The sequence below is a fragment of the Grus americana genome, chromosome 9 (assembly GCF_028858705.1).
Source record: "Grus americana isolate bGruAme1 chromosome 9, bGruAme1.mat, whole genome shotgun sequence".
Taxonomy (NCBI): domain Eukaryota; kingdom Metazoa; phylum Chordata; class Aves; order Gruiformes; family Gruidae; genus Grus; species Grus americana.
Genome location: NC_072860.1, coordinates 9,369,126 through 9,430,073, shown reverse-complemented (window position 1 = coordinate 9,430,073; position 60,948 = coordinate 9,369,126). Strand labels below are relative to the sequence as shown.

Genomic DNA, 60,948 nt, shown 5'->3' with positions numbered 1-60,948 from the left:
TGACAGGCTGCCCGTCTCCTTGCTCTTGCTTTGCTAGGCTCGATGCTACGGGCAAGTGGGCACCATTCACTTACCAGATACAATTTTCTGTGAGCTCTTGACTAATGATGCCTTTTTGTAGGCTGCAGGGACATGGAGTCATGTTGGGTGGATACTGCTAGCTCACAGTAACGCAGCCAGCTCTGCTGCGCTGCCTTCGGTCCTCTGTCCTTATTCAGATCACACTGAAGTTCCAGGGATGCCACTCTTGCTTTCAAGGCCGTGGCGTGGGGATAACTGTTACAGTCTGGAAGATTGGACCCTGTCTGGGATGTATGTAATGTGTATGTGCATTAACATGCTGACATTTCCATTCCAAATCTCCAACGCATGATCAGCCCTGAGCCTTCCCTGGCTGCATCTCCCTTGGATGCACCGAGTTCCCTGTAATTAAGTGTACCAGCTCCTGGACGGTGTTTGTGCAACAGGGGGAGTGAATCAGATGCTTTTGCTTTGGGGCACTGAGCACCTGGAGCCTGTGGCCATCAGTTAATTATACTGGCTGTGAGCCACCCTGCCCTAGACCAAAGGGCTGGGTAGGTCATCTTGGTTCACAGGCAGCATTTGTTTTGCTTCCAGACTAATTTGTGCTGGCTGGCTTGGGATCTGAACAGGTGGTGGAGAGTGGGGAAGGCAGTGCTGTATCTGACCAACCTGGGTTCTTCCACCTTCTTGAAACAATTGAGGTGAGGATGCTGCTGCTATCGGCCTGTTCGAGGCCTTGCTGGTAGGTGTGTGCCCATGAGAAGCACAGACCCGTGTCATCTCCAGCCCTTCTTGCAAAATGCCCCTTGCCCTGGCCTGGCTGCTGTCCTCAGCAGGATCACGGGGCTTCTGGTGGACCAGGCTCAGTGCGTGTCCCTTTGAGAAGCAGCGCTGCCCTCAACGCTCCTCTCTGTACTTTAAAAAAAAAAAAAAAAAAAAAAACCAAAAAAAACCCAAAAAAAACCACTGAAACCCCAAACAAACCCAAAACAAACTTCTGGGGGGAAGTGATGGAATTTGAATAGTTTTGTTCCATTTTTTGTTACGTTTCCCCTGTTGGAGCTCTTAAGGCTACTCTCGAAGGACCAGGGTCAAGTGGAGAGGCTGAACGGGTGCACTTGCTGCCTTGCTGGCAGCCCCCCGGGGCGGTGTTCGGGCAGGAGGGTCCTGTGTCACACCTCCCCGTGGCCCCGGCGGGTGACGCGGGGTGCGGGCCCGGCAGCCCTTGGCCGCGGTTGCCCCGGGCGAGCACGGCGGGGCCGCAGTGCCCTCTCGCGGCCAAGGCTGGTAACACACGCTCACGCCTCGCCTTTTTAGTAGAAGGCTGCTTACCTAAAGCAGAGTAACCAGCCGAGTTGCTGAGCCGCACCTCCGAGCCCTCTTGCTGAGCCCGCGGGAGGGGGAGGCGATGCTCCGAGCTATTCCTTCAGTTCCCGCTCTGCCCAGGCGAGGAGGTGGCTTTCCCAGCTATTTTGAGATGGCCTCTTCCTCCTCCCCGTGAGCTCAGGCCACAGCTCTGTCATCCCAAGGCAGGCAGCTTGGGCAGAAGCCCTGCAGCAGGGTGCCAATGGCCAGGATCCCCCCGGAAAGCCCGTGCCTGCATGCTGAAGGTCTGGGCAGCATTGCCCTTCCCAGGTGCTTGTGGCCCCTGTCACAGCCCTGCCACCCGTGTTGGCCCTCTGTGGGACTGCAGTGTGATGTGACATGTAGGGGAGGGGGGGGCAGTTGATTTTGGGAGGTTTCTTTATCTCCTCACCTTGTTTTCATGGTAGCCTGATGGCTGACTCTGCTAATTATGCCTGGTTTAACTAGGAAAGATGTGGAACAGTAACCTGGCTGATGGCTCTTTGCCTGTTAAAATGGGCTGGAAGTAAAGTCGTCTCCTCTTTCCCACAACAGAATCCAATATGGAGGGTACACCAGCAAAGAATTGCCTGGGTAAGGCAAGGGCAAAGGAGATGAAATGTGCTGTGCCATCTTCCTCCAGAGAGGCAGAAGCACGAGGAGCAGTAAGGGCCGGCACAGGTAAGGAGCAATACAAATGTGGTCTGCTCAGGGAATAGCTTTTATTGACAAAAGAACAGCTTTTGCTGGATTTCTGCTGTGGGAGAAGAGCTGACGTGATCCAGCAAAAGAAAGAGGTCTGCACACACCTTCCCAAGTGTTGTATACACAAATGGGAATCGTGCTGCTTCAGTGCAAGATGCTATGTGTCTGTGGCATTATCTACCTGGAACGATATTCCTTAAAACTAGACTTGTCATCATGGCATGCCATTTGTGGAGCACAAGAGGACAGGGAGAAATGAGTGCTCTATTTTGTGTCAATCCCTCTATTTTGGGAGGCAATAGGAGGCAAGTTGGAGAAAGTAAGGGGGAGGAAGGCTTTAGCAAGGAGGACCCAGTAGGCTGTGATTCTGGAAGTAGAAAACACAAGGCATTTTCATACCCCCTGTTCCTGTGAAGGAGCTCAGAAGGAGATGGAAGAGCTGGTAGGAGGATGTACCTCTGAGCCAAAACGCATTTCCACCACAATCCCAAGTCAAGGTCAGCAGGATGATGAATACCAGATGATGAGGCCAAAGGGGAATGTCTTGCGTGATAAGAAAGGAAGGTTAGAAAAAAGGAAGGAAAAAAAAGCTCATGACCACTAGTTATCAAATAAAGTTTTCAGATAGTTGTTATTGAAAATATTTTCCTGTGGATATGCCATCCTATAGCTGTACGTTCGTACAGAGTCCCTGCTGTGAAGTCTCCATCTGGGGAGGGCATTGCCTTCCCCTCTCTTCCTTGGGCAGAGAGCCAGAATCTCACTTCTGACAAAAGGCGTGAGCTAAGCGGGTCAGGTTTAAAAAGCAGAGCAATAGGTATGTCCAAGTCTGAGCAAAAAAAAAAGAGCGTTGAGCAACAAGGTGCCTTTTGGTGGCTCCTTGGATAATGAGAATTATTAGTTCTGATTATAGGTATGTGCACTGGGCTAAGCACTGTATTGCTGTTTGCAAGCACGGGGAAACCTTGCACAGCAAACACGGTCAAGGCCTGAAATATTGTGTTTGAAGGACTTTTAGATCTAGCCGTGCCATGTATTTCACTTACGTGGTCATTGCCTGTTGTCTGTACTGGGCTGATTTGTTAGACTAGAGCTGGGCTAATATTCTTGTCCTCAGTGACCAAATCGGACTGCCACACCCCAGGCCCCCCCTTACGAGTGGGATTCAGGCCAGATTCTCACAGTATTATAGACCAGCACACTACCCAATAAACTAGTAACCTTTACCGTGGAGCTTCTGGAAAAGGTGGTCCTGGTATGAGGAACTGGTAAATGACTACAGGTGCTACAGACACGCTTGTGCAGGATGCGGCCAGCATCCCCGAGTGCAGTGGGCTGAGCGAGCAGCTCTGCTGTCTGCTGGACCTCAGCTCTGGAACAGGTATCGAGCAGTAAAGCACCAGGAGAGATCCTAAAGCTCCCTGTAGGGTACAGCAAGTGTGAGGTCTGCAGATGTGGAGACTGAGAGCCTCAGGAGGAGATAGATGTTTAACTCCCCTAGATTCAAAGGGGATTCAGGCACCTGCATCCCTCTGAGGCTCTGGGCTGAGCTCTTGGGGTAACTCTGCACAGAGGGTCACCTGTTTTGGAAAGACCTATTTCCTCCACTCGTCCTCCTGTGACCTCTCCCTTTGAAGCCTGGGTGAAGGCTTGCACAACCCCGGAAGAAGTGAATGTAGTGAGTCCTTTGTTATAGGGACTGTTATCTTGCCACTTCATCTTGTAGCTGAGCCTCTTCAGAGAACCATGGCAGACTGAGCTCTCCTCATGGGAGATGTCAGGTAGTACAGGGCTGGAGCGACTCACTGCTTCGTTTGATTGTGGTGGTGGTGCAAACAGGGTGATGGAAAAAAACAGGTTGAGGAAGGATAGGAAATGGAGAGGAAAAGCAGGTTATAAGCTTAGGAACTGGACTGGAAGAGGAACACTAGAGAAAGAAAAGCACCATGACACAGGCATGAGCTGAATGAGTGTGGAGCGCGCAGGATTCAGGAGGCAAGAAGGGTGGAAGAAAGGTGATCTCTGGAAATACAGAGGAAAGATTAGGAAATGAGGAAATGCTGAAGCTGAAGGCAAAGCAGAGTGTATTTAACCACAAGTATTTAAAAAACTTCAAGCTGGACTCATTCTTCCTGAGTCTGTTTCCTTTGCTGTCTAGCAAACAGCTGGGTTTCCCAGGTAAGGCAGATAAAATTCCTCTCTTGGGGCAGGTCAGGGGAAAGATAATTGCAGACTGCCCCCCTCCAGGAGCCTGGGGAAGCCTCATTCAGCCTCCCTGGCTGCAGGTGTGTGGGCAGGGTCTGTGATGGCTTGTCAAATGGCACATTCCTCACCACCGCTGCTTCCCATCTTGTAGCTCCTCTCTCTGGGCACAATTCTGTCTGGGATGTCCTGAGCAGAAAAACTGAGCTGTGCGAAGCTAAAGATTTGCATGTAAGGTCAGTGTGTGTGTGTTGGTTAAATATTTGTTGTTCAAATATTTACTAGACCTGGAATTGGAAACTACATCTCTTCACAGCGAAGGGTCCTGACCAGCTCCACTGGCCTCTCCACCAGCCCCTGGCTTGTCCTGACGAGCAGGAGCTCTGGCTCAGGAGTGGACTCAAAGGTGTGAGCACCACCCGTGCCACAGGTGCAGCAGCTATGAACAACTGTCACGGGGGGGAGGAATGCAGCTGTTGATTAACCAACCACATGGACAACATTCACAGCCACTGGCCCTGGAGACAATGGCCACCGCACTGCAGCAGCTGGACGGGCTCCTGGGCCATCTCCTCTAGACTGTGATGTGCCAAGAAAGGTTGGGCCTGGTGGAACCTGAGGTCCTGTCCCACCCGCTAGTCCATGGTTAAGAACTATAGTGATAAAGGCTTGCAGCTGCTTCTAGTTTAAAGAAACCAGCCACTCTGCTTCCTGCGCTGTTTCCTGCCGCAGGGGCTACCCCGGTGCTGGCGCTGAGCGACACCCCCAACACCCCCCCCCCCCCCCCCCCCCCAACACACACACACCCCCGGCAGCGCCGGCCCCGCGCCAGACCGTGCTGTCCTGCTCTTCCACGACATACGGCCTGAGGCGCTTCTATTTTAGAGAATACGCCAGAGACTACGTCAGCGCGCGGCCGCGGTTGCGCCGCTACACAGGATACCTCGGCCCGGCGGGGCGGTGCCGCTACACGCAGCGTTACGGCGGCCGCCGGGCTTTCCCCGCGCCGTCAGCTGATGGGCGCCGGGCCGGTCCCACGGCAACATGGCGGCGGAGATCCACTCGCGGCCGCAGAGCAGCCGGCCCGTCCTGCTCAGCAAGGTCGAGGGGCACCAGGACGTGGTGAGCGCCGCGCTCCTCATCCCCAAGGAGGACGGGGTCATCACGGCCAGCGAGGACAGGTAAGCGGCGGCTGCCGGCCGCGGCCCGGCCCGCCGAGACGCCTCACGGGGCGGTGAGGCCCCTCAGGGCCCGCTCCCCGCTGGGGGCTCGGCGAGGGGCTAGGCCGGGCCGCGGGGCGCCGGCGGCAGGAGCGGCAGGGCAGGCCCGGCCCGGGCGGCCCCTCGGCGGAGTGCTGGGGCCGCTCCCCTCCCTCGGCGGTCTCCGCTCCGTGTGGGGCTGGGTCTGAGCCCCCCGGATCGCGGAGCCCCCGGAACCGGGGCGCAGCGGCGGCGCGGTCCCTGCGGAAGGTGGCAGCGGGATGAGCCGGGGAAGCGTAGTGCGGGGCGGGGGGGGAGTCAGTTTTTATGCCGTAACTTTGCCAGGAGGCACGCAGCCATGACTCTTCGCCTGGAGCCATAAGGAAATAAGCGAGGCTGCAGTTCGAGGGAGGAAAATAACGAGCCGACTTCCCGCTCTCGCAGGGAGGCAGCGGCTCAGCCCGCGGAGCTCACAGCGTTCCCGTCCTGATAGGAAAAAGCTGTTGTACTTCACGCGTGCTTTCCAGCCCCTGGGAGTAAATGGAAAAGTACAACTCATTTATGTGCGTAAAAGGGTTCTGCGATGGCTATGAGCAGAACAAAAAATGTAGGAATATGTTTACCTTCAGCTGTGCCGGCTGAATTACCTGTAGGTATGTTAATGCTTCCCCTGTCTGTCAGGAGAGTTGGAGCTCTCCGAGCTGCTTCGGTCAAAACAAGCCCGTTCTGGTGGCTCAGTCTGAAGGTCTCAGACCTCTTTCATTCTGGCTGAAAGAGTTAAGGGAGTGAGTTGGCAGATCTGAAGGAGAGGTGGTGATCATTTGCTGAGGGCAACGGGTTTTGGTTGGAAGAAAAAATGTCTTGAGTCTAATCCTGATCCTCAGCACTGGCTCACATAGCATGAGAAACATCTGCTACAAAAGCTGGTAATGTCGTTAAGCAGTTCTTCAGGGCAAATGAAAGTGGAAATGAGGAAGCCAGGTAATGCAGAAGGTTGTTGACAAGGAGAGAGGTGAGGGGTCTGCAGTGTAGTGGTGAGAGCTGGAATTTCCCCTGTGCTACGTGGAAAGCGACATTTAGATGTGGAGAGTGGTAGGAGATGCTTCTTAAGAGCTCCTGTCCAGAAACTGCGGCAGTGTTTGAAAGGAGCGTGTTAAAGCGTGAAAGTGCATTCTTTGAGAGGTAGCTTGGTGGAGGGATAATTTTATTGTTGTAATATGAAACTTTTAAAACTGTATTTGCATTAATTTGTGCATGAGTTCTCATTTGAAAGGCCTGACCTTGTGAGAAACAGTAGAGTATGACTGCTGAAAGTCAGCAGAGCCGTAGTGTTACCTGAACTGGTAAACTGTCTCTTTTTGGCATTTATTATTAGGTCAAAAAGAGCAAACAGACCAGCTAACAAGAGCACATGCTGACTTTATAAGCTTACTGTTAGCCAAGGCATTGAGGATTTGGGGAGGAAAGGGAAACAGATGGAGTGCAAAGGACGTAAATTTGTTTTGGTTGAAGTTTACCAGATATTCTTGGCTTTTAATTAGCCACCGGTAAAGCAACAAAATTTGTATGGGACGTGTCATGGGGTTCTTATGCACATCAGGTGGAAACACTGTCAAATTTGTCATAATTCTCAGTGACCTGGCAGCATAAATCTGATATTAAAAATGTGAAGCTATAGCTGTACTTATTGAAGCTGACTATCAGCACTTCTGAGAAATCAGAAAGTGTTAGTCTATCTTCACTGAGAGGTGGTAAGAATGTATTCTTCATTGGCATGCTAAGAATTCTCTTCAAGTGCCAGTTGAACTCTTCAGAAAACAGGCAGTAGAAGTAGTTGAATTTGGAAGAGGAATGCTTAATAAGTAGTTCTTTAAAGTGGCTAATTGGATCCTGCCCCTTATTTTTTTTCCTTGAAAATTAGCGCACTTAATTGATAGCTCATCTAAGAATTATCAGGACTGGAGTAAAAACTCATCACTGATTTCTAAAAGCCTGAAGTACAAATGCTGTAAGTTTGGGCTAACTGAAGCCAAAGATTTCCTTATGTTGTTTAAAGGCTATTTGAAAATATTTTTCTGAAGCACTTAGAGTCAGGCTCCTATTCCTCAAAAATATTTTTTTCAGCCATTAGCTTGGGTACCTGTTGTAATAGTCTGTCAAATAACTGCTCTTAAGTGTGTTAATATCAGTGTTAGGGTTATACCATCAACTTTTAGCATCTGGTAGCTATCTTGGTCCTCTTTTCCCAAGTTTTCAGAATGCTGGATTTTGGGGTGCTGGAAGCATTCAGCGCAGCATTGGCAGGATCAGAGGATAAAAGGCATATGTGCTTCTCAAACTGTACAACTAGATATTGATATATTAAACATTTTCATGCTCTTAGACTGCAGGATATCATACAGTGCAATGTGTGCACTGAAAAGTGAGTGTTAAAGGGAACAGAGTTTTGTGATTCCACAGAGCAGCACCTGCCTCTTCAGAGCTTGATTTTGCAACTTAGTAGGGCTTCTTAGAGTTTAAAATGCTGTTTCCTGCCCGTGGTAAAGAGGTGAACAGCTTCCTTCACTGTAGTGATGCCTGTGTAAAAGCAGCCAGATTTAAATCTTGACCCTTTGAAGCAGTAGTGCATACTGCTCCTTGTTGAACCATGGTAGTAATTGCATCGGTAAGAGCCAAGGATGCAGCTGCATCTTCATCTGGGCAAGGTTTGATGTCAGATACAGACCTGTGCAAGGAGAGCAGAGGCCATTACCCACCTTTGGCATGTGTAAATTACTAAGAGAAGCTTTGAACTTGAGACTAAATTCATGTAGCCTGCCTTACTATAGGAGTTTATTTAGATCTCTCTAAACTTTCAGAAAGTGTTGCACTGTATTACCTCTAATCTGGGATACCTCCTACATTAGATCGCAGCCTACTCAGTCATGTATCCGTCACCTAGAGTTTAACGTATTACCAAACTTTTTGCTCTCCTGTTTATTCACTAAAAATGGGGTGAGGTGTTAATACTGCGTAACTCATTATGCTGCTCGCAGCACGCAAAGTACAGAATTAGAGAAGCAAAAGAGCTGCTGTGTACAACCTCTTTGAGCAGTATACCAAAAGAGTAGGGCCAAAGTATTTTTGATTAAGTCTTAATACAGCTAAGGCTGACAAGTATTTCATAATAACCAGTCAGAGGAATGTGTTTAGAAGTTAGGGAGTAAGGAAAACATTGGTGCACAAACAATCTCCAGGAATGGTGTAGATTATCCTCTTGTTAGAGGAGTTGTAGTTCTTTCTATTTTAAATGATAGTTCCTAGAATGAAAAGTAATGATTTTTTTTTTTTTGAGGGTACAAAAGATGCCATAGTAGTTCTATGAATACCGATAAAAATCTAGCTCTTTTTTTTAAAGTTTTGAAGCTAAAAAAGGAAGCAAGAATACCTGCAGGAGTTAAATAGTTAATTTTCCTTATCTAATGTTTTGGTACGATACTTGCCATCTGTGAAGCTTTCTCAGAACTTACCTAGAAAGGGCGTTTAACTCTGTGTCCCTACAGGCGTCTTGTCTGACCCTGGCTCCAAGACAATGTTTGGAATTGCTGCAGAGTGTCCCTCAGCCTGGGCAGCCAGCTCGGGTACCAGCTGTGAGTTAGACCCATCTGCTCGAGGCTGGCTTGTGTTTTCTCAGAGCTGAGATAGCCCAGTGCGGGCTGCGCAGATCTGCAATACAGTCAAATCTCTGGACTTAGCCTTGCTGTCCTTGTTCTCGGCAGACAAATAACTACAGCAAGATGAGTGTTTCCCAGCCGTAGTTGGGAATGCTGAGGGTTGGTTAGCTAGTATACAAGAGTACGAGAGCCTAAATGCAAGGTGGTGGTATTACATTTACCACAGGCTAACAGGATCTCTAGAGTCACTAGCACATCTGAATGCTGGTGTTCTGTGACGGTCAGCAGCTGCTATTGTACTGGAACTGCTGCTTAAATCGCGGTATTAGGGAGGTTTTTGGTTATGGCACTTAAATATTGGTCAAAACTAATGTTTCAGTGAGCAGAAATTTGATAAAAAGCATCAACTGCAAGCTGTGCCCTTGAGCTTGCCTTGCACTGTGATTAAACCAGGTTCCTCATGCTGTTTTGGGAACGTCATCAATAGCAGCCTAAATACTTCTGGTTTATTTTGACTATCAGAAAAGTGCAGTCTTCTGGTTTTACTGGGAAAACAATTGTTAGTGATTGATTTCAGAAAGGAAAGCAATTGTTAGTGGTTTAAAGGTGTGAGGAAGCTGCAGTGCCTGGACCAAGGCTAGCGTAAGCGTAGCTGCGCAGTACCTGCAGCAGTGCTTGTATTGTAACAAGTTTGGATTTGCCTGCTAATCTTTTATCACTTCTTTCTCCCTGACATACACACATTTGGCTTTTGCGGGGCGGGGAGGGGTTGTGGAGTGTGTGGGGTTGATCTTATGTGGCAGGGCACAAATACTGTTGGAAAACTGAAGGATTTTCTCTCCTCAAACCCCACTTTTTTTCTACAGCACTGTCAGGTGCGTACTCACTGCGTAAAAGAAACAACAATCGAGGACAATGAAAATCCTTAGAAATTGGTAAGGCCATACTCAGTATTGCTTAAAGATGGCTTTTACGTATTAGGTAAGAAAAACCCAACCAAACGAAAAAACCCCTTTGAATTACACTTCTATAAATGTGCATACTTTCCAGCTGAAAGCAACTTCTGGTTCGATATTCAATGTTAGGGAAGTTTGGAGGTCTGGTCTTTTTAAATCGTGTTTTACCTCCTCCTGCCACTTTCAGATATCTGAATCTACTGTAATTTAAAAAGCATGTATCTATCTCTGGGTGCTCCTTAATAAGTTTCGACATTTTTACATTCTTACTGAGACTACTGTCAAAGACTACTGTAAAAGAAACCTGTGTCTTTCTAGGCCCTTAATAGGGAATGCCGAAAGAAAATGTGAGTGGTAGCCAGCTCGTCTCAGGTACTGAGCACAGGCCTCTTCATTAAAGACCAAGTTTTGAGAAGAACACTAAAGATGCTAGGGTTGATACGGTGTTTCTCATAATAAAACAGTTTCATGGTAGGAGACTGTGGAAGTGGCGTTGCTGGAGGACTTCTCTAGTCCTTTAAGGTAGAACTGGTATTTCACAAATTAATTTGCCCTACCAAAGGAGATGCACTACAACAACAGATCTGTAGGAGAGAGAATCAAGGAGAAGTGGGAATTTGGCACAAGTTATTTGCTGACTACTGTGAAACAATCTCTTCAAATTTTGCTCAGTCAGAGCTTTGTATAAAACTGTCTGACAGCTGATCTTTGCAAGCATGAGGCTAGTGAAGTCTAAATCTTACTTAAACCAAAATAAGAAGCTTTCAGAAGTTAATTTTGCTAGCTCTTGCAGCTATTTACTTAGGCTCTTAACTTCAATGAGTTCATCATCAGTGCACAAATTAAACTTCCAGGATGTTGTTTGCTTAGAAAAAGCAAATCCTTGCTTCCTTTATATTAATTCCTAGTTTAGTATAAACAACCAGAATACTGGGAGGAAATAAAGTCTGCTTTGGGAAAATGAGCAATGCATGATCTCAATCACTACGATTATCTCGTAGTCTTTTTATATCAAAAATAATTACATGATTTTAGCTAGAGGTGAAAGAGTTGAATTAGTAAGGGTGGAAGCTGCCATCTGAATTATTCAGAACAGTTTGAGTATGATGGAGCTGCTTTAAAAAGCAGATTAAAAAGCTGTTAAAATGCATAGGTGCTAACCCATGCTACTACTGGCATTTGCATCATGAGAATGACCTGGAAGCGTTGGTTTTTTTCCTTATGTTACTAAGAAATAGCGACTGCTCTTCTGAAGTGTTAATTTTCTGATCATGAGGCAGATTGTAGATTATTGTAAAGAGGAAGTGATAGCTTTTTAGAGACAGTCTTAATGCAAAATATGTAGTGAACTGGAGTAATGTGTGTTTACCACTGAACTGGTGGAAAAGTGACTTGATTCAAAAGCTGAAAATTACTGTTTTGAGGCAGTGTGTACTTTTGTTAAACTCTTACTGGCAATCTCAATGTTTAGCAAGTCTATCCCATATTTTTTTTCTAAAAAATTCTAAATACCAGGCCTTTTCTTTAAGCTAAAAGTAAATAGAATAACTCATCTCAATGAAGTCTCTTGACAGTGTTTCCAGGTACACATATTTACAGATCACTTAGGTTTCCATTTAGGAATGAGGAAGTTGGATTTAAACAGTTACAAGAAGGCAAACAATGGTTTGGAGAGGAAATTTCAAGTAGACTTAAAATAACCTTAACACTGCCTACATGTGTGCTCTTAACTTCTTGATGTAGATTTCCTTCAAATGTGCCTATTGTAGGAAAGTTTTTAATTGACAATAACTTTCCACTTCCTTGTTGATTCTCTTATATCCCTCCTCCAAGGATTTGACAGTCATGAGAGCAGTATAATGCTAAATGTTCTTAGGACTGTTTTTCCTTTCCTTCCAAGGCCTGATTCTGGAAAGTTACAAACTAAAATCAATTTTATGAAGAGCCTTAGCATGCTGTCCAAGTTGTTTTGTCCACTTCTTTCAATTCCTATTTGACTGGCTAACCAATCCTGTTCATATTTAGGCCAGAGGAGCAGTGGTACTGATGTTGCTTGTCTGTTGCGTTTGTATGTGAGGAAGTAGAGGTATGGCTTAGAGGAAACAATACTGAACTAGATATGATGTACTGTACAGATCCATACATCAGTATTTGGGGATGGGGATGTCAGTAATGTGCTGGTCTGGAGTATGAGGTGCTTCTGTTACTAATATTCAGTATCTAGCTTGCGAAAGGATGCATTGCACAAAGAAGCTGTAAAAGTTCAAAAGTTCAGACTTCCATAATGGAATGATTTGCAATTCTTTTTTTTATTTTTTTTAAACATACCAAGCACTTAATCTATTATATAACAAGCTGTGGTTTGCTCTGCCAAAGCTGGAAAGTTCCTGCAACTTGAATTTGACTTAAATCAGCTGGAGCCAAGGGGAAGGAATTAAAGGGATGCCATATGTAGCAATTTCTGAGGTGACCTGAAATAGTATTTCTACTTCATACTTACTGAAACTCAATGTATAAATAGTTTTGAAGAAAACTCTTCAGAATCCAAGGGTGGCTATTCTTAGTGCTATTATTCTTGGTATGTTAAAGTACTATTATTTCTATTACCTTGTTCCTCTAACTATTGTTTTGTGCTGAGTAGCACAAAAGCTAAGAGGATTGGAGCTGAGATACAAGTAAAGAACTGGTTCAGATGCAAGGGATGACGCACTTACAACTGTCTTCTCCCCGCTCTTCCCATGGTACAGAACAATACGAGTATGGCTGAAGAGAGACAGCGGACAGTACTGGCCCAGTATCTATCACACCATGTCATGTAAGTACAATGCTGGAGATGGTAAGTGATGCCAAGCATAGCCTGGGTTTTGTACCTGTGCTGCGTGTGGGAATACCTCCTTCCCATTTCCCCAAGTGCTGGACTCACTTGATGATCTTGAATTTGGGAAGTTTTCAGCAACTCTAGCTCAGACTTTAATTTGAAACTACCTGCATTAGTGGGTGAGATCTAAGGCAGCATTTTGTCAGAACCAGATCTTTCACCAGGTAAATCACTCTGTGGATCTGCAACTGGAGATGTCTCAAATGCTGGCAAATAATTTGTCTGCCAAATAAGTGAACTTTTCAAACCATTAGCTGAAAGTTTAGAAAGAAGGAATATTCTCTGCTTTCCATATTTTTCTTTTTTTTTTTAATGCATTTCGATCATTAAGAAAGCAATACCGAGTAGCAGCTTCAGTGCTGAGCAGATCTGGAGTCTCAGTGTGCTTTTTTGATTTTGAAACATCACTCAGCCTGGGTGCTTTTCTGTAACTTCTTTAATGTAGAGTTGCTGCCTAGACACATACCAGGGAATACAATGACAAAATAACACAGCGTACAAACAAAGGATAGTCTTTGGAATTACGATTTCTGTAGTAATTTGTATACAAATGTTAAATGAAGACCAAAGAATTGGACTCCTTGATGTTCTGTGTCCTTTCAGCTGCAGGCTGAGTAGCCTAGGATCTACATTCGAAATGCCAACTGTAATCTTTTTTTTCCCTAATAGTTGGTCTGAATTACAGCAGTTGCTCCATTTATCAATTTTCTAAATAGACTATTAAGATTGTGGTCTAAAAATGTTTATACAAAATAAAGTGTGCCTGTAGGTAGTTCCAAGGGATGGACTTCTGCTTATGCATTATGACCACTGTAATATTCCAGACTGTCCTGTCTGGCTTTAAATTTCTAAAAGCACCTTCAAGGCCACATTTTCTGAGGGTCTTGGAGAAGGAGGTATTAGTTTAGAGCGCTCTATCCTTCTCATCCTTGTAATTTGTAAGTTTAATGAGGATACTCTTCAGTGAAATTTTTTTGCAAAGTTTTCATTAGGACACTTTATTGTACTTTTGTTGTGATTGCTTTTCACCTATTTTAACTGTTAATTTCAAAAAGGGAAGTGGGTCTTCTACTGAAAGAGATGGTATGTAATCTCAAAAACACGAATCTCAAAATTGCAGATGTTGAGACATGATTCCATATGAAAGTTGATGCAATTACATATTTCTGTCTAGCACTTTACAGGCCTCAAATGTAAAGACTGGAATATTGTTCTTGTATACAACTCAGGGCTCCGTTTGAGAGAATTTTAGAGAGCTCAAGTTCTTAAGTGTAACTGGTGGCACATGCTGTTGCTGCTAGCTAGACTTTCAGCCTGTGTAAAATTCCTCTTACTGAGTTGCACCTTGTGGCAGGAAGTCATGTTTGCATATGGTTCCTGGTGATATATCTGAGCTACTCAGTAGTGTACCGTTCCTCAGCTTCACATATGTGAAGTTAACTGTCTTATCAAGGGACGTTATCTATGAGACTAATTTCTATCAAGCTACTTAACCTTAAACAGCTTTTGTCCTGAGTGAAAAAATTGGTTTTAATAAAAATCATGTGTATCCTAATACCTGTAATGTGCTTGCTTTTTTTGACAGCGCCATGTTCAGCCATGGCTTATCATCATGACAGCAGACGAATATTTGTAGGTCAGGATAATGGAGCTATCATGGTAAGTTGCTATGACTTTTCTTCAGAATGCAGATTAGGATTGCTTAGATTGTCTGTGAGTACCAGGTATTGGGGGCAGCTGATGATTTGTTTTCTTTCCCTTCTTTTTGGAATGCAGATACTACTAAATGGCCAAACTTCTTAGCAGTTCACCTGAGGTGTACATGGGAGGACTGCAAATAAACAAGGGTTCTTCTGGCTAGATGTGAGCCAGCTAGCCTCAAAAAGTCATTGAACCGTTGGTGTAGCAGTCGACCCAAACTATTATACCTCATCAAGGAATTATTTTGAGAAGTACATTAAGCTGGGCAGAGTACCATGGCGGCACACTAATGGGTTGTGAACTGCAGCTAGCTTGCATCTTGCCAGAAATATGGATCTGCCTGCATATTGCCATGCATGTGTCTCTGGATTTTCTTGCTGCAGATCTTCTTATGATGTGGAAATTTCAACACTGATTCTAAAATTACAAAAGACAGGCTTGGTTTCTTTCTGGGAAGTCTTCCTTCTGTCTTTTTATGCTCTTGCTGTAATTGCTCTCCCTCTCCTGGACAGCAGATACATACGACAGAACAGAAAGTGGGTCTGTATTCTTCCCCTTTTCTTAGCAAAGGAGGGGAATCTTGTGACTCTCAGATGCTCTAATGGTTTCTTTTCTTTATGAAAATAAGGTCAAAATAATAACTGTCCTAAAAGGAGCCAGAGTACCATGTAAGTGTCATAAATAGTGATTCTACTGGTAACCACTGTGGATAGCCTACACAGAACTCCATAGAATAGTGATTCTAGTGATAACTACTTGGAATTTTAAGCTGAGATTTTTAAAATTTCAGTAAGCCTAATGGATCAAATAGAGAATACTCTCACTTAAATCTGTCCGTTATGAAATATCAGATACTTAAATCCTAAATATTACACAATACAGTTTTGTTTGTTCCTGCTGGGGATAAATGAGATCTTATGTCTTCTTATAATCTCCCTTCAGCAAACTCAGTTCTGAAAGGATGCTCCCTGTTGAAAATGTAGTTTGATAACAACTTTAATTTACAGTTGATGTGTCAGTGTGCTGTGTGCCACTTTGAGAAACTGCTAGTTTTTAGTGAGATATGTTGCTGCTATGCAAATTTTGGCTTGTGAGGTTACTGCTCTTTTTTAGGTATCAGTATGGCTTATGTTACTGTGGTATCTTTTCTGATGGTTCCACTTTGCTTTTAGGAGTTTCATATTTCAGAGGACTTTAATAAGATGAACTTTGTGAAGACCTATCCAGGTAAACTGTTAACCAGTGTCTACACTAACATTTGTGCAAAGGGGAGGCATCTAAAATGTTTGAGAAACTTGACACCATCACAGATTAATCAAGTCCAAATATGCTTTAAATCTGACTGACCTTCTAGTTGTCACTTAGTTGGGGATAACAGCCATAGGATAAATGTTCTGTTACTGAGTAATCCTCAGTCAGCTGAGTCTGAGTTGCAGTCATTAAGTTCAGTATGTCATTAGCCTGCGAGTCTAATGAACCAGAACTAGTGAGTTCAGATTTTGCTCTTCAAGTGGAGTAGTTATACTGCATGAATGTTAGGGTAACAGCTTTCTAAAAGGTGCATTTTGGTATTTGCAATTTCCATCCTTACTTTCTGTAATCACTGGGCTTGGTTACTTCTAGCTGATGGTAAGAGTCCTTGCCTTCTCTGTCATCTAGGAGAGCAGTAGGGATGAAGATGATCTTATTTTTCCAGTACATGGGGAACAGAGATTGTTCGATGGAGCTGCTAATTTCAGAATTTGTCTGTACATCCTTAAAAAAAATACAAAACTCAATTGCTGGTTACAATTGGAATATTAATGTGAAAGGCCTGAAGGAAACTCTTAAAGACTGCAGATTATGTAGTGAAACAAAGTGCAGTTTGTCTTATGACTCCCTGACACTGATAGAAACGATGTTCTTGCTTAGGAGAAAAAGACCTTGTTCTTAAAGCAACAAAACCCCCTTTATCCTAAGGATGACTTGACAACTCAGTCAAGGGAAGCGTCTTGGGGGGGGGCAGGGTGGGCTCCTTTCTGATGCTCATGTAACTGTTCGCTTAGTGGCAGTGTTCTAAACAATCCTGGGTGGGATTTGATTGCTGTCACAGGTAGCAGTTTGAATGCCATGGACTAGATAGGCTTTGAGGTGTTTAAAAGCATGAATTTGAGTGTAGCTCTCCAGGGCTCAGCAAACAGGCACTTAAAGAAAGCAATTAAGGTTTTTAGATGTTACATTACTCCCCAGAAGTCCTGGCCTCACTAGAGGAAGCTGAGGGTTTGCTTGCTTCTTAACCAGAGCATCCTGGGTATCTGGGCTGAACTCAGCTTCTGTCTCTGTGGGAGAAAGGCTTAAATTAGCTGACTGATGTATTTGGTTCACTTAAGTTATTCAGAACACAAATACCAAACAGAACAATGCTAACCTTTTAATTCAGCCTATAGGCAAGTATAATATGATGGTTAAAATGTCTCCCTGGGGCATTGCTTTAGGTATCATCTTCAGCCTGTGTCTCTCTGAATTAGAACATAAGAACACATCACTTTGATTTTTAGGAAAAACTAGCCAGCATCTTTTTCTTTCCACAGCTCATCAGAATCGAGTGTCTGCTATTACTTTCTGCCTGACATCAGAGTGGGTTATCAGCACTGGTCATGACAAGTGTATCAGCTGGATGTGCACCAGGAGTGGGAGTATGCTGGGGAGACATTACTTCACCTCTTGGGCTTCATGTCTACAGTATCCTTTGAAAAACGATTGCTACCCTTAAACTGGAAGAGTGCTTTGTTCCTTTAGCTCAACCTGTTATCTCCTTTTCATCTAAAAAGGTAGAGTTAAATCTCTTGCAAGTCTGCAAACCCTTATTCTGATTAGAAGTTTAATAGCTTTATTTCTGTTAGCTGCTGTTAGATAGTAGAAGGGGATGTTGTAACCATGAGTTACAGAAATCGCAGTGTGGACAAGTTCCTAATTTTGAGATGTTTAGCTGTGGCATCTTGTGGAAGAGACCAGTAACTGTATAGCCTGGCCTGTATACTTCCCAGGCAAGGCACTTTGTTCAACAGATGCCAGTGTGCGTTTGAGTCCTTCTAGAGAATAAAACATCATGAAAACCCTTTGGACTAATTTTAATTTTTCTGTCTTTGCTCATGTTAAACTTTTCTGTCTTTAAGCTACAGGGTATGCTTCATTCATTGCTAGCAATAATTTGTCTGTGTGCAGTTTGCTTTCCTGCAAATTGCTTTTAACTGCAGCATTTGTAGCTTAAGAACTCCGGTTGTCTATTCAGCTGTAAGTACTTCAGGGCATTCGTTATCCTATGTAAAAGACTTACAAACCCAGTAGCTGAAAATGCAGTTCATGTATCAAAACTTTTGAGCATGAGTTAAATACTTTAAATTCTGAAATTATTTTTTAGCACCTGTTAATGGTGGCAGTTTAGATGTGGCCTGACAGTAACTGGAGGTATTGGTTGGTGTATGAGGATTAATGGCAGTAATGTTGTAGAAGTGGCATGATTCAAAAGCTGAAAGAGGTCAGCTACATCTCTTAAAAAAATAAACACCTGTCTAGAATTGCTGTATACCTGTGTTGTGCTAAGAAATGAGGAGGAAAGCTAACTGCTTGGTTGCCAGCAGCACATCTAGCCTTTGGAGTTCTTCCATCTTTGCAAACCCTGCCTTACGGACTGAATGAAGAGCTGACAGGTTTGTATTGTTGTGCTGTTGCTCCTTTTTGCTGTCCTTGTTTTAGAGTTCAGGGTGTTTGTGTCCCACAAAACGTTTCATGTACAGCTCACCTCAGCTGCATGCAGCACAGGACTGGGTTAATACTGAGGCGGGTGTGCGTTAGGAGACTAGCTCTTCGAACAGTTTGGTGTCTCTGAGCCTCATTATTTGAATGCAATGGGTTCTATAGCTAACGGGTTTTATAGCAAATAATGGAACAGTTTATTATGAAACAGAGAAAAGAATATGACCTTTTCTATCAAGATAAAAACAAATTTCCACTGAAGACCTTGGCATTTGAAAATGCGTTGTAATTGATCCTGCATTTGGGCTTGTGTTTTGAAGAACTAGCTTTCCTGTGTGCGTACTAGGTGCTTGGTCTCCCTATCAGGAGATTCCTTAGGAGTTATTTGTCAGTGATCCTATGTGTAAGCCTCTGAAAAGCACAGCAGAGTTGCCTATTCTTTACTGGATTAGTGGGGATAACGCTAGCCCCAACTTCCAAGATGAAGAAAGGATCGCATGTTCAGGGACTTAGTGGATTTGTTGAAAGTGAATTGTTTATCTCAAGGCTTAAAAGATTGCAGAATGTCATCAGATGGCAAAACCTCTGCTCTTTCACTTATGGTGGTGGGCTTTTTGGTACCCTGACTTTTTAAAACTAGTCTTTTCTGTTAAGCAGAATAGGCTGCTTTGCCTAACTCTTCTAAAGGCGGCAAATGATCTGGTTCCATCCAGCTTGCTGTGCTTTAGTTACTGGAGACAGTAGTTACATAGTGACAAAACGTGAATATCAGAAAACCGTTATCATTTAAAATGCTTTTGCCAAACGTACCACGTTGTTAACAGATCCCATGTTAGGATATGCTGTGGCTTTCATGTCAGTGTTAAATGATAGAACCCCTTCTGAAATACTGTTCAGTCTTTGATACTGTGCTCAAAGACCTGCATCAGTAAACTTGAAAGTGCCAAGAACAGAACAAGAAATTAGATGGTCTCACCTTCTCAGTAGCTAGAACATTGGGAGTATACTTCCACTGTACGGTAAACCAGCTGTGGAGGGTCAGCATCCTTGTATCTTAGTTTACCTGTCCTGGGGGCATCAACTAGTATAACATGCTAGAAAACTAAGAGTTTATAGGAGCAGATACTAGGTAAGACCGAATGCCACTCAGTATCCGGTGAGGTGCACCTAATGGTAGCTCTGCACTGCACAAATAGCCTGAGGAGTTCTGGCATCTCTTGTAGAAGATCACGAGTGTGTTCTGTAAATATCTGCTAGATATGGTCTAAATCTAGTTGGCTGGCCTTAAACTAGGGGATGGATTATCTCATGGCTTCTCTAGTGGCTTTCTAAAACTTTTATCACTTATTTTCCATACTGTCTTACTTGCATATGTAGGGAAGGGTGAGGAGAAGCGAGGAATGAAAATGTTTTAACTTTCACAGTATCCAGCTCCTTTAGAAGTAGTTATGTAAATATTTATCTGACGTATTAAAATGTTCTTTTCCAATTTGTTTAGACTCTAGCTGACAGCAGTGCTATCTGTTTCAGTCTCGTAAAATACTCTTCAGAGCAAATGAAGCTTTTCCTTGACTGGTGTTCAGATATGATTATGAAACTCAGCATGCATTCGTTGGTGATTATTCTGGACAGATCACTCTCCTGAAGCTTGAGCAGAATACATGCTCGCTTATCACAACGCTCAAAGGGCATGAAGGTAAAGTAACTCTGGCTATTAATTCCACTTGACCCAGGTTATAGTACCTCTTTGTAAATCAGCATGAGACATTCAGCTGGATGTCTACCTCTTAAGGAAAGATATCGGATAAACAACTATTGGAGGGTAGTAGTTATCAAAAAATGTTCAAAGCTGTGCATATGATTATCTCTTAAAGAATAGACACATTGTTGCTGAGGGGAAATATTAGCCTTATAAATACTGACAGGTATTTTTATTATAGATGAAAAATAAAGGTAGACATGCATTCAGTTATCCACTAGATGGCCATCTTTAAAAACTTTAGTCTCCTTAGCATTGAAAGGAAAGGATGAGCATGTGCTATTTTTTTTTTTTTTTTCCTGGAGACCTTGTAGTACTATAATAATACCTAAAGCAGCTTTAGTAACCCTCAGTCTAGATTCTAAAAAGCCATTTAATTCTTCCCAATGCAGACTTTGCTGTTCTGATCAGTCTTTGAGACTCTGGTTTAGTTTCCTGTGTTTAGCTGAAACTAAGCTATATGCAAGGAATCTAGAGAGCCTTTTAGAATCAAAACTGTCTAGTCAAAGACAAATGTCTCATCATGTGTAGTATAGCTGAAGTCCTTACATCAGATGAAGAACCAAATAGTCTGTAACGTGATATGGAGCCACTGTCTGCTGTCATGAGTAAGGCAAGAATGCAAATCACAGAAGAATGTGTAATTTAATAATATCCTGAGAGAAATAAACAAGATTTGATGCCTCTTCCCACGTGGTACTGCCAACTTTCAAATCAGCTGACTAGTTTGCATTTGGGGAGGGGTGAATTACTGGGTCATAAGTCTCTGACCCACTGGAAAAGGCTGCATTGTTAAATAGCTCTAAGTATAGAGTAGACTTTGTTAAAGCTGGGTAGACTCCTGATTTACAGATGACTGTGAAATGATAAAGCCGGCTTTGAGTGAGGGAGATGAGATTTTCAAATGATAAATGCCTCTTCTGCTTTCAAACGTAATTTCAGATTGTTTCGGTTAAGAGCAAAATAATTCTTCTGGCCCTAGAGACTCCTTTACCTACGTATGCCTTTGCACCACAGTGTTAAAATGCAACTCCTTGATAGATACTGTTAGTCTGAAAGCAATATGTCTTGACGTGGCGTTACGTATAGTATGTATTCTATCCGTTGACTTGCGGTGGGCTTCCAAGCACCAACTTCAGACAACTTTGGCTTATAAGTTCCCTAAGGGGATTGTGATCCTCAAAACAAGAACTGATTTAGTATAGAAGCTTACTAAATTTGAGGGGCAGAAACAGGTTTTTCTTCAATTGGTGTAATAAAAGCTCTGTCATCTTTTTTCTTTTCTTTTTTCTTTAAAGCAAAACAGGTTATGTGTAACCTTTTTTCCTCCACAGTATTTACATAATATTCTCAAGGCCTAGTATCACTAACCTAAATGGCATCTAGTTCTTCTCTGAGTGCAGCTGTGTTTGCCAGACTTAAAAAGTCTGACTTCATCTTGTTTCCTTTCCAGCTCTTGCCTGACTGACTTCATAAGCAAGCAGAGTTTGCTTTGCAGTTTAAATGGTTTTTTGTCCTTCAACAGTCAGCTTCCAGAATTCTCCATATTTAACAGCCTACTCTGTGCAATGCTGAGATAATACTCAAACTGCCTTTTATGGTGCGGATGGTCACTGTTCTCTGAGGCAACTATTTCCAAATGGTCAGTCTGAAAACAGTGTATCCCTAAAGGAAGCAAGAAAAATCTTTTGCTCCAGAGAGCTGGAAAGGACTGATTTGGGCTGTAATTACCATTCATCTTGCTTTCAGACTAACAAGGCTTATGATGACAACTGAGCAATGCAAGGATGCTTGAAAGGGAAGGATGTCTGTAAGGGAATAAAATGTTCCTGCAACTTTGAAACTATAGGTGGCATGAGTGACAAAATTACTTCTTCAGTATCCTGTCTACAATACTATGCATGTGGGTTTAGTGTAAGACTGCTACTGTCATATGACTCATTTCTTTCTATGTCTGACTAGTGAGGTGCACAGCCAGGGTGGGCCTTCTGAAGTCTAGTTTTGTAATTTAGTGTGAAGTGGCCAGATTTGCTAACAGCAGTGAAACTGTCAGTTTCTTATTCTAAGTATTTTAAGGTTGTAAATGGTTATGTAAGGGAGTTGGTTAACCTGTGAACAGGGCGTGCTGTCCTGCAACCACTGACCAAGCACCTTACTATATTGTAGATCTAGTCTTTGCTTGGCAAGTTTCAGTGCTTTTCATCTTCCAAAGATGGAGCAGCCTGCCAGCTCTTAACAACTACATAAATACAGGGGGCAGAAAGCTGGTAACTTGAACTTTCTGCTTTATGCTTTGCATCTAACTTTCTTCTTAGGGATGTTTTGTTCTGTTGTCAAATGCTCTTTGCCTCTCTAGCAGGACGGTGTCTTGCTGTTGCATGCTGTCCTTTGCGTTAAGGCTTTCAATATGTTACTGTAGTAAGGGAGTACCTCAGGTCTTGCTTTAATGACCCAGAAGAGCATCGTGTTGGTGAGTGACTCCTTTAGCTCTAACTGCAAAATGTTCTTTCCTAGGGAGTATTACTTCCCTGTGGTGGGATCCTGTTCAACGACTGCTCTTCTCAGGTGCTTCTGATCACAGCATTATCATGTGGGATATCGGTGGAAGGAAGGGGCGAACACTACTGCTCCAGGGACATCAGTATGTAATGGTGTCTTATTTTTCCTTCATGTCCTGTAATGAACATAGAGTCCCAAAAAGAATAAGTAGCCTGGCAAGATATTGGAATCTTTGTCAATAATGGAGAAAATAACTTTTTGCAGAACTCTGAAGACTTTGCGGGTGAAGAAGGATAATCACTACTAGGAAAGAGTTACTGATAATTTTTTTATTACTTTTTTTTTGCTCACGTTTGATATTTCTAAACCATGGGTAATGAGAATATAACATAGAAGTAGTTTATAGAAAGAAGTTGGTAAAAATCCTAAATCATTTTGCTTGGACTTATGTAAAAGTTGCATGCTTCTGTATTGTAAATACTTCTCTGAGTTGCCTGTGGGGCTAGAAATTTAATATATAAGCATGTTCGTGTACCCATGTAGAATAAGCTTCGATATGTTCCTGTTCTCTGTCTCCTTCTATCAGTGAGGTGATAAACTGATAAATTACAGGAGTGGGTCTCTAGAGTTCAGAAAAGCATGTCACATCTCCACTGTTCTGTGGATTATGTAGTTAGTTGTCTGTATTTAATCAACTCTTCATTTTTACAGAGACGCAACACTAGCTGCCTTTTTTAAATCTAGGGTCTTAATTCAGTCTGACAGTTCACCACTGAAGATATATTCTACTTAGAAATGCAGTGGCAGTAGAGATCTTGTTTATGTTTAAAGATGTATTTGTATAGTGCATTCTCCTCTTGTCTAATTCCATACGTGCCGCCATCCACCTTTGATCAAGACTGATAGCCTTAGCCCTAGAACTTTTGTTAAATCTTGAGGATTTAGTTTTATGGCTAAAGAACTAATAATAGTGTACTGGTTACAAAAAAGTAACTGAAGTCAGTGACTGGAGGACTTCATACTGCTGTTGCTGCTGCATCATGTGTCCTGGTGAAGACTTATAACACTGTTAGTTTCTCTTCAAACATCACACTTAGCATCAAACTTCATACTGAATGAGAAAGTGAGTTCTTCTGAGAAGCAGAATGGCTCTTTTAATTCAACTTAGATGTTGCAAAGCAGTCTAGTGGTGTCGAGATCCTTTGTTTAGTTTCTGAGGGTTGAACATTATTTTGCCATGACTCTTGACTTAGGATTAAACTTATTGGTGAATGCATGCTTTGCTTTGCAGCTACAGGCTTACTTACTGTGATTCGTTAGCAAAAGTGGAAGCTCCATCTGCTTCCTAGTTGTATCTTGAAACAAATATTTCCCTTTATTTTTTCAGTTGTCTCTGTTTTGATAACTGGCTCTCCATGCCAACACAGAAGAGTATTTGCACGCATACTCCGAGCCAGTTGACGGTTCACTGTCAGTGCTTACTGCCAGCAAATGTTAAAATGGAACTGTACCTCTGGTATTCTGGTCAAGCCTGTAAGAACACTGTTCTAGGCAACATCTTGATGCTAGGGTAGCGCTTAGGTGACAGCATCCGTTCACTCATCTTTGTAGCTCTACTTAGTAAACTTAGCAAAGTGTTTGGAAATCAGTTTGGGCTTCCTAGGTAGCTTTACAAGGATAAATCGGGATTTGCTGGGAAACTAAGCTTTGTTTAAATACCTGTCTATGGGTAAATCATGTCTACTTTGTTTGCAGTGACAAGGTGCAGGCTATCTGTTACATCCAACTGACACGGCAGCTGGTATCTTGTTCAGCTGATGGAGGAATTGCTGTTTGGAATATGGATATCAGCCGAGAAGAGGTAAGATCATGTCCTAGGTCAAAGATTTTTTTTTTTTCCCCCCCCTTTCCAGAGGCTGATGTCACTTTGCTTAGTCAGTTCTGCAGGCTGTTTTCCTCACGTTGCTTGAAACTTTAAGACTGAATGACATTACTAAAACCTGCTCTGTTCTAGTGGCTGTCCACGCTGCATTGTAATAGATGGATTCCCAGGACAGGAGAAGTGCAGGACAGGTTTGGGACTGCTTAGAGTCTTAACTCAATGAGACACGTTCACTGGAATGGCTACAGCCCTTGCTGCTGGAACACTCTAAAGCAGGCAAGCCTTTGCAGTAAACAAACCAATGAGGTGTGCTTCAGCAGGCTTGAAATAAGTTCTCAACTCATGTCAAAGCAGGTAAAGAAGTGAGATGCTGTTTTTGAGATGCCGTTCAGAATGTAGAGATTCAGTACCCAGATAACATTTTTTTGAAGACCTCAGTACGCAGCAACTGAGCCTGCCAGGCACATTCTTTCTGCATCAGTTCATATCCATGATAAGAGTGAAAAGATGTATATTACTACTATCTTTGGTTAAACCATCATTATAGGAGTTAGTTTTGGTTGCCCCCATAAAGCAATAGGTGACATGTGTTGAGCTGTCACCATAAACACACTGAATGCTGTATGTGATACTCCTAACGTTTTCAGCATGATGATGTCTCTTCAAAACTTCTGTGATATTAAGAATCTTTGTAGTTGCAAGGAATTGACTTATAATACAATTGGGAAAACAAGATGTGGCCATTTCTCTTCTGGATCTGCACACAGTAATTAAGGGATCTTCTAAATATAGACAGTTTTAATACAATTAAAATAATATGGTTAAATTAGAACAGCCATGCTGTCTCAGAACTCATTGGAAAAACATAATCAAGCCCAGTCCAAAAGCAAAGAAACGAAATGTTTGAAGAATGATGAACATACTGCCTCTGAAGCATTAGCTAGCCAGTCATGTTATAGGGTATCTTTAAATTTGCATTAATGCACGTAAGACTACAAGACAGACTTTTTTGATTAAAAGGCATGGTAACTCCACTGAGAGCTGTACTATTGATCTTGGGCAGTTCCAACTGTATGTTGGTAATAGTGTTGGCAGGTTTTTACCTCCTATTTAATGCCTGAAATTAAGATAAAAAGAATAGGAAGGTATCCTGGTTTTCTGTAAGAGGGAGCCAGAAAGTGGATTGTCTTCTCAAAAATGCTATTAAGTGAAAACTACTATTGTAAGTAACTGAAAGAAGCAATGTGGAACATCTCACTTGGTGGAGAGGCAACTCATTTCCTCTTGTAACTACCCTTTACAATATTTTCCACTAGTATGGGGGAAGGATGGGCATGCAATCAAGGTTGAAGATGTAGGAACTGGACATCTGGTATTAATAAATATTCATGGTGAGATGTTGGTGCAACTGATGATACTATTGTTTTATTGCTATCAACAATGGATGCAAGTGAATTGAGGAGAAAAGCTTCTTTGTTCCAGCTTTCCTCCTGTCGGGTTTCAGGGAGACTCCCCCATCAGATGTGCAAAGTTGTATAGAATATACATGTTCTAATTCAAGTCTATTTACTAAAAATATTTTGCCTCTCTTTCTATCCCTTGCAATTATGCTGAGTTAAAGTATCTGAGAGCATTGAAATTTATGAAAGCTCTAACTATTTTCATTTGGCTTAGTCCGTTTATGGCAGGAAAAATACGTGGGTGGGAGAAGAGATGCTTAATGAAGATGTGGGCAGGATGAAAAATACAGATGAGTTCTTAATTATTTCAAACTGCAATCCTAGGGAAGTAGAAAAGATATTTACTTGTAGAATTTACTTCTGGACCCCACCTCTCTTAGTGGGGTGCCTCATAGCTTCTACAACTTGGATCACACTCTTAAAAATCATCTAGGTAACCAGAACAGCAGTTATTAAACTTGCTGCAGGCATTCAAAACGTAGATGTTTGAATTAGTTTTCTTATGAAGGCAGTAACATCACATACTGCTGTGGGCTTAAGAAGTATAGGAGATGTGTAAGTAACAAATAACTGTAGTCTTGGGCTTTTCGTGCTAAACCTTCTATTTACTATACTCCAGGCAATCTATTGTTGTAATGTTCAGAGCTGAGACAGGGCATCTTTCCAAGTAAAACTTTACTTTGGGTTCTTAAAACAAATGTCTTTGTCTGTCGTATGAGGAAAAATAATTCTGCTTGCTTGCATTTCTTGCTGTTTTGTAGGCTCCTCAGTGGCTAGAAAGTGATTCCTGTCAGAAGTGTGAACAACCTTTCTTCTGGAATATAAAGCAAATGTGGGACACAAAGACTTTAGGCTTGAGACAGGTGAGATCACTGGCTCAAGTGCTTAGCTGTACTTCAGCACTTAAGCAACATGCAAACAGAAAACCACTAAAGCTGTTAGATCTTTTAAACTGTTGGTATTTTTGCTGCTTTGAAGTGAGAGTTTATTGAGAGGTCACAGCTTCTAGGCAGTGCTAAGATATTTCCAAATTCCATGGGAAGCGTTGCATCAAACTTCTATCACAGGGCAAAGCAGGCTGTGCTGGGATGTCTTGTTGGATTTCTCTGAATATTTCTATGCATTGGAGTTGTGGACAGCTAATCCTCAAGTGTTGTGTAAGGTGGCACACAATGCCCCGTAACTGAGCAAGTTGCAGCCTAACATGTTGTAGGGCACTCAGTTCAGTGAAGCAGTGATGGCCCTGCTCTTACTGAGTGAAAGCTTTCCAGATAGCTTTCTTTTTGGAGGAACTGGACAGGCACCAAGACTCTCCCCTGTTCCTGGCTTTCTTAGACTGTTATTTCCTTGGTTGCTTGTTCAACCCTCTTTTTTCCCTGCTCCCAGAAGGAGCTTGCAAAAGGAGAAGGGGATACATAGGGAGAATATGGCGGTAAACCCATTAATGGCCAAGACAACTATTCAGAACTCCAGAATCCTTGGTCTTTGCTTGAAGTAACAGAAGACTTCCTAACAGGTTGCAAAACAGAAGCTTTGTTGTTGTTCAATGAATGCTTGGTAAGATGGTCAAGTGGCACAATATAGTGATTTTTTGTTTGTTGTTTCTTCTTCCTCCGTGAAGCATCATTGCAGAAAATGTGGACAAGCAGTGTGTGGCAAGTGCAGTACCAAACGGTCAAGTTACCCAATCATGGGATTTGAGTTCCAGGTCCGTGTCTGTGATTCCTGCTTTGAGTCAATCAAGGATGAAGAGTGAGTATTAAGGAGTAATAAATTAAATACTGCTGAGGTGCAGAAACGCTTGTGCCTGCTCCACATTCTACACACAATGCTATACAAACATGCCAAGCTGACACTCTGCTAATAGGCCACCTTTGCATTGGGCACTCAAAGCACCACAATAGCAGAGATCCCTCAGCTGGCTCTGCCAGCTGATTTGGATCAGATGTGGTATTACAACTTTATCCACTTTATTTCTTTTTTTCCATAAGCCCAGATCTAGAGTTGAAACATACCTGTCTCAAGATTTCTGTTCAGGTAAAGGCTATTGATTGCACTTAAAATTGCTAAATGGGTGGCTGACAAAGCATCACAGCTGCCAGCATGTATATGCATTAGTTCATGTACACTTACTGAAAACTGTTTCTGTGGGGATGTTCTTCACAGCCCAGTATTATTTTCCCCGTGCATGCAAATTGGGTTAAACATCACTTGCTGTCTCGTTAAGCTCTCCTTAGCAATGAAGGAACCCCCTGTTTACCTTGATATGAACAGCACTTTGCTGTTCACAGTCCTGTAACCTCCTTGGACACCTGGAGTGCTGAAGGACCACAGTAATCAGATGCCAATTTTGGGGGTGTTTGGGTTTTTTTGTTTTGTTGTTGTTTGCTTTTTTGGTTGGGGGAGTATTTTTTTATTTGGGGCATTTGTTGTTGGGTTTTTTGGGGGGGGTTTTGGTTGTTTGGTTTTGTTTTTTTTAAAAAAAAGGGAGGTGCTGTGCCCTAGTTGACTCACTGTAGCCAGCAGGAAAAAATGTAGCTGAGCTTGACTTTATAACCGAGAGTAGAATTATTTACTAATGCAGTGTCCCACTTCTGCTCTAGTATTATTAACAGTCAGACTGCAGAAGGCCAGGAAATGTCACACCTGTATAACTACACAAGCAGTGCCTTAGCATGACTTGCTGATTTAATTCTGTCCCCTTTAATATGGCACTGCAGTTCTCAGGACTGGTTTATTACCCGAGCAACTTAATTTCCTCGTAAGTTTATTTTATACTGCTGTAATGATGCCATCAGCTTCATCTGATGGCTGGCTTTCATTTGAATTGTTCTCTTGCAGCCGTACTTCCTTGGCAACCTTTCATGAAGGAAAACACAACATTTCACACATGTCCATGGACATCTCCAGAGGGCTAATGGTGACTTGTGGGAGCGACCGGATTGTGAAGGTACTCATGCACCTCTTTCCTGCATTTATTACAGATATTTAATAGAGAACTAATGTTTCTATATACTTCTTTCTTTCTGACAACTGTTGCTACAAAGCTAACTGTTGTGGGCAGCCAAGAATTGTATTAGTTGCAGACTGTTCTTCCTGCAGCTGAATGAGGAAATGACCTGTAACTCCACTGTATGGAGTCTAGCTGTCAGAACTGGTAACTGTTGGTGTCCTCTGGACAAACAAAGCAGGCATCAGCAGTAGGAGAATCTGCCAGCAGCCTTAAAAGACACAGACACGATGGAATGTGCAGGCTTCCTTTACTCTGAGCTCCCTGGCTGCTTGGAGCATTCCCACTAAAAGCCCTGGTTATGAGACAGTGACATGGAAATCAGACTGTTAGAATCTTGCTGTGCTTAAGCTGTACATCCTCATGCATGTCAGAACTGAGACTGTTCCAGTCTGTCCCTGTTTTTTCTGTAAGCTTGTTTATTACGATCTGCATAGCACTTTCTAAAACAGACCTACAGAGACCTGCTAGAAGACTCTCTTGAACCCTAAGTTTTGACTTTTGGTTTGTAAGGCTCTTATATAACTCTTTATGACATTTTCCTCAAGTATAGTTTAAACAGGATTTGTTACCTTGTGTCCAGGGAGGTCTTCATGTTTGCTTCTATGCCTCTTACAGAAATACCTCTTAGATCTTACAATAATGCTATGTAATTCTCCATAATATTTTCTTCCAGATCTGGGACATGACGCCAGTAGTTGGTTGTAGCCTTGCAACTGGCTTCTCTTCACGCTGATCTCATACCTGACAGGTTTATGCACCTTATGTACAGCAATATGCACCGAACGAATGGAATCCTTCTTAAGAATATTACCGCAAACACTGGTTGCTTGATTCTTCTCCTGCTGCTGTTCCAGGATGGACAGTCACCTTTGTAGAGCACGGCTTTTCTGTTGGGCTCACCAGGAACCTCCTTGGTGCAGAAGTGCAGTTTCGCAGCCTCTTGGACTAACGTAAAATGGCTTACCTGCAATATGACACCTTGATGAAAGGACCTGTTGTTTCTTGGTTTACATATGTAGTGTTAACAATGTGCTATCTCTGCTGATATATCTTGTACAGGTACCTTGTAGCTAAAACATTATCAGAGTAAAATGAGTGTAGTAAATTCAATTTGTGCAAATAGTAAATTATCTTATTCTCTCTTCCAAAAAGCAGTTCTGTAGAAATACTTTTGAGCAGTCACTGTCTAAACTGCCTCCAAAAGGTATGTTGGTTATTCCTATGGAAGGAGGAGATACTTCAAAGTGGCAGGTAGCTTCTTTCAGATGAGATAGTAAGAGAACCTTTGGTCACACAAGATTTCCTTTATTGGCTTTCTTGTAGTGTTTGTCTTCAAGTTCAGTTATTAGTGAAATCATTTTTGTGGGACAGCTGTTTAGGTAGCTGGTGAGTCTTTGAACAATTCTAGGCTCTTTAAGTAGTGTTTTAGCATAGCTAATAAACTTCTGTAGTTCTTATAAAAACGTGCAGCCCAGCTACTCTACTTTAAAGACAGGCTGTAGGTATGAGCCATATATTTTTGACAACTCTATAATGCTGTTAGACTGGGAAGCTAAGCAAATCTGCCTCGTTAAATGTAACGGCTAAGAAAAAATGGCCAGCTAAATTTTAGAGACTTTTTCCTGTGGAAAGGGTGATGTTTCTTTAACAGTAGGGAACCCGTTTCTGCTAAAGTGCAGCATAAATTCAAATACTGCCTTGGTGTTGCTTAAAATGGATAAATACTGAGCAATTGTTACTGAGGTACAGAACAGCTGCTTCTTTCCCTGCACCTAGGTCAGTTAATCCTGAGATATCTATATTGATCCTTCTGTGTTTCAAAGCTGAGAAGTATGAAGAAGAGCTGGGAGGCTTTTATGACTGCAGTTGGCACGCACAGGAAATAACTCTGTCAGTTGTGTGAATCTCCTACATTTGAACACTGTAAGGAGAACTTATTTTGAAATTTTGAAAGCTAAGGTAATATGTCACAAAGTTTAAGCTTGGATCTATTTAGATTTTTCTGAAAACAGATGTATATGTGTGAGGACAAAAAATGTGGGTAGGTCACTGGCCTGGAATAGGTGGTGGTGCACAACTCTCGAAGGTAATAAGCTCTTTCTGGCAGAGGACTTAAGGGTTAGACTGTCTTTATTTACAGCAACAATCAAATGGTGCTATGAGTGTTAGTGGATTCAAGTCCTAGGTGCGTAACTTGACGCTAATAATCTGCATTGGACCATGCTGTAGGCTGAAATAGATGAAGATTGTGGCATCATTAATACATCATTATTGCATTTTAAGCAAAAAAACTGGTAGTCTCCAAACGGCATTAGAATCCAGAATACGTTTGTTACTGTTATTTTGGATCTGGCTTTGTCTGCTTTTCCATGGGCCTTCTGTGGAAGTTTTGCGAAGAGTCTTTTAATTTGCTAGGCTTATTGGGCCACTGAAAAATAACCAAATCCCTCTTTTGTGGGAATCCCAAAACTCGTCTCGCCTTCAATTGGGGATTTAGCACTTGTCACACTGATTTGATTCATCCCTTGCTACATGCTGTATAGCTTACATTTTGTGTGAAGGCTTATTTCTAAGCTATTGAGAGAAAATCAGCTTGTACTGGAAACAAGTTGTAGCTTTCTGCTCTGAAGGCCTTCACCCTTGTAAATTTAGGAAGGAAACTGAGTGGTTGAAGGGGTGAATAAGCCCTGACAATGCCCTGCATTTACTTTCAGACTTCTTATCTGGCTCTGGAAGAGAATGGAAGTCGTCTTCCCTGCAGCATGTAAGGCAGAACATGAGTTACGTTGCTAGAGCTGTTTTAAGACCCTACAGTGCTGCAGTAAGGAGGATCTAGGGTCATGAGTTAAGCTGGGAGATTGTAGATGTGGGATGAATAGCATATTTTTCAAACAAGATGTACTGAAACTTACACCAATGATACTGAGGTGTAACTCCTTTGCAGCTAGCACTCCTAGCTTCAGCTTTTTTAGTTCTGATTATTCAACGTGCCCCCTGCTCAGCATGCAGTTCTCCCCCTTTCCCTGCGAATACTTCCTCTGCTTCTTGACAGCCACTTACCTTACATTACGGTTTTGCCACTAGATAATATATTCTCTACTACATATTGTCAAACCTAAGGAATCTATTTTCTATAATTGATATACTTAAAGATAGTGTCAGTTCAGATATAACAAGACAATTATGGCTGCTAATTCATTAGTCATTTAAGTATATTCTTGGTGTTGAATGAGTAATGCTTACAAACCACTAAAGAGATAGTGTTTTGTTTATAAACAACTATTTCGAAGGCACATGCTCTCTCGTGAAACTGAACATACTTTGACTATGTCAGCTCAAGTGTGCAATTACTGAGAAGGCTTGATTTGAAGCATTACTAATCTCAGTTGTATAACATCCTTCATTGGGGCAGCGAAGGGGAGCAAAGGGTACTAATATGTGCTAATTCTTTACTGGTTGTATTTCTGTACCCTGCATAGTTAAGAGATGCTAGATAAATCTGTCCCTTGCTCCTTCTTGTCTGTTTTTTAAACTTTGATTACATGTACAATAAAATATTTCTTGATATTCACTTAGTCTATTTGGATGATCCATCTTTTCTTCCATTCTGTGAATGAACAGCCCCCACTGTATGCTCTGGCTCCTCCTTTCCATGGCCCATGTCCAAATTGTAGGTTGGAGGGAGAACTTGTCAGATGTGTTGTGTTGGTGCTGAATGAGCTGCAGCACTAGGGTTAAAGGCCCATGATGAACCAGCGAGCTGAGACAAACAACTGCTGCATGGTCCCAACTAGGGATGTATAACTCTATCCTGTGTCCTGCTTGCCAGCTGGTATAGACCTCTCTGGTTCATCTGGTTCCCTTTCAGAGGTCTGCAGAGGTTCTTACAACGTAGAGTATCAGAGGATTGACCCCTTCCCTGAGATCCCTTGGACCTGTCAGAGGTATTAGAGAAATACTAATTTATGCTGGATGGGATGAGCAGTGTCTACAATATGATACATACAGAGAACACAGGAGGTGGTTACGCTTGTCTCGTGATACCTTCTCACAGAGAAAGGATGGGTCCTCACGGTTACTCACAGCCTTCACAGGCTCAAATACAGCACTGGCTGGCTTTGTAACACTTGGAATGCCAGAACGTTGGCCTCTTAACATGTGGTGTAGCTCACTGCTCCCTAGCGTATTCAGGAGTAATAGGAGGACTCTGAAAGACTCTTTCCACCTCTGAAGGGCGGCTGAGTAGCTTATGCGGTATATAATACTGTAACTTTTTTTTAACAAAACACATCTCATTTGATCAGCTTAAACTTCTCACTTTTCCCAAGGCAAAATACCCTGTTCTCTAGTTCCAACAAAAACTGACTGGAAATGATCAAGCTGTTACTGGTCTGTAGTCAGAAAAGCCTGTTTAGACATCTGCATAGACCATCTTATAGAATGTTTTAAATCAGGCTTATGAACTCTAGATTAGTGAAGTTTGAAAATGTTTGAGAACTGCAGATGGTGTCCTTATAGTAAAAGCACTAAAATGCATGTATTGGTTTTCTAAACGAGAATGCATAGTTGATCACTTCTCACATTCCTTACATCGCAAACTTCATTTAAGTTTCAGATAAGTTGTGTGGGAGGTCTTAGCAATGAGTGTTTTGGTGTGTTGTTAACTTATTGGAGAGGTTTAGAATATGCTAGATTCAGGAAAGGGACAGATTTCTTCGTTGATCGGAGTTACTGCTACATACTTCAGAAGGAAAGCTCTCTAAGGCTTTTTGCCTTTGTAGATGAAGTCCTCAGTTCTGAATGACCTGGCTAACAATGAAATACCATGATCAAACTGTACAGAAAATGATGAATTTCTGCCAGCTTAACATTTAAAAACCAAGTTTGTCATCAACTAACCATCTTTCAGTGGGTTGCAACGTGGCCTTTGAAGGCTGCTTCTGCTCTCTCATAGGTATAAGGCAAGCCTTCTCAACTATCTCTTAAGTGACTGCTACCAAATGATCCTGCAAAGCTTTTTGCCCCTTTGGAGGAAGTAAGGGCATGGTTTCTAGGTAGCTATGTGTAGTCTACTAAACTCTTACTATGTAAAAGCTAATAGTTGAACAGATTCAAAGATGGTGTTATTGGGTTTATCACTTAGGCAATGGAAGAAAGTATGAAAATCATATCGGTAATAAAATCTATACAATTTATTTTTCATAAAAGTAAACATAAAATATTTTATCTAATAATAAAGTGAAATATATGGGGTCATTACAAACTTTGCTTTCTGCTTCTATAGCATGAGTCTTTCCCCCCCACAATGTACAGTCAGCTCAGAGTTGCTGTAACTAATTGCCCTCCAACTCACTTGTGTACCCAGGATCTCTTACCAGTTTTGCTTTGTAATTTGTGCCCACACAGAGGAGTTGAATCATATTCTTTGACTTACTCTCGATGTGTTATACTAATTTGGGTGGGATTGACTGGCTTGTCTGCAGAATATTTAGTACGTTCATTCCTAAATTGCTTTTTGTCACAAAGATAACATGGGTTGCCTTAGGTCTAGCCGTTATAACTGAATTACTAAGTAAGTCCTGTCAATTTTGTTTACAAAGGCCCTGGTGTGCTAAGAATCATGCTTTCTGAGAGACACCAGAGGCTGAGGTATCTCTTACCATTTATCCAGCTCAAAACAAAGATGAATTTATGTAGAAATACAGGTTGACTGTAGGATTTCCCACTTGTATTTTTATACGTGGTCTTTCCATTTTTCCTCTGAAACGCTTTATATTGCCCTGTTCTTCAGGCTTGCAATAACAAATGTTAGAAGTGCATGCTTTTGTTTTTCTCCCCTTTACCTTGCTTATAGTGAAAGACACAGAATAGGATTTAATTTGCTCCTAGCTTTGCTACTATAGCTGTCTTTTAAATAAAGAAGATCCTACGACCCTCACTATCTATACTGATTTTTCTTTCTGAAGCCTGGTTTCCTTATGGTTTCAGCTGCTCTCAAAATCTAGATGCATATATCTGTCAAAACTCTTTAAGTTTTCATGAACTGAAGTGCACCTGTGTTGCTGATCAAGAGTGGGCGCTGCTTGCTAATATTCCTTGATGTTGTTGCTACTAAGCCATAGCTATTTTTCTGTTCTAGTACTGTCCTTTGTCTTTTCTCTGTTCTCATTCATTTCTCCTTCTTTCTCTCTTAGTTTATGGCTCCTTCTCCAGGTTTCCTCTGCAGCAGCGTGTCCATGTTGGAGTTCGGCTCCTTGAGACAGGTGGTAGCGGCTCTTGAAGCACAGCTGAACTGCTTGCGTGAGCCTCCAGATCTGTAAGAGTGAGTTGGTTTTGCAGTGGCTGAATTAAGGATGACAGAGGCAGCAGATGTGGAAGGTGAGTGTCTTTTAGGAAACATCACATTACCTCATCCTCAGTTACAAGACCCTATCCCATTAAGCACCTATAGCAATGCAGCCATAACTTGTTCTTCTTTTGCTATAGCCTTTGCAGGTTGGAAAAGAATACTGTAAAAGCCACTACCTCTTGCAACCCTGATTGTGTGGTGTCCCAGCTAAGTGGTGGACACCAGAGATTTTAATCTTGGTGATTGGTAGGAAAGGTCTGGGATCAACAGGACTGTCAGTAGTACCTAGAGGTTTTGGAGAATGTTAGGGTGAAATCTGTAAGGGTAAAGAAATGTTGCATGTGTCTAAATGTGGTGTTTGTGGGACACTCAATTTAAACCTTGATCTCATAGGCATTTTCTAAAAGAGGGAAACAAGGCTATAAGTTGTGTTCATTGCAGTCCTTTTATGGAGAAGAAATGCTGGGAACATAAGCATGCTTAGAGGCAATGAGGGATGTTTTAGTCCTCCTACTGCAAAACAGAAGTTCTCTTGTTTTACCGTGTGAATATACCAACTGAGCACTCAGCTGTCTCAGAGCATGGTCTGACTATGCTTAGATTTTACAGCCAGGATGGAGAGGAAAAACATGAAAGAAACTGAGGGAGGGTGGAAGGGGCAAAGAGCTGACTGGCAGTGTGGTAGAAGCATGCAGAGCCTTGATTTTAAGGGGTCATGTGGAAGGACGCTGTGGATCTAATAGCTGTTAATCCAACTGAACACAAGAGGGCTACAATAACACAGTTTTTCTTGATAGAGGGAGAATTCTGGATGCAGCCTTATCAATGTCTGTCTACCTTTTGGCCTGCTCTTAGTTTTATACAACTGGGAAATGAAATAAAATGCTACTTGACACCCTTTAAGTACTTGTGTGCACCTATCACTTCAGTACTGGCTATAAGGATTTGAGACTGCTATTGTTAACACTTTTCTAGTACTTTAAACTGCTTAAATGCTGGGACTGTTTGCTGAACATGCTATTGCTGCTGATAAGGTACTAAAATCTGTGGCACAGATATATAATTGGATATGTTCTCTAGTGATATGAATGCTTTGTTCTGCTTTTAAATTGTGGAGAATCCAGATTGTGTGAGCAAATAAGGAAAACGGAACATATGAAAAGCAGTGGAAAATTGTCTGGAAAAATACAACCCCCTGCCTAGTAACCAAGAGCAAGTGTTAGATTGCTTCTTTATTGATCCAAAGTGCAATTAAAAGCTACCTCCTACAGCTGAATTTAGATTGGGCTTTTAAAGTTTTCTCTTTCCCCTATGGACCTAGTATCAAGTGGAAAAAAACCTGCACAGCAGGTCTCCTTATAAAATCACCAAGTGGAGCATGCATCAGCCTGAAACTCCTTGGTTCACGCAGGGCTACTACCTGAAGTAGTGTGCGGCTCTGTGTGCCTCACAGCAGCTCAGTTCGGGTGCTGGCTAGAATCAGTGTAAATGGCCAGTGTTCTGCTTCATTTGTTGTGGTACTCGATGTCAGTAAAAAGGCTTTGTTCTGCAATTAAAAGCTGGGATTTTTTCAGAAGGAAATTTTTTGCAGTTTTTTAGAAGGAAGTGAGAATGTTATATTTTGTTCTCTCCCTGCTGTTCTTTAGACAGTGGTTTGTGTCTCTTAATTGGACCTGTCAGGATTTGTTTGTTTCCCTGGAAATGTACGTGAATATGACTTCCTAATCAATTGTAAATCATTATGAATGTATAGCTTTACTTATATGGATTAGCTTCTGCAGTCCATAAAGCCTGTAGAGATTAGGAGGGCCTAAAATAAAGCTTATTGAAGGTTTAGGACTCCATCAGTTCATGGCATCTGACATTTTAGCAATGACTTCTTTTCAAATAATGTCCAAGTTCACCAAAACTTATACCTAGGAGCTAGAGAAGCTCCTACCAGCAGCTGTAGGCACACAAGGCTCACTGAAGCCACTGTAACTCTCTGTGTGAACGTTTTCTACTTCTGAATGTGATAGGCTGCTAGAAGAGTGGAATATAAGCAAAGAGGGTGCAATATCCAGTAGCAGTAAAAAGTTGCTTGCCTCACTTAAAAGCCTTTTCAAAGGGCATTCAAGAAAGGAACATGAGCATTTTCCTCCAGGCAGAGACAAAAGCCAAAAGAGAAGGGTCTGAAAGCCTTTTGCAGCCCTTTTTCAGTTAAAGAAATAAATTTGCATTACTTTGCAAGCTTTTGTGTTCAAATTGATTAACTGGTGGGCCTAAGGGAAGGACCCAGAGAATTCCATGATATGGCATTTTTCTGGCATAAGATCACCATACCAGTTCACCTGGCACAACTGTGTGCCACAGCTGCCTCCCCCTGCCCCCATTGCTGCATGACACTGATAACCATCAGTAGTGCCCACCTGAGAAGTCAGAGCTATCTTCTTTATCAGAACATTATGCAGGCACACAGTGCTAGTGGGGAGAGGTGGGGAGGGGAGAATTCCAACTCCTCACCACTTCTAGTTAGCCAGTCATTGAGTACAGCCTGGCTTTCTGTGCTGGAAAGTGTGTAATTTAGGCATGATCCTATATCTGCAGCCGTGTTTCTGTAGGGCAACAAAATTCTCTCTGCTAACATGCAAGATTGGCCACTGTTGGCCACTGCTGCTAACGTGTGTTGTATGCCTGATGTGTTTGCTGCTGGTGGTTTTTTTTCTGATGTACTTGCAAAAACATAAAAGCAGCAGGCTAGTTCTCTTGAGTTCATGGGCCTATTAGGTAATGCCTTTGCATAGAAAAGTAAGATTATTGGGAAACAGTTGTTAAGCAAAAAATATTATTGTCCAGCACTGGAGTAAATTGCATAGCTAGGTAAAATGTAGGCTGCTGAACAGTGTAGTTTCAGGCCTGCTGAACTTTTTTTTTGGGGGGGGGAGGGAAGAGGGGGATGAGGGGTGGGGGAGTGAGAGAAATGTTCATCCCTTAATTTGGAATTCATTTTGGAGATGAAAGTGTTGATGCCCCGCATCTGTAGTACAACTGCATGGTGGTGCCACATTCTTGCATGTTAGGCAAATCCAGTTCCGAGTGTACACAGAGACATGGCTTTCCCAGTGCTGCACTGGTATCTGTGGACACTCCCTGTTCACCAACAGAGAGGAACATTTGGGGTTTAAGTGCAGAGCCAGCTCTCTGTTGTCCTGCAAGGGCCAGCAAGTAGAGCTGGGGGCTGCATGGGACAGGAGCATGACTGTGGTTGTGGGGAAGCCAGTGGTTTACCTCCTGGGGAAGGCAGCATGGGTATGGTGGCACTGTGTGTAGGCTGTTTACTCATCCCAGCTGTCTCAGAGAATCTAGCAAAAGGGTTTGGTCTACTTTAACAGATGCTGATAGCAGTAAGCACGTATTCGGCAGGCTCACTGAAGGCAAGATGGTACCACCACAGCAGAACTAGCAAGGCCAGCGCTGTCTGGCAGCGTGGCACGGTGTGTGCCGCACCACAGCTGTGCGGTAAAGGGCAAGCGTGTCCGTGCGGTCTGTAGATAGTGCTGCCTTGTGGGCCTGGGATGTGTGCTCAGGAAGTGACGGGCCAGAGGCAAGCGAGCAGATGTATCAGTGAGATCTGTAGGCAGCTGGGACTTGCACTTCTTGTGTTGTGCACTCCAGAAGTGAAACCAGAGCGCTCAGCAGCAGGCAGCATCACAGCACAGCATGTGTCGTGCTGCTTGGCAGGGTGGGGTTGGAACCTACAGAAACCAGAACGGAGCAAGCAGCAGTGGAAGGCCGTATGACCAGCATGTCTATATAGACCAAATCGAAGCTAATGGAGGGCAGAGAGGAGTAGGGTCATGCTTGCTTAGAGAAATGTGGAAATTACCTCTACACTGTTAAATGAGTATAAGGAGCACACCCCTGCATATGCTCTCTGCTCTTGCAAACAAGCATTTCCAGCTGGGACTGGATTTCAGCCCAGTTACCCTCTCAGCAATGCACGCACAATTGCTTTTGCCTGAGGAACCTCTCCCCCTTCGCTGAAGCCACAGGCTGAAGAGGGGTTCCACCGGTGTCAGCCGTTGACACCACCATGTCCCCTGGAGTCCGTGAGCTCCTTTAGATTTCCCTTTCTCGCTGATGACTCAGATGCTTCTAGCACTGTGCTGAGAGCAGGGCACGGCTCTGCCTGGAGCAGATGGGAACCACATCCTGAATCCAGACACACCACGCTTGGGACGAGACGCATGCTGTGTGCTGGGGAACATCTCTCCTTTTGACTACAAACATGGGACTTAAACGTCCTAACTGTTATTTTATGCTCTTTTGGTAGTTTGCATCTGGATCACACTCCTGGTAAGAGGTTGAGAAGCCTTAGGCCTGGATTTAGAGCTTTCGATTTGAGCGCTGAGTCTGTAGATGTTGTGCATTCTTTTGGCACCGGCTGCTTATCAGCAAATCCCTGCCAGAGGTTACAGGGATTTGCAGATCTACCAGCAGAGCTGCTTATGCCTTGCTCTCTCATCCAGCTTCGTCAAAAAGCACAGGTTAGCAAAGCCCAACCATTTAAGGTATTTAAACTATCTGAGTTTCATTCTGATGGAGATGGGCTGCTGAGCAATCAGCCCGTAGCTCTACCAGAGTGTCTTCAGGGCACGAATGCTCGGAAGGGCAGAAGCTGGAGCCAGGGCAGGACCTGAAGCGCACTTTTATTAAACTCAGGTTTCGCTGTGGCGAGAGAGGCGCCCTTTGAGGGGCTAACGCGGGTACGGGCCGACAGCTGGGGTCGCCCCGTGTGCGGACAGGGTCCCCGCAGCCTCCGCCTGCCGAGCAGCCTCGCTTCCCAGGAGCGAGTGGCCTGCGGGGAGCCGTGCCGCGGGGGGCGCCGGGCGCACAGCCGTACCGTCTCTGTCCAAAAGCTGCCCTCTTGCCCACGCTCTGCTTTTCCCAGGAGCGCGGCCGGGAAGCGGTGGCACGCAGCCGCCGTCGGCCGTCTCTCACACCACCGGCCGCGGCCGGGGCGAGCCCGACGCCACAGGGTCCCGGGGAAGAGCGGGCAGCCCGCTCCCCCGCACGTACTCCGTGCCGGTGCCTCGGGCCGCTCGCCGATGCCCCGCGGCTCCCCCGTTCCCTGCCGGGAGCCCCGGCGGGGAGGAGGCGCCCGGGGAGTTCCCGTTCGGGGCATTGTGGGAAGGCGCGATGCGGCCGGGGCCTCACCTGGCGCGGGGCGGGGAGGGAGGCAGGGCAGGAGGGAGGCGGCCGGCAGCCAGCCGGGCCGGGCCGGCTCCCAGCCTGCCGCCGCCGCACCATGGTAAGTGGGCCGGGGCCGCTGGACTTCGCTGGGGCCGGGCGGGAGAAGCCGCCCTCTGCCCCGCCGCAGCCGCCTTCGCTCACCCGGTGCCGCGGCCGGGCCGGCGGCGGAGTCCCCCTCGACGGGCGCGTTCTCTGGGCTTTCCCCCGCCGGGGCTGGCTGGAGGCAGGGCGGAGCTGAGCTGCCCCGGGTCCCCTTAGACCCGCGGGGGCCGGGTTCCTCTGCCCAGAGCCGAGACCCGGGGCTTGGCTCCCCCGCCGGGGCCGGCCCGGACCTTGGTTTCCCGAGAGCCTAAAGCAAACAGAAATGTTTGTGCGCTGCCTGAAAAAGCAAAGTCCCCGTGGAGGTGGGCTCAGACCTGGAACTGCTCTGCCATCCTGTCCTGGCGTGCCTGGGGAGAGGGCAGATCCCGAAATGGTGCGCCAGCGGCTCGTTCGTGTTTGGAAAAAAGAAACTTGGGGCTTTATTTTAAATCAATCTGCTGGAATAATCCAAGTTGCTTTTAAAGAGAGGTAAAACGTGTTCTTTAGAAGATGCGTGCCAGTGTGCCTGCTAGGGCTGTGCCGGCTCAGCCAAGTAGAAATGCTATTTCTAAGTGGGTTTGAACAAGGCTTGCACCTGTTTTGAGGAAATGAAAGTAACATTCTTTTCCTTTCTGTTTTTTGACCCTTGGGGTGAGCTCGGGTCACAGTGACAGCCTTTCATAGCCAAACAGGAAAACAGTGCTGTTATGGAGAGAGGTTTTATAAAGTCTTCCTGTAACTTGAGGAGCTGAAGTTCAAGTCGGCTCCAGTGCCTGGAGAAGGATCGAGTGTGGTTTCATGTGGATCTGTGTCTCTTGGCTGGCTCTGGTGTTAAAGCAGAGTGGTTTTGGGCAGTGGGGTTTTGTGCGACAGGAGCTGTGGGAAGAGCTTTTCCCCACCTGCATTCCCTGGTGCCGGGTAAGTGGAGAGCTTGGGCAGCAGCCTTGCCTCCAGCTCGGGTGCTTCTCCCTGGGCTTGCGGGGGGTGTAGGGACTTGGTCATTTGCAGCTCTGCCTTTCCATCAGGTAATGTCTCTGAGAGAGCGTATGGGTCTGGTTCTGTTCCTTGTACGTTGTGTATTGGCAACCAGTCTACGTGCGTGACTTGGCGCTGCAGCTGGGTAGAGGTGGCAGCAGTGGCTGGTTTTAGCTTGGAAGGGGGCAGCAGCCCTTCAGGTGAAAGGATGGACAGGCAGGATCCTGGGAGGGAAGGAGGGAGGGAGGCCCTTTGGCTCTCCATTGCTGTGCTTGGTGGTGGTTTGCTGGGATCAGAAAAGGTTGCCGTGGTTATTCCTTTTTGTTAAGTGTGATGACCAACATCCTCAGAATAATGGCTAGATTTTCCCCAAGGAGGACTGTGGACTCTCGAGCAGTAAGATGGTCGGTGATGCCTCTTAATTGAGGAACCATCTCGCTGCTTGATAATTCAGACGTGGGGCAGGTTCTGTGAGCATGCTGCGAGCTGCTGTCTTGCACAGTTTGCCTATTGTGTGCATCTGCAATATCAGTTACTGGCAGCACAGCTGAACAGAAGTGTCTCAGCTCCTTCAACAGAGGCCAAGTTTTGTTGTTTGTCTCTATCCTCAAAGACAGAGCTATGTTGTTTCTTTTCAGTGGTTTAGACAGAATGCTAAATATGTGTTAGTTTACTGTATTTAGAAAGGTGTACCTGTCATTACATTTGCGAACAGAATACGCATGGTAATGAATTTACAGATGGCAATGCGGTCTCCACACCTTAAGTCCTCATATAAATATAACCTCTCTGGTTACACCCTGAGACAGCCCTACATAGCCGCTTCCCTCGGGTAAAGCTTGTGTAAACAACTGGAGTTCCTATTTTGCCCTTGAAGGTCAGTAAATATGGGAGCTGATTTCAGGGAAGCTGGTCTCAGAACTCTCCCTGATGCACGCACTTCACAAATGCCAGTTTTCAAAGCACTCACAGTGGTCCCAGGGGAGCGCTGCTTACAGTAGTGCTGCTTATTGACAACTTGGAGACTGTCTGCTGTATTGATGTTATAATTTTATAAGGTGAGTGTGCGTTCTTACAATTAATAATTTTTTTTTCCTTTTCTGAGGTCATAGTACAAACGCTTGCTGGCATTGTTATGTTAACTAGTGCTGTCAGCCTTACCCCATCCTCTGGTTGTAGAACAGTGCTGATGAAAGGGTGCTTTTGTCAGGGTACTTTCTTGCTTAAAATTCCTCTGTCTGTCATCAAGTCTCTGTGAAAGGGCTGTTACACTGGGTTAGATGTCAAGAAATAAGGGTTACTGGGTTACAAACCAAGAATAAGCCTTATTGAGGCTCACAAGTGAAAAACTTTCAACCGGTTATTTAAACTCTCCGTAGATTGGTTCCTCTGGTTTGGAATGACGTAGTTGTGCATGCCACCTTTATTCTTTGAGATCTGGATGGAAGGTACTTGTCCAAATGGTATGTGTCCTAGCAAGAGGGTTGTTTCAATTGTTTGCTCTGTTGCAGATTTCCAGGGAAGTTTTAGGAAAGAGTCTGTTTAGCAAGCTAACTTCACATACTGCTGAAAAAGGTTTTCTGCCCGGCTGCTACATTGTGACATGTTAGAAAAAGACTTTTATAAAAAGAGAATAAATTCTGCTCCATGACAGACATGGGTGCAGCAGAGAAATGTGTCCTAAAGGACTGCTGTCTCAACAAAGCTGAAGAGCGAGAAGAGAGCAGAGAGAAAATGGTTAGTTTCCTTAAGGACACGTGTTGCTGTAGTCTTTCATGCCTGTAAGTGTTTCAACACCTTGATCCTACTGCCACCTCAGTGTTACCGGTACTGCTTTCCTGACAGTGACCCTGCTTGCTTAGCTTTGAGTGCAGAATTGGTGGCTGCATAGCAAAGGGCCTGCTCCCCTCCTACCTGTGCTGCTCATCAGTACAGTGAGAAAAATTAGTGCTTCTGGACATGATCTGAAACCCTGGAGAAAGATCAAAAGAATCCCATTGAGCACAAGGGCTCTAAAAATGCACTTGGCCTGAATAGAAAAGGAGTTGGCAAGCAATGTTTGCACTTAGCGAGACATTTGATCCTAGTTTCTGATCTAGAAGCTTGGGTGGAAGTATTAGTTGAAGTGACTGCAGCTGCTGACACCTGCCTGGTGTTTGGAAATGAACTCTCAGCTATTCTCAATATTGACCTCACCAACAGTCTCAATGCCCTTATTGTTAAAATAGACATAGATCTTAAAATGATGATTTCAATGCTGCACAGAATTTGCTATCTACAGTTTGAAGAACAACTGCTTTTTTCCCACTCTGTGATACAGCTGTGTGTTGGCCAAGCAAAGACAATGAACTTTCCCTCTAGGCATTTACCTCTGAAAGACAAGGGCAGCAGTTTAGAGTAGATGAGGGAAGGAGACAACATTACAAATAAATTATTCTTGAGGCAGCAATCCACATGAGGAAAAAAAAAGTCTTCCATGTGGTATTTCTTTGTTTATTTATCTTGTAGTGAACTATTAGCATGGAAGTAGATAATGATAATGGAATGGCATCCTTTTTAGAAGATACTGAGTAGATAGACTTTTCAGCTTGGAAAGAGATGACTACAGGGAAAGTGATAGAAATGCATGAATGCTATAAAGAATGATTGCTACAGGAAGAGTCAGGGTACATCCTGTGAAGTTTTTAGGCAGTAAATGTAAAGAAAATAAAAGGGAATGCTTTTTTCATGCAGTGTAGATTTTATCCACTGCCAAGGGTGCTGTGGGTGTTCTAGTAGTTAGGCAGTTCATAGAAGGTGGGTCCGCAGTGGTTTGTCTGGATCCAGTTTCTGGCCCTAAATCCTTAACCTGATGATTCTTGGAGGCAGGACTACCAGAATGATTTTACACATCCCCTGTTACTTATACTCTGTCCTTCTGGAAGCTGCTTAGGTCGGAGTACTGCTCAGGGGGTGATCCATAATCTGGTATCCAGTTACTCTCTGACATTCAATTGGACTTTTGAATAGCATTTTGTGGGATTTGATAGAAAAAAATGGTTTTTAGGGTTCTTCTCAGGAAGTCTGTAATCTCTGACTGTTGATGTGATCCTCTTCCAGTTTTGGATGTTCGCTCTCGAATACTCACAATCATTACAGAGTGTCACTGTTATACTAGAGACTGCTCTGGACCGTCTGGCTGTGCAGTAATTGCGATGCACACTTTACTGTATCTGGGTAATAAGCTCATTTCCGGAAAGCAAAAGAAATGTTACAATAGATCATCTGCTGATTCTTAAGTAATTTTTTTTTTTAAAATATATTTTCAGTCACACATAAGGAAATTGTAGGCATGTCTCACAGCCAGGAATTACTAGGATGTGGAGCACCTGGAGGACTTTGGAGAAAGCCATGGCATCTAGGGTAGGCAAATGTAGGGAGAGGGCTAGGGGGTAATTGCCAGCTGGGGCTTATGAGGAGGCAAGAAAATACTGCCAAGCATGTGGACCATGTGAAATGTTTGCTGCTTTTCTGTATCTTTAGTCTAATAACTTCAAAATCCCATGCTTTATAAACCATCCCATAGACCTTCTGCCTTCTGGAAGGTATCAGTTATGTGCAAGAGCAGCAAAGGGACAAAATGATGAAAGTACTGAGGAAACTGATGGGTCAGGGAGAACAGGTAGAGCTGCTCCTCCCCAAAGTACTTACAAGATTTGTGTTTCAGCATATACCTCAGGCATTTATGTGAGCCAGTTGTAGTGATGCCTAAATTAAAACTGTACTGCTCCTGGAAAAAGAATTCTTTCTGTATCACATATGCACAGCTACTAATTACGGTCCCTGCCCATTCATTTCCCTACTGTCCTATTCCTACACGCTGTCATCTGCATTTACGTGGCTGCTTTGGGTGTATGTTTTCTTCAGTGGCCACCCTGGGCCTTTGCATTTTTGTAGATGTTGCAGTTTAGAGAGGTGCAAGATCCAGTCATGCACAAATGGTGTTTCATTTGTGAGCAGGAATATAGCATGCAGAGTCGCAGGGGTAGGATGGGAAAATAAAATTTACATTTGTGTGTTTGAAGACAAGTGTGACATGCCTTTCTGGCCAGACATGTCTTTCTGGCCTGATGTGCCCTGGATTTATGTTTCTCAGTATCACAGACTTGACCCCAGGTACTTTATGCACCAGTCTCTCTTTCCTTCTCTAACTTGCTGAATTTGTGTAGGATGTCCATCTGCTGTCCTCTGTTCAGACCTGAGAAGAGAGGGCATTAACATCCCTCTTCACCAGTCAGTAAATTCCTGTTGCTCCATTTTCATTCTGGAGGCTAAATTTTGGGCAAACATAAAATGTTTTGTGAGTTCCTGTGCTCCAGCCCTTCCTTCCATAAACAATGGTTGCTTCTTTCATGTTTAGGTTATTAAGTCCATGTTGGTTTTTTGCCTTAATGAAAAAGCACCATTTTAAAAAGGAAAATTGAGAATTTATGTATTGAAAATGCCTAAACTAAAGGCTTCAGTGTTTCAAAAAAAAAAGACTCCCACGCTCTTTCAAAGTCATGCACAAATGTGATCCGAACTCACGTGTATCTTTGGTCCTCCTGGAGCTCAGGTTTTCTGCGAGTGTCTTTGTTGGGAGCAGGAGGACAGGGTGCGAGGCTGTCCTCACCTGCAGTGTTCCTGCCCTGCCCCGCCAGGCACGGGCGTCCCCGGCTGAAGCACTACCTGTCAGTTGGCTGAGGAGCCGGGGAAACTTGTCACTTCTGGTGTGCCCGCCCTGTCCTAGAGCAAAGCTTTTTAACTTTGGTCCTGGAAAGGTCAGAGGCAAGGGAAGGGCACTGCAGTAACTTTGTGTAGCTGGGCTTTGCAAATACCTGATAAGATGAACTGGAAATGAAAATAAAAGAGGCTGCACCTTTTGCCAGAGTCCATCGGGCTGGATTTTAGCTCTGTTTCTTCACAGGCGTTCAAGGAACAGATGGGGAAAATGGCTTCTTGTGACTGTGCAGTACACAGGGGCTATAGTGAATTAGGGGTAGCTCTCGGCAGCTTGTTCAGCCTTTCCCCTCCTTACGGTAACCTAATGAAGATTTCCACCGCCTCCCAAAATGTATAAACAAATAGAAACGCCTCTGAGAGCCCAGCCCAGGAGGCAGAAGGGGTGTGATTACATAGTTAATAATTGTTCTGAATGTCTTCAAATTGCGCTGCTTTCTGTAAGGTCAGCCAGCTAGCATCCCTGCAACTGTCTGTCCCTGGAGCCGAGACTGAAGGTGTGAGTGCTGCATCTCTGGTTCTCAGGGCTGTAGTGCGGTCACCAGCCTGTTGCACATTGCACAGCTCAAGGCAGGCTTTATGCTTACAAGGTTCTTGCTTATTGCCTGGAAACTGCAGTTAATTCCACTTGCAGGAATAAAAAAGTACCGATTTAAGAAAACTGAGAATAATTATTTTCTGTAAATGGATGTTGTAGCTCCTAAGATGTAGATGCAGGCAGTCTTGGAAAGCTGTGCTGTCTCTCCTCTCCAGAGAGGTGCTGGAAGCCTGACTTTGCTGTTGGTGGGATGCCCGGCAGCCTGTGAGGAGGAGGCACAAGCCTGCCTGTGCTGTAGGGAGGATGCTGTTGAAGGAATGCTGCCAGTTTATGAGAAATGAGCCGAGGTCAGGAGGACTAGACCTGCTAGAGGCAGTGATAAGCAGGAGCAGAACCCGAGGGAGCTTGGGGGGCACTTATGGCTTCCCTGAGCTGCTTTCCGCTCCTTAGGTAGGGATCAGAAGTGAGGAGCTTCAAGAAGTTTTTGGTTCAGAACTTCAGATCAGCTGTGCTGTTTTGATTATAGTTTTATTTAACTCAAGTGAGGCTATCAAGAAGGTTGTTGGCTGGATCAATACTATATGGTGTAAATATCATTTAATTGCTAGTATGCTGGTCAATTTAAAATCTTCAGTAATAAGGGTGACTTCTGCATTGTGAAAAGCATAAAATCAATGTGTAACTATAGTCACATGTGCCTGTAATGATCTGGCACAGCTTTTATTGCATGGACTTTGGATGTATTGTTTAGGGGAAATTGTTCAGAAATGTTCCTAATGGAGATTAAGTGATAAAGAATTCTGTGCCAGTTAGGCAGTAATATGCTACTTTGGTATTTTTGTGTTGCTTTTTTTTTTTAATAATTTTCTTTTTTCTCATTTGCTTACAACATACAGGCTAAATATATGTTTTAAATTTTAAAGCTGAGATTCTACAGTATTTAACAAACATACCTGTCAGCTTCTGTGCTGCTGTGAATAAACATTTTAGTAACAGAGTAAACAAGTAAGGAAATGAATATTTTTAATAAAGTGGCCTGTTTTGGATTTTACAAAATTGCTTTAAAAGTCCCTAAAACCCTAGAGCGTGTGTATTAAAGGACAATAGCCAGATGGGGACTTCGTGCAGCAGCAGAATACCAAAATACCTGTACTTCAGTATGTTGTTATTCTGTCTGTTCCTGATGTGGCTAGATTGTTAGGTCAATATTTGTCTGTTCAGTATGTCTCATCTCACCTTAAACATCTGGTATCCCAAAATATCTGTGTGTTCACAGTATAAAAAATAAAAACTAATAAAAAATCTGGACAGCTGTCTATGTTGGGACATTCTTTCATATCAGAGGAAAGAATGAAAAACAGTAAAAGATAAGCAGAATATGAACTCAACTAGACTAAAACAGTGTCAGAAGATCAAGTAGACTTCAAGGGAGTCAGAATAAGTTAAAAGAGAACTTTGTGATAAAAAGTCGCTTCCTCTTCACTGGGTACAGCCAGTCAGTCTGGTTTTCCCCAGGTTTCTGTCAGCAGCCGTTGTCATGTCAGCAGCCAAAGGTGTGGCGCTTTTTCCATCCCATTTCCCTTTTTATGTGGTCTGTGAGTTTTTCGTTATTAGCATGTCATACATTGCCTGTTGCCCTACTGGCAGCAGCAGGCTTAAACAGAAAGTTTTTAAGGAAAATGTACTGGCAGCAGCAGGCTTAAACAGAAAGTTTTTAAGGAAAATGTAAGAGTTTCTGAGTTCTGCCGAGCTGTCTGGTTTAGGATAGTACTTCCTAATTTGGAAATTTTAGTTGACTTGTGAATTTCAGGAATCTTTCTGGTTTATACAGGTGACTTTGATTTGGGAGTGCTCTTAACTGAATTTGAAAGGTTGCAGCTGAAGCAGAATCTAAACCCGGTGCTGCCTAGCCCAGCAAATCCTTGCCCAAACCGAGCACCCAGGAAAGAGAAGGATGCTTGCTTTTTGCACGCTTCTGGTCTCCTCTTCTGCCTTCCCTCCCCTTAGGCTCGTTGGAGTCCCCCGGTTTCCCTGTCCTCCTCTCCCACCGAGCGACGTGGGGCAGCCAGGTGCCACAGAACAGGTTTGAAACCAGTCGGCAAATGTTATGCAGGTTGAATTACAGGAGGAGGAGAAGCATTTCTAGCACAGGTTCTTCTCACGGGGGGTGGGGTGGGTGAATTAGAGCCTCGCCTCATTGACCCCTGGAGTTCACCTTGCAGGAAGAAGCGTGGCATCTTTTACATCTTTCTGTCATTGGACAGTAAACTGGAGAAATGACCCTGGCAGTCAGGAAAGCCACTTTGTCATCCTGGGTGGTCATCTTTATTTGATGTCCCTGCAGGTAGTTTGTTCTGTATGTAATAGCATATAGTCTGTCCTTCAGGCAGTTGCACTAAACGTTGCAGTACAGGTTAGGTTAAGTTTTAAAACCTCTGTAAAAGCTACAGATGATCCAAGTTTGAAACCAGTGAGCCAGCTGTAAAGTGTTTGATCAGTCTGGAGTGTGAAACGGCCAAATACTGGGGAAGGCTGCACCGAAGGGGACCTCCAGTCTTGGCTGGGAACGGTCCAGGAGACAAGCTTGGGTGAGCTGCTTATCGGATCATGACAGCCCATTAGCAGGAGGAGGGAAAGGCCTCCCAAGGAAAGTGGAAAAAAATCACAATGTGCATTAGTTTTACATATTTCACTTACATTTGCTGTTTATGAACATGTAAACCCTCTGTATTTTGCATTTTTGATGTCTGTTCTATTTACTCTTAAATTATTTCATATCAAAGTCTATCATTTTTTGTAGCTCTGAAACTCAGGGTGTTAATTGTTATCCTGATACAGTTTAGTAGATCTCAGTGAAACAGAAGGGCCCGTAACTTTCCAAGCTGCTGTGAAACTTTCAGCTGCAATTGATTCAGAGATGCATTGGAAGGGGACAGAGTTCAGGTTTAGAAATCTGGTTTAAATGTTTGATTTTAAAAAACCCCCCTATCTTTCCAACTAGAAAATAATGGCCTACAAATACAAAATGCAGTCATTTAGGCTACTTACTGACGTTTATGGAGATCATTTTGCACAGTGCTGTAGGTGGTTGCGTCTGATTCAGTAAAGCAAGTTAATAAAATTACACTCGGCTCCCAGACCAAAGCTTGTCTCCTACAGACTCCACATGCGAAGGCAGGCGACGCTCTCCTAGGAACTGCACTCCTCATCCTGACCCACTCAGGCTTGGACCTAAAAATTCCCTCTGGCGTCGCCCCTGGGTCTGGTGATCATTAGTCACAGCCAGCATGCCCTAGATGGTACAAAAGGAAACGGAGCACCCTGCTTTAAAGGTATTTTGCTTGAAGCAAGTCCTTTGCCTTTCTTTTCCTCTGGAATTAGAATTTTTAAAGATGAGAGAAATATTGCAGGATAATCTACCTCTCTTTGTAGTTTGGCTGCTGAAAGCCAACCAAACATTTCTTAATCAACAGCCATCTTGTCATTAGCAGTATGGGAAAGCAAATATGTTTTCACAGTCAAGGAGCAAAGAGCAGATGAGTTCTTGGATTTGTGTTTGTGCAGTACTTCAACATTTCCAGGTTTATTGATGCATCAAAATCTTTCCAGTGAACTGTAATGAACAGAGCTATGAGAGTGAGGAATGTGTTGTATCATGTCAGTGTGTCCGAGCAGAGCAAAGCTGAACTGAATGAAACGACGTCTATAGCAATTGGAAGCTTATGCTTCCAGGAATGAAGCCATTTAACCTCTTGAGAATGTAATATCATTTACCTCCTAGAGAGTTCCCCAGATTGAATGGACTTCAGAAATTAGAAAAAGGAAGAAGAGTCAAAAGAGAAAAAAACCCCACAATATTTTCTCTTCTAAGTATCTGCAGCTTTCTAGTATGTTGTTTTGTTACAGGAGCTCCCAGCTGGCCAGTAAGACGTACCTAGGCTTGAGGATATGTGGTTTTGCTGCAGACTGTAAAATTAGAAATGGACTACAGTAGAGGCTCTTACCTATTTTCTAGCTGTATGTATTTCTATAATAGTAAAATTGCCGTATGAGCTATGCAGTTATATTCTGCATATGAAATAGTGTGGGATGGGAGACCCAAAAGGTAGGATTTTTGAAGCTTGTGTATAAATCTTGATGCCTTTAAGAGTGTTAATGGATATTTTCTGATTCCAAAGAATGTTGCCTCTACTCATGAAAGTGGTGGTGAAGCATCAGCTGCATTTACATAAGAAACAGTGGAGTTTTCAAAGCAATTTTAAATGGAGAGCAGCTCACTTTCCCATGGGTGAAGCATAACATACTGAAGTAAACTAATCAGCAGAAAATAGTAATAATATTTACAGTCATTCCCTGGCTTGTTGATATTTAACCTTTTAGAGGCATAAGGTTGCTGTCCTGGAGATATATGTGTTACTCGCAGACACACAGATTGAAGGTCCTTTGGGTCCAACAGCTGAACTTAAACCAAAATACCCGTTCGTTATCTGCCCCTATTGAAGCACTGCAGGCAAATATATTTCTTCCTGAGGACATCTCAGACAGCACAATCTTGTTATGCTGAACATGCTGTCAGCTTTTGGTAGGGATTCATTGACTTGATTCCCTGCCTTTTCAATTGAATCTGATAATCTTCTCCTATCTGATTCACCATATTTTTAGAAATTTGTTTATCAAATAGCTGCTACCTGTGCCTGATTGCTTTAAAATGGACACCTGCTGCTCTTACCTGCAGAACCTACGCTCTGCTTTTCGAAATGCACTCATCTTTACAAAGGCTTTGGAGTTAATGTGCTGTGCAGCAAGTAAAAGAGTCTTTCATTCATCCAGCTCCTCTCAGTGGACAAGTATATGGACAGTAAGTACTGTCCCTTCATCTACTGGGAAGAGGGATAACCTTGACAGCTGGAATATTACCGTGTCAAAACGCAGTCGGTAATATGAACAGAGAAAGGCAAGAGCATGGTGCTTTGATCTTCAGGCCATGCGTACTGCCAGCAGCATAATTGTTTTTATTTAGCAAGCTCATCTGGAGAGTATTACAGGACTCAACACAAGGCACCTACAAGATCCTTGTAATTTTATCAAGCGCATCAGACTAATGATGGCAAGAGCCATGTTTGCAGCAGTAGAGCCTGCCGCAGGCAGATATGAAAAAAACAGCCTACCTTTCCCTAAAACCATCCCACATTTGAAGTCTTTCTCAATATGTTCAGAACTCTTATCTCTGGGTTACTCAACAACTGTGTGACTTAATAGCTAGAGAATGGGTCTGAATTATGAATGAATGCTTTGTTTGACATCCAGTAGCTTTTTTTCTTTTCTTTTACATAGGAGCTTCTCTGGTGCACTTGTCTGCTTAGACTTCAGCAGAGTGTAGGATTGTGTCTTTACAGAAGTCTGCATTGTAATCTGGATAGTAATTGTGAACATTAACTTTAATCCTCACTGGGGAGATAAAGTGATGGGGAAGTGTGGACTGAGAAGCTGTAGGGAAGGGTAAGATTGGGCTAATGGGGACGGGGATGTGGCAAGGGAGTTTGCAAGGCTTGGGAGCAACTGAGGAAAATGAGGCTCCTTGTCTCTTTGCACAGGCAGGTAGGAACGTGCCTGTCATCGTGCACATGGCTGTGACTACAGTTAGACGTCCTTCCTGCAAGTCCCTGGCCTCCAAGCATTGGTACTGGTGGGAAAAACGATGGGGATGCCTGTCAGGAACTCGGACGTTCGCATTGTCGTCAGCCGTTGGAAGCATCTCTATCCCCGCTAGGTTTTTTCCACTTAGCAGAGGACGTCCTGTTGAGATGGATGTCATCCTCAAATAGATTTCCTGCATTCTTAAAGCCATTTCCGTGCTGTGGGTAGATGACTTACTGTACTGCTTAAAGACTTAGTATGGTCAGTTATTTTAATCTGCTAATAAAGGTATTTGTGTAAATGTGAATGGATACTTTTCTCCCAAAGGCCCACTGGCATTTTAGAGCTAGCATTTCTGTACTTCAATAATACCGTTAATGCTAAGAATGAAAAAAAAAAAATTATGGGTCAAACCATGTAAAATTATGATTGGCTTTAAAATTGAAATTTTAGAACAGTGTACATATCGTGCTTTATTTAACGGAATATCCTCAGTCACTGAGTGAGGTCTGTCCTTTGTCATCACGGTCGTCTGTGTTTCATAATCTGGTGATTGCTTTAGTAAAACTAGTCAAGCTCCTTTTCCAAAGTAGTTGGTTTCTTCTGCTCTTTATAGCCTCTTCTAGGAACATGCTGCTTTGTGACCTGAAATTGCACAATACCAGAATTGTTAGTGATATATTTCTAGTCCTGTGCCACGCTCTGCATCGTCGATCTCCCTAGCCCCGTTGTATATAAGTCTCTATTCCCTTCACTAAGGTGTCTAATCTTGCTGGAGGAGGGGCTGGAGCCCTCTTCTCACCACTGCGCAGCGCTGATGCTCTTCCCGTTCCCCAGGGAAGTGGCAGAATAGGAAGCAAAGCTGCACGAGGTAAGGGAGGCGTGTGGGAGAGGATGCAAAGGGGATGCTGTGGGAAGAGGTCCCACAGGGAGGGGAGAGCTGCCGGTGGAAGAAGCAGGAGAGGGGAGGGATCTCTGCCCCCACGCTCAGCCTGCCCAGACCTCACTGACGCCACGTCCAAACGTCATGCCAGGGCTGGAGATGCCTCTGCTGAGATCTCACAGATTTCCGGTGTCAGACAGAGGAATGCTTTTCTCTGGCCGTGGCCCCGGCATTAACCGTGTTGCTTTGTTTACTCTAGATACACTTTATACTGCTGTTCAGTCGGCAGGGGAAATTAAGGCTTCAGAAATGGTATACGACGCTACCTGATAAAGAGAAGAAAAAGATCATTCGAGAAATTGTTCAGATTATTTTGTCTCGCAATCAAAAAACATGTAGTTTTGTTGACTGGAAAGACCTCAAGCTTGTTTACAAAAGGTGTGAGTAATTTTATGAGAATATATAATTATTATTCATATAAATAACATGTGCTAGAAGAGGAAAAATAAAGGCTCGCTTTAAGAAAAACACCAAACAAAACTCTAAATGCTAGACTAAGCTAGTAGGAGCCTGCCATCGGCAATCTAACAGTGTCTAACAGCAGTGTCCCTGGATAAATCGGCAGGATAAATTGTGGGGTGAAAAATACTGGTACAATCTGTCAAATGAGAAAAATGGGAGTAACCTAATAAGTATCAGTAGTTGAAGGCTTTAGGCTTCGCCGCTCCTTCTAATTCCCCAAGGTAGCCTGCTGAGACGTGTGCTGGGCTTTATCAGGCTCTTAGGAGGTTGCAGGAACTACTCTGAGGCACTTTCAACTTCTTGTCAAATTTTGTCTTTGAAATATTCATTGCTGCAGAAAGTGTTATTTCTCATTTCCTTTTCCAAACAAATCACTGGTCCCCAGCTACAGGATGCTTAGCATTAACTGCCTGTTATTTCTTATAAAGTCGAAGTAGATGGTTACACCCATCTTGGGGTGATTTAAACATAAAGTTTTGCTGCAAGTAAGTTAGGAAGATTGTTTGGTCTAAGCAGTTTCATGCTTTCTGGCCCTATGTAAAACACTGTCAGTCATTTGATAGCCAGCAGGCTTGCTGAGATGTAACTCCTTCCACCTTTATTTTTGCCTTTATTTTTTAATAAAGAGCAGTAACTCATTCTACAGTTTAATTAACCCTGCTTACTCTAGTGCTATTGCAGCAGGCGAGACCTTTAAAGTACTATTGATTTACTGTCTGTTTTATTAAGACCACTGTTGGAGGTATCCCACTTTGCCAAGGGTGGAGTTTGTTTTTCTAATTAAATTAATAATTTGTTTAAATTATCTGATCTTTTTAAGTGTTCTCTGGCACACTATGAGAATGAAAGAAAATGATTATTTTTAAGGACAAGATAGACATTAACTGTCATTTGCATAACTTCTAAGAGACGGGCAGAGCACTGTTCACGCTCATGTTTTTGCCTTTGTTTCCCTAGGTATGCTAGTTTGTACTTCTGTTGTGCAATAGAAGACCAGGATAATGAGCTCCTGACACTAGAGGTCGTTCATCGATACGTAGAGCTTCTGGACAGATATTTTGGAAACGTAGGTTTTTTACTTTCTCTCACGAATTGTGTTCCTGGCTGGCTGATAAACAAACAGTTCTTTGTAGCTGGTTTGCTTCACATTTCCATCTGCACTACTTGCCCCACAGACTCTCTCAAGCCAGAGTGAAATTCATTATTAGAATATTTTATAAAATAGTACTGAAACTACCATAAGATTTTTTTGTCCATCCTTTTTACTTCCAAAAATAATCTTGACGCTTTGCATATCTTTCTCAGATTTCAAGGGGAAAGCTTGAGGAAAATTGTTTAAACCCCCCTGGATGACAGTTCTGTAATTTTCCGTCCTGAACATCTTCAGATATACTGGTTTTCTTTGTTTCATAATATTGTGTAAGAATTAAGGACATAGGAAAAAGATAAAGTGGGGGTTTTTTTAAAGAAAATGCCTGAAGAAGGCTCAAATAAGTCTGTTGGTAAGTCTTTAAAGACTATGAGACCCACTTTTTCTATGAATATTTTTGAAATTGTCCCCACTACCTTAATTCATCTCTTAGTTAAATCACTGTGCCGTGACTCACGTTTGTACCTCCTCAAAACAAAAAAGCAGTTGGTGATTGTAAGGTCACTAGGACAGGGAATTTGTCTTGCTCTGTGAAACTGTGTGAACATATGTAACCCATATTACAAATGCTATGTAAGACCTATTCTAAGGTTACTAGGCTAGGACGTCAACTTTGTTCTCTGAAAACCAGTATGGAAGTACTGTATCATATAAAATATAGTAAATGGAATATCTTTGCTGTAAGCCTAGGCTATATATGTGGAGACAATATGTGCAGAAGCTGCAGTATTACATAATGTGCAGTATCTTTTTTCACCCTAACTGCCACAAGAGTGCATTTGTTGAATACATTTGATCATCTTAACTTTTGGCCCAGTAGTCCTTATAATGCTGTAAAAGTCATTTAAATGTTGGGTGTCCTTTTGTTCTGGCAGGTGTGTGAGCTGGATATTATCTTTAATTTTGAAAAAGCTTATTTTATTCTTGATGAGTTTATAATTGGTGGAGAAGTACAAGAAACTTCAAAGAGGTCTGCAGTGAAAGCCATAGAAGACTCTGACATGTTGCAGGAGGTAAGGCAGAGGAAGACAAAAGGCAAACACCACAGCTTCCTACATCTTCCTTGTTTGACAGCTAAGCACTTCTGGTACTTAAATATCCAAATGTGTCTTAAGTTCAGTTTCGATAGGTACAACAGTGCAGTTAAGGTAGCAGTTACATCAGCTTTCAATTCAACCCTCTTGCATCTTGCGGAATCATCTGGAGGCTCTTTATATACTGCTATTGCTCTCGTGCAGTTTTAAGTGCTAGAGTTTCTCAGATACTATATTAAGAAACCGTTTAAGACACATCTAAAATATTTATATAATGTAAGAACATAGTCTAAGATTATATTTTATGTATACATGTGTATACATAAATACAGAAAAATCTGTCATTTCACAAATACACTGGAAATGGATGACCTACTATTAACATTTAAAATTGGAGAGAGTCTGTGCTGGCAAACTCCACTTTCATTCATGAACACCTGTGTAGTTTTTCTGCAGGGCACAGACATGTAACCTTTATTCAGAACCCCGCAGGAATTCTGTTCTGTAACTTGTACTGCTGAGCCAGGAATGGCAAAAACAGTTGAATGTGGTGGATTTAGTTCATTTTTTCCTGGGTAGTGAAGGATCTATCCTAACGCTGAAGGAAATGGCACACTGGTAGGACTGGCTAGGGGCACACTATGCGAGTTGAACAGTTTTTGAGTGGTGTGGCATTTGCAGATGAAACTAGGCCAGCTATGTACAAAGGGCAGCTAGACATGATGAGTTTAGCCACAACCGTGGTATGTCATGATTTGAAGATGGGATTCTAAAAGGCTGTTAAAGGTTTTTAAAGCAGAGTTATTTCTACACTTCAATTAATCTGATCTAATTCCATGCCAAATTCAACTGTCTTCGAAGAGGACAAGAGGGTTTATTTGAATATTACCGTACCACTCCATAATGCGTCAATTGTTTCTTTCTTTCCCTTTTTTTTTTTCCTCCAGACAGTGGAAGAGTACATGAACAAGCCTGCATTTTAATGTTAAAACTACCTGGAGAGGAACTGCTGAATGCACCTGTAAAATGCACTTCCTGAAATTGCTTACCAATGTGCCAGATCCTGAGAGAAATACCAAAAACCAATAACTAAAGGAGTTTGTTTGTATAATGGTGAAGATGAAGGTCAGCTAATGTAGCACAGGGTTTAACAATTCTGTACTTGCATTACTCTGCGTATGAGTTTCTCAGAATTGTTATTACCCTTGATCTAGTTTCTCTTCTCCTTGGTGGACTAAACACTTGTTTTGTATCATATCTTTTAGCTACGGGTTTTGTCATCATAAAATGTCACTCTGACAGTACTTTGAAGAGGTATTTTTACTAGTTTTGGTCCACTGCTGACCGTATGACTCTACTTTTGTACAAATGTCCATTCTTTTGAATGTAATGATTATTCTGCTCTAATAATAATGTTTTTCTAAAAGCCAAATTGTTGTGGGCCCTGATTTCACAAGCTCGTTTTAAAAAGATTAACCGATCTATTAGAAGAAGAAATATACTTGTTTTTGGACCAGCCCCTTTTTTTCACTATCTTCCTTCTATTTTCTGCTCTAGTCTGCTAATAATTCTGCTCCAACTGCTACTAGAGTGCACTCCACACCTCCATTTAATCTGGAAGACTGTGCTGACTCGAGGTAGGCTTCTCCCAGGCTTCGTGAGTCCTCCTTGCTCCTGCATGTGGATGGCCTCTTTCTGTCTTTCTCCTCATTTTCCTATCCCCTTCGTAGATCCCCTGGACTTGGACAAAGGCTGCAACTTTTGAAAGTGTGCAACTTGAGAGCAGGAGATATCCTGAAGAGAAGAACTTAGTCTTTGGGATTTTAGGGTGAAGATCATCTTGTCTATGTTTTGACTCTGTATCCACCAATAACCATGTTTCCCAGTAGAGTTTTCCAGTCCCCCATGCACACACCTATTGGGATGATCAGCCTTCTAGTAGTTGAACATGGCCTGTTTTTGTGAAGGTTGGACAATTTAATCAGCCTTTTATAACTTTGCAAGCTGCACAAAGGGAAAAAGGCTAAAATAGGAGAGAGGAGAAGAATCAGCTGGGCTGAGCATCTTCCTGTGTGTTATAAAAACACTGTAGCTGTGTGTGAGGAGCCAGGTGTGTTAACTTGCCTGTCTTTCTGTCAGTGCAATTTGAACTCTATAAAGTGTTTGAACTGACTTCCTTTGAGAGATTATTTCCTCCTTTAACAGAATTCAAAGCTCAGAGAAACTCTATTTATCTTAGCCCATAACTCGTAGCTAGATGTTTTGTCTCTGTCAAATCATGACATTATCCTATACAAAAATTAGGTAAGTTATCAGACAAACATGTGAGAATGATCTGAGTATTGATTCGCATTTCTCTTCGACATATATTTTCTTTCATTTCTGGGGTGTACAGTCAGTATTTTCCTTCAGGGATTTTTCTAAAGATTTTTCTAATCTTTGAATGCACTGCATGCTTATTCTAATTTTTTCACTGCTCCTTCCTTCGCAGTCTGTTTATATCTTCCTGGGGAGTGGTTTCGGGGGGTTTTTTGAAGGGTGGGAGCACTTTGACACAACATGACAACTTTGCTAATTGTCAGCCCACTTTTCTGCCTGTGTTGTCTAGTCTGTTAGTAAAACTGTGACAAGCTGGTTCATAGTGTCATGCTGCTCTTCTTATAATTACTTTATCCATCTGTTTTCTCTGTATTGATGTCAAAGGCATACTTTCAGCATGGAAAAAATAGTGAAATTGCTGAAGGGCTTTTAATAGCTCTGAAGACATTCAATTTAATAGTAAATTAATGAAATTTTATGAGTTGTATATTATTTTCTCATGGTTTGAAATGAAGTTTTTTCAAGTAGAGTGTTTAATTGATTAAGAAGCCACTTCAGAATGTGTAAAGAGGCTCTTTCCGCTCTTTACTTTTATAAGTGACTTCTATTCAGTGAAATAATGAGTAGTTTCATTTGCTTTTACTCTTTTTTGGAGCCATGCTGTGATTCTCTGACTCTTATAACTGTCATGTGGCTTGAATTCTGGAGTATATCAAAATAGGAGTTCCAAAAAGAAGATTTCTTGGTATGAATAAGGATATCATAAGCCTTTCTTTTCAGTCATTCTAAGAAGAGCTGTAGGACATCTTTCTCTCTCATTTCAAATGAAGAATTTCTTATGAAAAAGCATAATACATTAGCTAGGGGTACTTATGCTAGCCATGTCGATATAGCATCTGAAATAAATAGCATTGCCAAACTGACGTATCCGGTGTCAACTTGAGAAGTGTGAAGGAATTAGTATGGTTTCCTTCCCCTAGTGCAAAAGGTCATTGGAATATGGTGTGCCTGCTGCCATCTGCCTTTGTGCTACAGAGTTGGATGGAAGGTATGTGGGAAGCACTCTAAAGAGCTAAGTTATATTCATGCACTAAGAAACAGCTACAGATTCCTGTTGCTTTTCCCTATAGATGGGCTACACAAAGTAGGCAGGTGAGCGTTACTTAATGTGACTTTTGCAAGTGTCAGTCTGTATGCATAACATGCTTAAGAACAGATTGGTTTGGAACATAAAACTTGTGTTTATACTTTTCACAGCCTGCAACGAGAAAGGGGTCACTCACCCAAGTGGTGTTACAACGGCATTCAGCTCAACCCAACTCTTTCTCCAAAGGGAAGAAGCCCAGATGAAACTGCGTTATTGTCAGGTTACCTTTAGGTCACAGTGTCAAAATGCCTGTGACTCCATCTCTGTGGAACTCTGTTGCCATCAACAGGATGGCATCAACATAGATTAGTGAAGTATAGCCCATCAGATGATTTATGTTTCTCTTGATATCTTAGTTCTTTGATTTTTCTTAAAGCAGGACATACATATAACTTTGTATATATTCACAAACCTCTCAGAAGCATTGCCCATTTCGTTTGTGTTTGCTGTTGATGTTTCTCTTTTCAGCCTTTATGACTATTCCAGGAAATGCTCAATGTAAAGTTTTCTGAGCTAACTTTATGAAATTATTATTTTAAAAAAAAGTATTAGCAGGTTCCTTGACAGTTTTCCCAATCTCATCAGTATCTTTTGCGGTTATCTAAACTCTCGCCTTGCTGACAAGCTTCAAGCACCTATGTCCTAGTTTGCAAAACTGCATTTACTAAAATAACCATTAATCGTGGTCATGTTGCTAGCCTAGATTCCCTTCCTTGCTGCGCCAGCTGCATCTAACAAAAAGCTTTTTGATTTTCTTATTAGCATCTCTGCCTGGAGGATTCTTATTGTGATCTTACTGCTTACCAGTTGTGACAGGGCTGGTTCTCTGTCATGCAACTATTTGCAACTCATGAGTTGTGACATCTTTGAACATATCATGGCAATTAAAAAGAGAGAGACAGACATTAGACTGGGATAAAAATAAGTGTAATAATGTCAAAAGGAATATTAAAAGTATGACAAATCATCATGAGTGAGAAGCAAGAGTGGCAGGATCTCACAGGATTCATGAATTCTCATCATTTCTGTTTCTTTTTTCGTTATTAATTTCTAAGTGTTATGGCTCATTAAAAGGTGTCAACTCTTACAAATAACTGTAGGAAAATTGGCATTTTGGTTACCTCCTGTCAGCTTTTGTTTAACAAAAAGCCACTGAAACTGAATCTTCAACACCTCCTCCTAGTTGCTCCTGCAAAAAAAAAACCCCAACCCTGTGCTTTCAGAAACCCAGGTGGGAAACTTGTTGGAAAGTTCAGGTATGGTTCTGTGTCTGAATTTAGACAGAGTAATGCTGTACTTATGAAAGGATGAAT

The 60,948-nt window shown here is 42.8% G+C and overlaps 2 protein-coding genes across 6 annotated transcripts; both read left to right on the top strand.

Annotated features, from left to right (window-relative positions):
- Positions 1-5,203: 5,203 nt before the first annotated feature.
- Positions 5,204-32,581, top strand: WDFY1 (WD repeat and FYVE domain containing 1). 4 transcript variants are annotated; one of them, XM_054834752.1, is made up of 13 exons: positions 5,361-5,456; positions 9,994-10,062; positions 12,831-12,898; positions 14,547-14,620; positions 15,835-15,889; positions 17,233-17,383; positions 19,981-20,093; positions 22,671-22,797; positions 24,411-24,516; positions 26,759-26,860; positions 27,619-27,749; positions 28,839-28,947; positions 29,684-32,581. In XM_054834752.1, exons 3-13 carry the CDS (start codon positions 12,892-12,894, stop codon positions 29,741-29,743), a joined length of 1,035 nt encoding a protein of 344 aa, XP_054690727.1. In that variant the 5' UTR covers positions 5,361-5,456; positions 9,994-10,062; positions 12,831-12,891; the 3' UTR covers positions 29,744-32,581. The 4 variants fall into 4 exon arrangements, with proteins under 4 accessions (XP_054690725.1, XP_054690726.1, XP_054690724.1 ...); XM_054834750.1 differs by lacking the exons at positions 9,994-10,062; positions 29,684-32,581 and adding an exon at positions 27,994-28,034 and having other exon boundaries at positions 5,204-5,456; XM_054834751.1 differs by lacking the exons at positions 9,994-10,062; positions 29,684-32,581 and adding an exon at positions 27,989-28,034 and having other exon boundaries at positions 5,204-5,456.
- A 142-nt stretch (positions 32,582-32,723) lies between these two features.
- AP1S3 (adaptor related protein complex 1 subunit sigma 3) lies at positions 32,724-58,120 on the top strand. 2 transcript variants are annotated; one of them, XM_054834754.1, is made up of 5 exons: positions 32,724-35,388; positions 53,723-53,901; positions 54,943-55,051; positions 56,011-56,148; positions 57,117-58,118. In XM_054834754.1, the coding sequence occupies exons 1-5, from the start codon at positions 35,380-35,382 to the stop codon at positions 57,150-57,152; spliced, it is 471 nt and encodes a 156-aa protein (XP_054690729.1). In that variant the 5' UTR covers positions 32,724-35,379; the 3' UTR covers positions 57,153-58,118. The 2 variants fall into 2 exon arrangements, with proteins under 2 accessions (XP_054690729.1, XP_054690728.1); XM_054834753.1 differs by lacking the exon at positions 32,724-35,388 and adding an exon at positions 41,218-41,590 and having other exon boundaries at positions 57,117-58,120.
- Positions 58,121-60,948: the final 2,828 nt, after the last annotated feature.

Excerpts from the sequence above, each read along its gene's own strand:
- WDFY1 (XM_054834749.1), top strand. The coding sequence starts at position 5,320 with ATGGCGGCGGAGATCCACTCGCGGCCGCAGAGCAGCCGGCCCGTCCTG. Across the intron at positions 24,517-26,758 it reads TGGATATCAGCCGAGAAGAG|GCTCCTCAGTGGCTAGAAAG; the intron begins GTAAGATCATGT and ends GCTGTTTTGTAG. Across the intron at positions 28,948-29,683 it reads GGAGCGACCGGATTGTGAAG|ATCTGGGACATGACGCCAGT; the intron begins GTACTCATGCAC and ends ATTTTCTTCCAG.
- AP1S3 (XM_054834753.1), top strand. The coding sequence starts at position 41,471 with ATGTGGATCTGTGTCTCTTGGCTGGCTCTGGTGTTAAAGCAGAGTGGT. Across the intron at positions 41,591-53,722 it reads CCTGCATTCCCTGGTGCCGG|ATACACTTTATACTGCTGTT; the intron begins GTAAGTGGAGAG and ends TGTTTACTCTAG. Across the intron at positions 53,902-54,942 it reads CTCAAGCTTGTTTACAAAAG|GTATGCTAGTTTGTACTTCT; the intron begins GTGTGAGTAATT and ends TTGTTTCCCTAG.